Genomic DNA, 55,718 nt, shown 5'->3' on the forward strand with positions numbered 1-55,718 from the left:
TCAAGTAGTCCATCATTTAGGTAGCTATTGTAAAAAAAATGCTGTCTTTTCCTTTTGTCGCCACAAAAATAAAATAAAATCCCTGAAGCATTTGCTCTGTTTGCTAAACCTACAGTTGTGTCAGTGTGCATGTGGCAGAGAGGACAGCATTAACGTCCGTTGAAATATTCCCATTATTTTGAATTTTTTGGGCATAAAGGGCAAGAACAACATCACAGTGAAATGCAAGTTTAATCATTTGTATCTAGGTATGTGTGTTGAAAAAAAAAAAGCCCATGGACTTTCATGGTATTTGTGCTTTAATCATTTCTATGCCAGCATTCATAGTTTACGGGTTCATTAGTTGCATTTTTAAACATCATATAACAGTCCGTGTTGTATTGTTTTCATTGAAACAGCTGTGCCTAATACTGTCTGCCTCTGCCCAGCTCGCTGTCAGTGTCAAAGAGCTGTAAAAGTTATATTGTGTCTGTCTTTCCTATTATTATGCTGTGGAGTTACCGATTGTGGGCCGTAAAGAAGGCTACCAAATGTCAGTAGAGTCAACAAATTCAAAGCCACATGAACAGTTGGCTACAGGCCGCCTGGACAATATAACCGACATGCACAATGTGTCGCAAAGTGGTTTTACCGTAATTTTTGGTCGCTCTAAAGTACTCTAACACCTTAATTTGCTCAGTAGATAACGCAGTACCTTAACAAGTTACTTTTTAACGGCAGTAATCTTGTAATGTAATGAGTAACTTTCAAAAGTAACGTTACCCAACACTGTTCAACTCACATTTGTTTAATAGCTCTGTTGGGATGAGCTGACGGAGTCAAGTTGCGGCACTCTGCATTGCGCTGTAAAAGAAGTTGTTGTCGTGGAACCGTGCACATGCACAGTGTAGTGTAACCTGTGAGAATAAAACGTGTTTAAAACCTTGTTTTGAGGTCACCAAACTTTATAAGCAGATTTTAACAAATTTGACTGGTGATTCTATACTGCAGTTTTTATGTGCCGGTGACCATTAAAAGTGGCTCTGTTCCCCAGAAATCATTGCCTAGGGGTGTTGCCAAAATGGCTGCTGAGTGGCTAGATTTGCCTCAAAGGGCTTTGGTCATACAGAAACATATTTTCTAAGACACACTGCATCTTCAGTAGAGACATCATGGTGTATTAGCAGATGCACATTATACTTACATCCTATGAATATTCGCTTTGTCTTCTGTTAACTTCAGTTGAAAGCCACACAACCAGTGATTTCAAGGATGCACGTCCTGTTTTGGTGCAATCTTCTTACAGGCCTGCAAGTAAAGGCCAGTATAGTCCATCAGAACTGCTTGTCAGGTGTTTGGAATTGGGAAAGTAAGTAGGGCTCAGACTAACCTCTGAAGTGCTCTTTTTTTTTGCAACAATTACAACCATATTTCTGTCAATTTTCATGTGAACCACTGAGTGCAACACCATGAATGCCTTTTTAGGAGAGGCTGTCTGAAAATGTGTTATACCCATATGTAATTGCATCTCCAATCTCACGCCTCTCAGCGATGGCTGACTCTCCCCATCACCTTCCAGCGTGGCTATTTGGAACAGCTATAAACACATTTGCCTTCCAATAGAGTTGGATGACACATGGTGCAAACTTGTTTCGAGCTTATCCCCAAGATTTCACTTTTGTTCAACTCGTTCAATGTGTCCACACACTGATGATCGGATATACAGTATCTGTAAATTATAATACAGCAGACTCCTAAACAACAAACTGCAGTCGCTGTAATACTCCGTTGACAGTTTGTTATTGTACATAGCAAATGGAATTACATCTTTTTGGCAACATGTGTAGGGCAAGTTTCCTGTCCAATTGCCTTTACTCTTAAGGTCACTCCCTCAGTGACCAACATGTTTGTACCATTTCTTTGGATCTTTAAGTGTGATTTTCTTTTGTCACGAGTGACGAACTGGCATAGCATGGTTTTGTGTTTTTTGTCTTGATAACTTTCTAAAACACACTTTATTCGAAGTCTACTTAAAGAAATAAAACAGTTTTGGTCGCCTCTGCTTTGGTAAACATAAATCCTCAATCGACAGAGTAAGATGTTATATTACATTATGATAAGATATTGTGGCTCTACACACCGTTTTGGCCCCCTGCTGATGCCTGACTCTGTCTCACTCCTCTGCTGCTGCATGTCTCTCCTATTCCTGCCTACCATGTCTTCTTGTCTCTGCAGTCACAGTCCTGTAAATCACCTCCATACTGTATCCTCAGTCTTCCGCTGTGTTCAGTCCCAGTCTGGTGTGGGAGGCAGCCGAGCCTGGTTGAACTGAGCCCTGTTGTCCAAGATGACTCCTTCCATGATTTGAGGATCGGTCGAGGCAGACTCCAGTCAGCTAACAGGGCAACTTAGCTCCACTGCTAACTGAGCAAATAAGCTTACAGCAGCTAGCTACATTCAAAGATACCAAGCAAAGAGCAAAGTGAGCGGCAGTTAGTGGTTACTCTGGTGATATGATGCACCCCGTATTTTGAGCTACCTCCGAATTCTGGCCATACCCTCCCCCCTTTAAAGGGTAATTCCGCCTAAATTATATAAAAAAGTTGTTTCTACCTACGCTGGTAGTTGTATTCTCTGAGGGTTGGACTATGTGCTGCTGCTGCTCCCCCAAAAATAGAACGATGGAACTCAAATTATCTTGTAAAGTAATTTATTAAACAAAAAAAAACAACATATAAATATAAACTTTTGTTTAACGTCTCAATTGTGAGGATTCGTTTGTTTTATTTATCTTTACTGCATTTCTGCTTTCTGTTATGACGCAGAATAAAAGGGTGAGTGTAGGCTAGTGGAAAAACACAGATAACATTTAATCACTGATATGACCCACGAGTATTGTGTTTCTTAAAGCAGACATTTGTCTAGCTGCTCATGTGGTTGTGATCAGAAAATAAAGCCTTGGTCCAGAGACATGGTAGTTGAACTCTCCATCTAGCCATCGATCCGTCCATTTTTTTCTTCCTATTCTTGCTGGGTTGTGGTGGCAGCGAGCTAAGCGAGGCAGTGGGAAGCGCCGAGCTTCCCACTGCCACAACACCACCCTGCAAGCAATGATCCACGAGAAGCTGAAGGCCAAGCTGTTCCTGCCTTCCAATACTCACACTACCATACTATTTACTGTGCCAGAAAAAGATTTAGTATGTCCCAATACGAAGTATGTGAAATGCAGCATTCCAAAAATAGCAGGAATTCCTACTACACCCGGCCGCATTTTGCAGTATGCAAGCCAGTACACTTTTTCTGACCCACAATCCACTGCGCAGCGGAAGATACATCACATGCATCAGGGTGAATGTAAACAAAGCCAAGAGAGCACAAACATTTGACAGCTCACTGACAGATTGACAGATGCCGCAATGACAGCGCGTTCAAGTGTAAGTACGCATATAGGAGCAAGAGGGTCAAAGTTAAAGGTGAAGTAGTATGTTCCAACGCATACTGGAAGAAACAGTGTGTGAGGGCAGCTGCAGTACGTACTAAAAGTACAAAGAAGAAGTATGTGATTCGGAACGTGCCAAATATTTCCGTTTAGCTTTCTGACATGATCGCACGAGGAATGATGGGAAGACTGTCATCAATATCGTGCTCTTTGTGTGCATTGTGTTTGATTTATGTTAATGTGTGTTTTAAGACACAAACAAAAAATAAAAAACTTTCAAAATAACTAAACTAATTTAGCGCCCCCACTGCAGTGACTCTGAGGACCCCCTAGGGGTCGCAGAGTCCCCTATTGAAGACGGGGTTTAGTGAATAAGGCATCATGTAAGGTTTTTGATCAGCATGTTTTGAACGGGACCTGAGCTAGTATAATAAATGACTCTCATATGACTTCCTCCCCTCTCTGACAATTTTCGTACAGTCCCTAACACATTTTAAGACTTCCCGATGGGCACTGGGAAGTTGTGGGTGGAGTATTTTAACTTTTGTTCTAATATTTTAAAAATCAAACAACTAATCAATCAACTTAAAAAAAAAAGAAATCACTCGATTATTGAAATAATTATTCACTGATTCACTGGAGCCTACTGGTTACACAGGAAGTTGTACAACAAGAGCTGAACTTAACAAAACAATCCTGCAGCCTGAATAGATAATTGGATTGGATACAGGTCTGACGGAGGGGGAGAGGCTGTCAATTGATAGGAGCTAACCAATCAAGAGTGATCAATAGCGTGATCGATTTGTGTGTTAGTATGACAAGGAGCAAGAGACAGATAATGTGTGTGTGTGTGCGCGTGTGCGCGCGCGCGTGTGTGCCGCCACCTGGAAATCAGTCCCTCTCCCTTTAAGTGGGAGGTGAGCGGCAGGGCGCAGCGGACGGTGAGTGTTGGAAACCCAGACCAGTAGATAGAAAGTCACCGGGAGTGACTGAGTGAGTGAGAGCAGGGCTGCGCTCTCCGTCTCCACAACATTTACGCATCGCAGCAGTATTCCGCCCCTCTCGCTCTGTCTTCATCTTACCAGACATCCACCACCACCAGCGCCACCAGCAGCCGGGCTCTCTCCACTTTTGAAGGACCGGAGCAGAGAAGTCCGCGCACGTAGCGAGCACCTCTCTGTCCCAAACCGCCGTGCTTTGAATGCGGTGAGGAATTAAAGCGGGAGAGGAAGAGGGGGAGGACGGAAGTTTGTCTTTTCTCGCGGAGAGCTCAGGGCGCACCGGGACTGGTGAGTGAAGGCTTGATCGGTGTCAACACGCTTCAAATGCGCTTTATGCAAAAAAAGACGTTTTGTCATGAACTCCTGCTTTAGATGTGATGCAAATGAGAACTCAGTGGAAGTCTTTGTGTCACGCAACATTTGCTTTCAAAACTTCTCTCAAATCTCTGGTGCGGATCTGCGTGTTTTTTTTCTGAATGTGCTCAAACTTGTCAGCCTAAAAATCTACAACTTCCAAAAACTTCCCGTTTGTGCTTTCCTCCATCACATCACCCAGTGTGTTCTGACAAGTCCTTCTCCACATGTCCTCCACCAGCAACTCCATCCACTCTCACTCTCTCCTCTGACATCTTTATTTTCTCCTCTCAGTGTGTCTGAAATGAGAGGCTGGCTGACAAAGCTGCACCGCAGCTCACACAATTATCTAGTTAGGAGAGATGTTGGTGATGATGATGATGATGATGGTGATGATGTCAGGTCTGTTGGCAGATGCAAATGAGCGGATATCAGCAGGTTCACCGAGAATAGGTACAGGCGTTAACATTTTGCCAAAGACTTCAACACCCTGTTTTTTTCTCTTCACTTCAGCTCATTTGCTAAAGTTTGGGAGAGCAACGGAATAATTAGAACTTCATCGAGTGTAACGGTGATGTGAAGTTGCTCTAGTGGTCACATTTTTAGGAAAAGTACTCGAATAACATCTTGTCAGTTGTCGACTGTGACTTTAACGTACATTTACCCAATCGTGTAGTCTGCATACAGAATCATGGGAGGTCAGTGGTGCCAGGAGTCCTGCAGGCATGTGACAAGGGTCAGAAATAAGGGTCTGTGGTTTAAAATGGATCAATAGTGAGGTTGTCCCAGTTTAGGAGAGCTTCAGTGTGGTTGCAGATGGACAAACAGCAGGTCTGGGACCAGTTCAGAGGTGACGTCTCGGTGTCAGCGCCGAGAACAAAGTCTGTGAAAGCTCGTGGGCATTCTGCCACAGCGAGGGTCCTACTGAACTGTGGAGTTGTAGATCTGTGGGAGTGTGTGCGTGTGTGTGTGTGTGTGTGTGTGTGTGTGTGTGTATGTGTGTGCACTCGTCTTTACAGTGGCTGGCTGCATACAAAGCTGTCCGTCAGTGGGGAGTCCCTGACCTTTCTTTCCATCAATCTCCTTTCTTTCCTCATTCGCTCTTCGCTCCCATCTTCACACCCCCTACTGCTGCCACCACTCCTTTTCTTTCTTTCTTTCTTTCTTTCTTTCTTTCTTTCTTTCTTTCTTTCTTTCCACAGCGGAGAACAGGCCGGAGCAGTGCAGATGTAAAGAAACAAGCCTGTCTGTCAGCACCACTGTATACTGTGTGATATACTGCTCTCTCTCTCTGAGACACACAAACAGAGGACGATCTTCAGGAGTAGTTTGGCATTTCACCCTTAAACTCAGACCCTCCCTCTTTCTTTTGCACCTTTGTCTTTGCAGGTGAATGGGTTCATGTAGTAAATTAAATACAGTTATACTGTATTAAACTACAGGTAATCTGGGCCGTGCCATTCTTACAATCGTCCAATATTTCCGAAGCCCTGTCCATGGTGCTGAATCGCGGGGGTTTTATACCTTAATAGGCCATCTTTCTGGTCATACACCAAACGGCATACACTAACCCTAACCACGACCTCGAATATATGGGCTTTCAGTCAATTGAGACATTATTTTGGGCTATTGGGGTTTCAGAATAATGGGCCGTGGGAACAACGGGCAGTCCCGCAGTAACCATGGCAAAAAAAGACTGCACTATTATTTTACCTGAATACCTGAATAGGAATATCTTTTTTTTTTTATCCGTATGGTTTAAGGAGTCATTCTGTAAAATACCTTCAGAGCAGCAGTGGGTGTTGTGAAATAACCTTGTGGTTTTTGCAAAGCTTGTTTTATTTTTAGGACGAAAGGTTACTTAGTTTTGTGATTTGAATGTAACTTTAGTTAGAAGTAGACTCATTGATTTAATCAGGCCATAATATCGGCTGACATCAGCGCATTTCAAATATGTCGTTATTGTATAGATTTTGGCTGAACAAGAAAGAATAGATTTTGGTATAGACATGTGTAACCAGGTTTGAAGTGATTTAGGAGCAGTCTAACTACGAGCACTGACAAGATGATTTTCACCCTATCCTGATTTATTTGTGTCTTTAACAATTAAAAAAAACAAAACAATCTAATGTAAAGGATCCATATCAAGATAGTTTTTTATGTTATTTAAAAAATCAGCCGATATATCGTTAGCAGATTTCTTAAACTCCAAAATCCAGTATCTGTCAGGCTATAAAGGTAATACACGAAGGGTATAAACCTGGGCTATGACAAACTCAGCCAGCCACAAGTGAGCAACGCTTTTTGTTAGCGGCCATGTGACAACAGCTCTAATGTTGGGTTCTGATGTAGAAAATAGTTGAGTCCACCCAACATGTTTTCACTCCTAACTTGGTCCAAACTATGATGCTCTACCTACATCTCTAGCATCAGTGTTCTACGTGAAGGGCTCTGTGGTCACGTTAGACTTTCAAAATAAAGCTTGCTGACAAACAGTTTACATATTATTAAATATTATGACTTTCGGACCCTTATGAAGTCGTCAAACTGTAGTGGTTTGGTTAGGTTTAGGAAAAGATCATACTTTGGGTTAAATTAACTAGGTTCAGTCCCATAACTCATGTAATCAAATTTCCGCCAGTTACATAACTCGCACAATGTAACGAAAGTTACAGAAGTACATCATTTACATCATTAGTGTCATTTACACACATTAACTTATCTATGTAAAATAACTTAAAAACAAGCAGGACATGAACCCTGGTCTCTGGAGGTAAAGTCCAGTTTATGACCCATCCAACCACTCCAGCCACCCCTTAACTTATTCTTTATACCACTGTATGGGAGGGGTGACACTAGAAGGGTACCCACAGCATTAAACCACTGAGCAGGCTGCTGTATCTTATGCGCTGGAAGTGAGAATGAGCTATGCTACCACACTTGTTCATCTGCAAGACTTGCATTATTGTGAAGATATTTTTCATACTTTTGTATTTGTTGCATTGCGTTCTAAAGAGTTCGTCCATGTGTGAGTGTTTGAAGTGAGAATGTGATTGTGTACACATGTGTGTGCACCATACGTGGTACGTCTCCATAAGGGCAGCAGAGCAGACAAAGGTTTTTTTTCCCTCTCTCCTCCTGACCCTCTATATCCTCTGGACATTGTTCTCTGAATCCTATTGAAGCAGGAGTCCACAGAGGAGCACCACAATAGAGAAGAATGGTGTGTCTGTATGTGTGTGTGTGTGTGTGTGTGTGTGTGTGTGTGTGTGTGTGTGTGTGTGTGTGTGTGTGTGTGTGTGTACTCCTCAGCCTCTCATTTAGCGCAGTGTGAGGCCAAGCCAATCACACAGAACAATACTGGGTTCAGGGGAAGCCTTATGATCTTTTTAAATAAAACCCTCTGACTGCATTGTCTCCTTTGACAGAATCACAAGAAGTGTGAAGTTAAAACACTGAGCTGGTTGACTGACTGATAAACACGCTGACAGGTGACAGTTTTATCCAAGCTTCAGACGGGTCAGCAGTGCTTTTCATCATTTATCTCATGCATTTTATTCTTTTCCCTGCTTATATAATAAGATATGCAGACTGATTGGGGCTGGGAGGTGTGTCAGAATCATCGTTTGCTGTCCAAACTAATGACCAAGTATAAGAGTTAAAACTGATAAAATGACTTTTTTCTCTTCTCCAGTGTGGAATTCTCTGCTTTTTTTCAGTTTTTGGACAAATCATAACATGTGAAGACGTTTTCAATAGTTTTCACTGTTTTCTGACATTTTTACCAGAAAATAATTAACAAGTTAGTCAATAATGAAAATAATCATCAGTTTTAGCCCTGATTTTACATGCATTTGCTGTATTGTGCTATATTGTAATTGAAAAGTTAATATCATGATGATGATTTCAATATTGTCAATAATTCAATTAATGGCCAAGTGCAGTAGCCATGAAGTACTGCTGTGCTGCAGAGATGTCCTGACCAACAAACCTTGATCTCCAGCTGTAAGAAAACAGCTGTTTGTTTAGTACAGACCCCCAAAAATGTCACACCATCATGATTTTAATAGTTTTTTTTCAGTTAAAATTAAAGTTGTGCTGCAAAAAATGACTTTTCCTAATACTTCATAATACATAATACTTGCAAAATATGATTTATTATGATCTATTTTCAATCAAACTGCCAAGATGGCACTGATAGAGTGCTAAATATTTTTTTCCTTTTATTTAAGATAGCAGATAAGGTAAGATGAGACTTTTATATCAACCAGGTCTCATTTAGATTAAAATCTGTTTTTTATTAAGAAGGACCTGTCTTAGAGGGCAGCAGGAGTATTGTCACAGGGTTAACTGCAGTACAGACGTGTACAGAGACGGAGACATTCTGTCACATGCTGTTAAAGAACATGAATATTATCTGGTCAAGATGCATAAACAGGCATGAGAGCCACATCGATTCTTGAATTTTGTGGCCAATGTCGACACCGATATGAGGGAGTAAAAACATCAGATATCGATATATAACCTGATATTCTGTTACGTGTACACACAGAATGAATAGATAAAAACACATTGTTTTTCAGTCATCTCTCAAATGTCGTCAACAGACACTGAATTAGTAAACCTTGCTGAGAATTTTTTTGTAAAGTATACATTACCCCAAGCATGTCCTGCAAAAGTTCTCATACTGGCTCATAATGGTTGACACCAACATGGAGCGATAATATTGGCTCTTATAAAAATGTAAAAACAATAAGTTAGAAGTAAATTCATTGAAGAGATTATCTTATAGATCATTTAAAATTGACTTGAGTTGACCAGTAATCTCCCAATTTCCAGTTTCTTTCCCAAATCGATCAGGCAAAACAAAGGTGTTTAAATTATAACCTACAATGTAAAATGTTTCAACACAAAGCTTCAGTATTTGACGAGATGGGAATGAGACTCATAAATCAGCTTTCTAACAAATTGGACCCTTTTTAAGAAAATATAAAGAAAAATAAAGAACAAAACAAAAGAAAAACAAAAAACAAAACAGAAAATAGAAAAAACAATCTCCCCGTCAACCCATTTGCTGATAACTAGGAAAAATCCTGTTTGACGGCAGACTAGCAGCATTACCGTGAATGCATTGTGAGTAGTTTTGTAGTGATTAAAGCGACACTATTGTTTGTAGAGGTAATAGTGCTGCTTGATTAAAGCAACACTATTCTCCAGAAATGTTGTTTAAATTGACCAACAGAAGATGTATCTGAAACTACTTTGACACATAGTTAAGTACATTTTCAGGCAAAAAACTAATTGCAGACATTCTCTAGCTACACATTTGAGTATTTTCTGCTTTTCTTTATCTTACATGATGGGACAGAGAATATCTTTGAGTTTTGGTCTGTTGGCAAAACAAAACATGTAATTTCAATGTGTCACCTTGGGTTCAGGGAGAGTGTGCTGGATGTTTTTCACTGTCCTCTGATAGTTTAAAAGCAAAACGATTGAGGAATCCAGAAATTGGATTGGCAGTCGCGGCTGTACTTGAAATGGTCTATTGAAATGGTCTATTGAAATGGTCTATTGAAATGGTCTATTGCTTAGAGATGCTGCAGAGGTGGCAGCAGTTTGATTCAACTTACTGTGGTGTCATGTTTGTAGTCAGGCTTCATAGGTGCTTTCTCCTGATCTGTGACTTATAAAGTGGAAAGTGGAGATTATTCTGGTTAATTCTTCACTACATCCTTGATAAGAGTGTGATATCACAATCGGTTTCCATGCCTCACAATGTCCTCTTTTGCATTGAATAACAGCCTTCTCTCCTCTCCACGTTGAGCCACTATGACCCCTGAACACACCGCCTTTAGTGATTCTGTACATCAGTATCACAAAGACAGAATCCAGTACATTTAGTGTAAGTGCTCAGAAAATGCCTCTTTTCATAAGAACTGCCTGTCTTGGTCATCCTGTAAGTGTCGAGATGCACCTCGTCTTCATTTTTATTTAATCTTTGAGGCAAACCGGGTGAGAGAGAGCAGTAATTATAAGCGTGTCGGGAGAGGCTCTTAGAATCATCTCTTTGTGAGGGAAACACAAAGGTGGAGAGGCTCTTTGATTCCCGTTTGCCTCATCTTAACACCGCCTCGCGTCATTCTTCACAGGACTTTTAAAGACACTTTCCACCTGTTGCCTTGTTAGAGGAAGAAAAAAAAAAAGAAGAACTTCATAGGAAGCACACACAGGCGTGCACGCTGTGGCTCATGCTGGGCGGTGATAAAGTCTTACACTGGTGATGGGCCACTCTCAAGAGACACCTAGAGACAACAGCAGCCGCACACACAACCTTGTAAGCATCTATACACCTTCAAGGTAAGACCGCTGCATACAAACCTCAATAATATGAATGAGATTGATTTTCCTCTCTGCTCGCACGGTTAGATGATTCATGTCTGGTAGACTCTTTACATTTTTCGTATTCTTGTCTTTTTTTTTTTTTGGTCTCTTTGCGTGTGTGAAAGCAGTCATGTAGTATTAACATGTTTAGGTTTTCTATTCTATAGAGCTGAAGATTAAACAGCTTTTAAGTAACTATTTGTAAGATCTCATTCCATCCTGCACATGCCATTGCAAACAGTGCATTTGCATTCTGCCAGCTGTGCTCTGAAGGTGCACTCACTCGTCCATGAATGCTGTCGTAAGCTCATAATAACGCGCTAACAATACCGGAGTAAAGCCCGCGCTTTCAGCCGTGGCAGGCTATTTATCAACAGCTGTAAATCAGTTTTGAAGAAGAAAGAACGGAAGCATCCTTCAACACTGCCTTCCATTTCTCAAACACTTTCTAATCCCTCAATAATAAAAAAAAGCACTTGAGTTTTCTGAACTTTTTCTTGCATGTGTGTGTGTGTGTGTGTGTGCACGCCTGCGTTGAATGTGTTCATTCAGCACGCAATGTCAAAATACAAGCTCCTACAGGACCAAGGTGTGTTTCATTAAATATAGAGTTGAGAGGGAAGCTTTTGTTAGGAAGTATGTGTGTTTTTTTTTACAGTTCTGATGTTTTGTCAAAGTGCCATAACTACAGGTTTCTTTTGTCTCACTGTTCCCATTCGGCTCGTCACATAACGGCCCTGCATTGTTTAGCGTGCGAGGCATGAATGAGCAGGTTTATGTGCTTTATGTGTGACTGTGAAATGCTGTGAAATCTGCCTACCTTTTAAAAGTCATCATCATTAATGGTCATTTTAAAGTTGGTTAAACATTAGGTAATAGTTAATTAACTGTTAGTAAACGTTAAATTCTTTATAAACCATTTATTAAGCACATTTTTATTGTAAAGTTGCAGCTGATGTTTAAAATACTTTTTATGGTTAATACATACTAAATGTATAGTAATTAAACATTAGTTAGTAGTTAATTAACTGTTAGTAAACATTAAATTCTTTATAAACCATTTATTAAGCAAATGTTTATGCTAAAGTCGCAACTGATGTTTATAACACTGTTGTTAAAAATGTAAACATTTGGATGGCCATTCTAAAGTTACAACTGGTGTTTTTAAACCTTTACGGTGGCTTCATCAGTGGCTTATAAAATATTTAATTGTTTGTTAACAGTGAAACAAGTTTTTACTAAAATTCAGTTAACTATAAATGTATTATCTATTAACCATTTGCAAAGTATTATAGGCATCAGATGCAACTTTACCATAAGCAATTGCTCAACACTTAATGTTAACAGTGAAATAACAATTAATTAATTTATCATATGTATTTATGATAAATTGGTGTTATAAGTGTTACTAAAGAGCCTTTAGGGAGAGAAACGTATCAGGATCTCCTGAGAGCTGAGCTGATGAACATGGCGCTCTAATGAAACAATGTGTGACTGAGTGAGATGGTGATGTAGTAAATATATGATTATGATTAATAAATAAATAGCATTTATACATGTATCTAACTCGGAGTCAGGCATTTTACACTACCACAATGAAAGCACAAAAGGGCTCTTCTTTTAATATGATCCTTTTACAACTTTCTCTGCGTTAACCAACAGATTTGCATTGCCATCAGAGAAGAGCACACAAACAGACGCTGTTTTGTTCGCCGTGACTGAAGATAAAGGTATGATCGGCTTGTTCTCAGCTTCTTTCCAGCCGATTTGTTTATTTCTGTGCCGATCCTGAGAATTTCACAAACGCACTATTGACACATGAGCTCTCCCCGGACAAATAAAGACATAGCAGTTTCCTGGTTCATTTACATGACTTTCCCCTGGGCTCCAACAACAAGCCTCTGTTGTCGTGTAAAACTACGATTACATATGAAATATGTAGATGCTTCTTTTTTAAAGACACAGGACCCACTCTCACAGTTTGTTATGTGTGTTTGTGTGTGCATGTGTGTGTGCGTGTGTGTGTGTGTGTGTGTGTGTGTGTGGTTATTTGCAAATGCCCAGTGACCGTTTGTTTGCTCCAGAGAATGATACAGTGGCATTATTTGCATCTCCCTTCAAAATCAGAGAAATCTAAAGCGAAGTATCGAGCCTGCTTTGTATAAGCTGGTTACTTGTTTGACTCTAACATTTGTGGTGCAACACATTAAACATCTATCTCTTCTTTAAACTACAATATAACTTATCATTCAGGTTTGATATCACTTTTAGTACCCAATAAAGGAAGAAACAGGTGTCTTTACAATCTTTTATTTCTACATGTCAGTCTTACTGCACGATCAAACCTATTAAGACATAAACATGATGTATATCTGAGTCAGAAAGAAGACAAAACAAAGCTGAGATTACCGTTAGATATTGTGGCAGCGGCGAAGCCACTGATGAGCGAATTCACCGTCGTGCCTCATGTGTCAGCCACAAACCCGAAACTTTTTCTTCTGCTGCCTCTATCTCTGTTTGCAGCTCGCTGTTGTTCCTCACCAGTCAGATAAGGATTTTTTTTTCCATGTTTTAATTCTTTTTGGTTTTATCATTTGCTGCAAGTGTAACACAATTGCAGGAAAAACCACCCAGATAAATTTCAGTATGCAGCATTTAACTGCTCTATCAGCTCGTCGCTTCTACAAACATCACCTGCAGACTGTGGAAACTTTTTCTCCTTAGATTATAGAAAAAAACACGTTTGTGTTTAGTTGTGTTTTAACAAGTAAAAGACACCAAACTTAAAAGTACATTTTCTTTACTACACATATATTATTAACTCATCAACAACCTTGAGTTTGACATACACCGCTAGCCTCATGTAATGCACTTTATATTTCTAACCTCTTATGTTTAATCAGTCACAAAGACGACATCATTCGCTCCGGTGACTCTTGTTGTTGTGCAATCTACAGAGTCAAAGTTCGACCTGCGATACATACTGCTGTCAGTATGGCTGCATGTTATGGTAAGGGGGGAAAAAAATTCATATTAAGATTATCTTGATGGATATTACGATTGTGATTGAGTGCGAATAATCCTTTTTGATCACAATTTTCATTTTTCCGGGAAAAAAAAAAAAATGATTGAGACTAGAATGGACAAGACCCAACAGTCCCCGCTTGTACAGTACTCACTCATTGATACCAGTCACCTAAATATGCCTGTTTTTTCATCAATATCAACGTATTATTCTCTGAGAAATTACTCAGAATGTTGAAAAACATCCTATGTTTATCCTCAATGTTAAAGAAATTGAAAAAAAAGAGAAATTCTTGGATCCATCCCTATGTCTGGATCCACATCAAAAGTTAATGAGGTCTATTCTGGGCCGAGACCCGTCCTCCATCCAAGTTTCATGGAAAAACGTTAAGATTTTTCTGTGTAATCCTGCCTACAAGCCAACTCGCAACCAAACAGACAGAAGGTAGAAAACATCATGTATCATGATGATGTGGCATTTGTTGGAATCTATACCAAACAAACAACATTTGTAGGAGGTCAGGGCATCTCTGCAGCACAACAGTACTTCATACTTCTTAGACTGCCATGCACTTCTCTTCTACCGCCTCGCTTCTCTTTGTCCTTAAATGTACAGCTGAGCCAAGCAAACAACACGCATCTCTACCTCGTCTGCAGCCCTCAACCCCAAGCCCACCACTTGTGTCTTCAGTAGGAACGCACAAAAATATAGTTTATTTTAATAAAAAAAAACTAAGTCATTTTCTGAAACTACTGGACACTGTAGTTTTTAGCAGATATTACTATATTACTCGTAACAGGAGTAAATACTGCATTTGTTAGGGAATATTTTCAGATGCAGATTAATCCACATTGGTGCTCTTGTGAGTATTTATGGAATGTGTGGAATTGACTCAAAATAAACAATAGTGTGTGTTAATGGTAGACAAGGGACATGTCATTAGGTAACACAACGTGACTCATGGACATGTTTTAAAAAGTCTTTGGACAACAATGGAGCTCAGTGGCCTTTTTTGGTAATAGGATCAATTCACTGGTGTTTGGTTAATCCTGTCTCTCTCATGGTCTCCACCAGTGCTTTAACTTTTCAGCCATTCCTCACCCAAGACATAGAGAACAATAGGAAACACAGTTTTTAGCATTTCCTTCTGTTGACGTTAAAAAGGTATTGATTTTGTAGCTTTGAGGAAAGTGCTCCAGCGTGAAGAGAAGCTTTTATTCTGGCCAGAAATTGTGTGGTTTCCAGTGAGACTGAACCAAAACGGAACATTACAGTTGCAGGTGAACAGCTCAACAATGAGCTCCTTAAAGACGAGGGGAGCTGCAGATTCAGGTGATAATTCTTCACTTTGAGCGACACCTTTCACGTTGTCATTCAGTCCAGTACATGACTGTAATATATCCAACATAGCTGCTTTAACTATGTTTCCGCTGAGGTCCTAAATATTTTCTGTTTTACAGCTCTTGTCTCCACTCCACAGCCGAGCTTTCACTGTTCTTTTTCGCCTCTTGAATTGGCATTTATGTTTGAATTGACTTGCTCTTGACATTGACTCTTTTGTCAATGCTAACAATGAGTCAGTGCATTAAAAAAAATGTTTCTTCCAGTGTTCCTCCCGTGTATTTTTCAGACACTGTCCACATACATCAGCTGTGTGCTCGGGTCTGCGGGCCGGGCAGGGCCAGGCAGCGTGTCATTATGGCAGTCAGCCTGCAACTTCAGACATGATCTCCGGCTTATTGGAGCTGGTTAAGACCTACGGCACTAAGTTGTTTGCGGCATAAGCAACTATACTTGTGAGACACATGCACACACGCACACAGGAACGGCGAAGACCTCCTGCGGTCTCTCAATGCTGAGACGAACAGGCCCTCAGCAGAATCACCTGTTGTGCTCCTTACTGCTCAAAGGCGTTTCCATAGTAACACCTCAGAGCCCTGGCCCCTTGGTCTATAAGACCCTCAGCAAACATAGACCCCCACTACCACCATTACAAACTCCATAAAACACACACGCACACACGCACACACACACATGCGTCGTGCGCACGTGGGTGCTCTCAAGAAGCAGCAGTGAATGGAGTGAGGATATAAAGTGTGCCGGGCTAAAGGAGAGAGCACATTGTGAGAGTCGGGCCTCCTTTGTCTGAGCTAGCCTGAAGGAGCAGGGGGGGAGGAAAGGCTGTGGGGGTGGGGGGGACTTTGTGAAGAAAGAGAGAGAGGAGAAAAAAAAGTGGCCTTCATACACATCCTTTCTTCCCTTTCTCTTGTTCTATCTCTTTATTGGGAGTGTGTTTTGTCTTCTCCCCCCTCGTCCTCCTCCTCCTCTCTGATAAATGCCACAGTAGCCTTTCGCTAGCCGCCACAATGGACGACCTGTTTCAGAGAGACGAGAGAGGGAGAGAGAAAGAGGGATGAGAGGGAGGGAGGCATGAAAAGAAAAAATGGCTGCCTTTTAACCTGTGCTTCTGAAAAGCAGGAGAATAAAGCGGCCGTGACTAAAGCCAGAGTCCTGTTCTCCTCTCTTTTCTCTCTCCTTTGTGAAGGGCGCAGTTGTGTCATCGGCCTATTTATACATCTTATTTAGAAAGGCTCGGAGAGAGAGAGAGTGGTCAGAGACAGGGAGACGGAGACAGAGAGAGAGAGAGAGAGAGAGAGAGGCTTATGAAGGGTTGGAGCAGGATGGAAACACAGCAGACATGTTAAACATGTCACTGGAATCACTCCTAATGCATCTAAGACACGAGGTCAGAGCTGTGCCCTGTAATGCAAAATCCCCAGCTATCATAGACTTATTGAGCTTTATCTTGCTCTTTTTAACTGAAGAACATTTTCAGAGGACAGCGTTTATAGAAGATGTATTCAAATCATTCAATTCAGTGAAAGTACAACACTATAGGATGCTCTTTTACAAGTAAAAGCCTTGCAGTCAAATTACAGTTAATTTAATTTTACATTACTGTAAAGGCACAGATAAATTATCAGTAAAATGAACCTGATCAGAAGTAAAAGTGTTCATAATGTAGAATGGCCCTTTAACAAAATGTTATATATATTTTACTAATGCATTGAGCTGTGTTTTAATGGTGTCTGTGGGATGTTAAATTTGTTTACTCCTGAGGTAGTGTGATCTACAGCAGCGGATGATCAGACTGATCTTTGCGTTTCACTCAGAGACGGCTCCTCACTGTGCTGTCCCTGTGTGGCGAGTGCTGCACTTTCTCAGCGGCTCGCATTGGATGGACAGCGGAGATAATTTAGGTGACCACCTCTGAATAGATGCTGTATGAAACCAAAAGTAGACGTTGACTTACTATTTTAATCCAAACCATGATCTTCTCCTGAACCCATTCCAGTAGTTGATAGTTCCCTGAACCTTACTCAGTAGTTTTGTTGCCTAAACCTAAACCTAACCAACCTGCAACTGAAATATATTTTTGAAATACCTGAAAACAATGTGTTGTTTGTCTAAGTCTAAGGGAACAAAGTCATCATAAACTTGTAAACCTTATTAACTCCTGTACAAGATCCATTCATCCAGCTCAACTAAATATATATTCAGCCTTTGTCTATGTTTGTATTAAATCACCTTCCTAAAGGCTTTGTGGCATAAAACTTCTGATATAACCGCCAAAACAGTCGAACAAAGCAGCCACAGATCGCTTCCCATGCAAATACACATGACGCCAAATAAGCAAATGACTGAAAAACATTGTGCACTCACAGCACTGGCTAAGACAGTCAGAGGTGTGCGCTGCTAGGTCCACCAAAACCAACCAAATACTACGTTTTTAGACAACAAACAAGTCATGAATCTGCTGCACGCCAACTTCTTTGCGTTCGTATCTCTTTCTTTGGCTCTCTTTGGCTTCTGCCCTCTGACTTGTTCTTATTAGATGAGACCCAACTTTACATTCTTTACATTCAACAACCAGTCAGTAGGACAAATGACCATGTGACTGTGACCATGTTTGACATGTGAATAGCTCCATATTAAGAAAATATGACCTGCATAGTGTTGCAACGGTATACTGATGTGAAAGTATACCGTGGTATACGAAAATTGACGTTTGTTGATGTACATTGACTTATCTGTGATATTGAATTCTCCTGCATTAGTGTTATAAAGAATATATAGGATATAATATTTTGAAATATTTTGTGGAATTATAATAAAGCCTATATTCAACCAAAGAAGCCCTTCTGTTTTCATGTGTTTAAGGGTCGTTGTAACTGACGATCTTAAGAATAATTCTGTAATACCGCGAAACGTGTTATTTTCTGAAATGGTTTTTGTGCCGTACCATTTCAACCCCGGGCCTTCATCAGAGCTGTTCTGATAGTTTCCTGTAATATTCTTTGGTATCCCGTATTATTATTAGTTTGTCTGTGTCGATGTGTGTCCCTCTGTATAAGTAGAAGTAGTATGCTGTTAATGCATTGTCACTTTTTGGCCGTTGCTTTACTATATATTTTCTATACGTTAGTGGTTGGTTGTTTACACTCTCCACTCCAAACATGTCCCCACAGCTTTAGAGACGGTGAAGACAAAAACTGAGCTGTGTAACAGTATGCTGTCGTATTGTTTCTTGTCTCGTTGACACTGAAACAATAATTCTACAGAAAAAGCACAAACAGTCTGAGCTTGAAAGCAGTAAATTAAGGCAGCACAGCACAGGCTGTCTGGAGAGGCTCTGAACTCTGAACTGTGCACTTACCTCCAGTCTTAAACCTGTTGACTGGAAGATTACTGAAGGGACGCCTCAGAATCTTTCAGATATCACTTAAAAAGTCCTTGTTTTTCTTCTGCACAGTCATATTTCTGTGCTCGTCGCTTATAGCTTTGCCGCTTGTATTGGACGAGCATGTAGAAAAAATAAAGAGTATGCCCCTCATTTTCAATTAGTATTCATCTGAATGTATCCGTCCTTCTGCTCCATCTGACAGGGCTGCTCTCCAAATCAGCTCCTTGTCCTTTTTTAGACAAAGAGGAGAAAATAAAACCATTGTGTTATTTTTAGGTGAACTGCCAAATCGCATGCCACTTTGTAAATACACATCCCTCAGTAAAATATAGCCTCATACGCTGTGGATGCACAGTTTATACTGTGGTGTAACAAAACCCTAAAAATACCTTGTTTCGGAGCAGAACCTGACTATGTGCTCCGTAGTGCTGTGAGGTGCCTGGTTACAGCCTCACTAGTTATGTGCTACTAGATGCCAGGTTAATGTCAGAGGGGAAACCAAAGCTGACACTTCATAAAGGATGTTGCTTTCTGTATTTATCACTTCTGTAGAAACCTAACCGCACCACAAAGAGAAACAGAAACCACAACCCTGACAACTCCGTCAGTCAATACGGCACAGTAGAAAGTGCAGTAATGTGCTCAGAGCAAGTCAAGAGGGTATGACTGATTGAGACCTCCCCTACAACACCCACAGCCCTTTGTCCTGATTAGGATGCTAATCTGAAGCAGTCTTTCTTTGATCGTAAGCGATGAAGATAATCAGTTACCGTTTCAGCATTAAAATCTTGTAAAATTAGAATATTTACTGCTTTTGGAAAAGAGGCAAAGAGTTTTGCTGTTTAACAAATGTCCAAACTGAAGTTGTTTGGCAGAAACCATGCAGAGAGCTACAAACAAAGCCTGACTCATTCTCGTATCAGTAAAAATGCACCACAGCCTACAAAGAAGCTTATCTCCATGAAATTGTTTGCTCTGATCTCCTGACAACAGGCGAAGAAGTCCTGGTGGTTTTATTTAAGAAAATGAGCCTATCTCTGTGGTCAGGGTTGAGTCATATGCGATCGTTCACTGAAAGTCCTTGTCAGAACTTCAGCAGATCAGTTCAGCAGGAGATAATACTGCAGGAAGTAAAAGAGGCAGCAGCCACAGTTAGGAGCCGAGGCAACTTCAGTTTGGATGAACTTAACTGGATTAGCTGCTGATCAGTCCGGTCTCCAAACTGTATGGGTAATTAAACAATCACTGATTAATCATTAGCATCCTTAGCCCTATTGTAGATTATTAGTCAGTGCACCTTATTAACAGTGTCCTCTTAATGATTAATGAGGAGAGCAAGCTTTTAATCATTTTTCGCTACAAGGGAACAGCACATTACACTGTTGTCTGTATGTTTAAAAGTAGCAGCAGCTTCATAATTAATCACTAAAAAGCTGTAAATCATAAATAAAACACAGTGTGATCATTTGCTGATCCTTTCTGACATGTACTCGCTTAACAGCAGCAAAGACAAGATATTTAATGTTTGACCTCATCATTCTGTGACTTTTGTCAATATTTGCTTATTCTGAATTTGACACCACCAACATATGTCAACTGTCACTTGTGACAGGAGCAACAACAGACATTCTACAGGCAAACGGGTTAACTGTAACGGGTGATGGTATCACGATTGGGAATGAAAGGGACAATCCCCGAAAAGCTCAGTCATTCATAAGCAAGGATGGGGCGAGGTTCTACATGGGATCAGGTAACACATTTTAAAACTAGTCGGCACACCCTGCTTGTTTGTCAATGAATCTGTTTTATTTAAGTTTCGCACAGCGTCCCAAATTTTTTTTTGGGATGGATGAGTGAGAGAGAGAGACGGACGCTGTATTCAGAGCAGACAGAGGAAAGAGTTAACAGGTAAAGTGCAGGTTACAGTGTACAGGGTTTATTGTCCGTATTCTAAAGTAAACACATATCTGTTGCAGAAGTTATTATTAGAATACAAACTCTGTGATTTTAACTTTGGTCAGAAAGCCTAGCTTTTGTGAGTTTTACGAGCGTGGCTAGCACATCATTCATCCCCTTAACAGTTGATTTCTTCTTCATCCATAATATCCATCATTGCGCTGTAAAAGGTCATGTTTCCAAATTGCTGAGGCAATTGTTCGACTTGCCTCTCCTCAGCACTGGTGTCTAATTTTATTAAATTTAACTAGACTGCGTTGATGTCCTCTTCCTTGTCCGTCTGATACATAATACACTTTTTGTTTGATTGTTTTGCCTGTGGTCATGCATTAACAGACCGGTGTGTGTCTGTCTGTGTGTGTGTGTGCCGACGGGTGGATGTGCTTTTATTCACCCCAAACACGAAACTCCAATTAGAAATGACTTTTTTAGATAACTTGCTCAAATTTACCACAGCTGCCAGCACAGATGATCTTTTCATCAGAGACAGAAACTCTGTGATCATACGCCAAAACGTTCCACGTCCTTATCAATTCATTTGCCGCAAACAGTCAAAGTGCATGAATAAAACGGCATCACACTCTGTTTCTTCAGTCCTCATGGGGCATTTTTCAACTTCTAGCAGCTACTTCCACTTTATTTGGTGTTTATCTAATATTTATGGACTCATGGGAGAAATTGGAAATGTGAGATAGTGTTGTGTTGGATCTGAGTGGGTGGGCGTCTATGGGACAGCCCCTGTACTCCAAAGAGGAAAAGAGGAGTAAAATGTAGTCTTTGTGATGTCTCTATCACTCAATTCCCAACACTACTCTTTGTGTGATGAACTGACCAGCGGCCACGAAACAACAGCACCTTATCACACCTTATAGCTCCCTGTGCTCGCTTCTCGGCCACACATACACACACCGACTCAGCGCCAGATAACATGAAAAAAAAAAGAGGAAACTGAGTGTGTATTCTTGATGAGGTTATTCTTTGGACGACGCACTATATGGTTCAGTACCCTTGACATCAAAAGGCCAAGAGAACAGAGGAAGAGAGGGGAAGGAAAGGAGAAGAGGGCAAGGCTTTTGTGTCTCCAGTCCTGAGAGCTCATTCTCTAATGAGGCCTAGTCAGCAACGCAAGGCAGCTTTGTTCCACCACTGTGTGTGTCTCTTGCTGTGTGTGTGTGCGTGTGTGGATGTCTTACTGACCTCTTCAAATAAAATAAATGAAAAATCATGACCCCAAACATGCAAGTCTTTGAGACATCATCAGTCGGTGTGATCTTATTCATCGCATTCAGCGTGCGCATTCTCTCCAAAGGCCTTGAAATCTCACTGAAAAGCTGCTTTTGAACTTATCTGAACGTCAGTCAGGGGGAGGTAAATAAAGCGAGGCAAAGTGTTTGAAAAGCAAAAAAATTACAGTATGAAAAGGTGCGTGAACCAAGCATGAATCTGGGTATGGGTTTTTTTTTTGTTTTGGAGGTCACTAGTGGGGGGCTCTGAGAACACTGACTCAGCTGGGGCTTTGGGTTAATTGACAGTTCTGGACAAAATGCCCAGTTTACAGTAGGTCAGCCATGTTTTTAACACCTTTAACACTGAAATACTATGTTTGATGTGTGTGACTGCAGGGACCAGTAAGTGATTTGTTTTATTCCTTTGAGTCAGTCAGCCTATGGACCATAGCATCGGCACTTCTCTATCTGCTGAAACTCACACCTGTTGCTATGAACAGAACAGGACCATCTTGTCTCCTTGTACAAGCTGGCAGCACATCACAGATCTCAGTTTGCTCTTGTTCAGTGTGATGAAAAAAAAACACATTTGCTCATTTATGTCCAGTCCCTAGAACTAGAAGTCTACCAATAGGAGATTTTAAAGGCCAATATAATAATGATAGTTTGAGGCAGGAAATAGCACATTAATGGTCTGATATTATCAGGGGTTAATCACATGCACATGATCAGTTATAGTCATTGCACTCAGCAACAACCGTGCTCATGATTTATTATTACATCAAGTAAACATCATTTACATACAAACTATCTCTGGTACACAGTAACATTAGCTCGATTTCGTGTATGAAGCCTCCATGTAAAACAGTTATGTAAATTAGGTGACTGGTGGGGGATGCGCAGCCATCGGCCACTATTGGAGCCAAGTTCGGCTGATAAAGATGTTTGTAAAACGATTAATATAGATATTAATACTGAGTAGGGGTGGGCGATATGGCAAAAATATCATATCACGATTTATTAAAAATAAAATCACGATTTCGATTTTATCACGATCTTAAATCAAAAAAAGAAAAACAGACAATTTAGGCCAAAGAACCTTTCTGAACAGATTTTAATTTAAACAGTTGCAGTTTTGCCAACATGTGCAAACAACGTAAACATACTAAAAGGTAAACAACAACACTCTGATAAAGTGCACTCTTGCAACATAAAAGAAACATGAAAGTAAAATATCAATGAAGACATTACTGTTTGTTTTATTCAACACAGTCATTTTAACAGGATTTAAGTATATCAAAACACTAAATAGCTTATTGAAAAGGGTCCGTCAGTGGTCGGACTATCCGACGGGGGGTGGGGGGGTCGCGGTAATTTGAACACTGTACAATTAGCGCATTTACGGTTTATTAGCGGCCAAGCGCGACCTATCCATGTGTGCGTGCGTGCGTGCGTGCGTGCGCACCCGAGAGGGGCGGCAGGTGGAGGGGCTAACTGGCAGAGATGAGAGATGGTGAAACGCTGTTTTTTTGTTTTTTTTTTAAAAGCGACCAACTCCTCCGTTTGGCTTTCAGCCATGGCTCTGCATGCGGCTACCGCTACACACATAAACAAGGAGGCGGGTAAGAAGGCGCGTCACTGCCCGTAATTCGCTATGATGGGTCGGTCAGGTTGACGACGTAATACGTTTGGTGCGTCGGTGCATCAGCATAGAACTGCAGTGTATAGACTGTGCCCTAGACAATCCCTACGATCTCTGCACTCTGGCAGATCGTCTACACATTCTAATCCTTCACGATCTAATATCGTCATATCGCACACCCCTAATACCGAGTATTCGGTGTGTGTGGTCTGCAAATGAGTCTACATATCTTGGGGTTAGGTTTAGGGTTAGGAAGCGCATATAGTCTGCGAGAGGTAGAACGTTTGATTGTGGGTTATTTTTGTGTTGTTTTGTTTGACAGTGTTGCTGTACTACAAATCATATAACTATGATGACATGTCATAATGAATGGTGAACATGTAAACAATTACTGATTTATCTGTTCGACCAATATTGCCCTCACAGATGTATCCATATTGCTGTATATAGTGTCTGATATGCGCCAATATGAATCCTTTTTTTAGTCCGCAAAACAGAGTTGCAGCATTCTACTAAACAACTTAAGTAGATGGGGACTTGTTTTAAAAGGTAGAAAACACCGCCCAAAAACCCCAAAAATGGCTCCATACAGCTCATCCACTGTAGCTGCTAGGCTAAAAGCGCTAACCTGAACACTTTGCATCACTAAATCTGGGAGCAAGCCAGAGTAGCATGCGTCACAACGGGAGAGCGTAGTAGCTTGGAAAAGAATTACACAATGCAATGTGTAGAAAGAAACCTGCTGCACTTTCTTCTACATCACTGCGTTGACAAATGACTGCAGTAAAAAAGCAAAATGTGACCGGCTGACCAAAATAATTTCATGCAAAAAATAAAGGGTTATATATGAGAATGTAGCATCTTTCATGTACTCAGTCATGGTCATATTGTCTCATACGCAGCTGGTGCTACGTCATCTAACAGAAGTAAAACGAGTAGAGAACAGCCAGCATTCAACATATGCATGGAAAGAATGTTATTTATTTTCTTCATTCAATCATGTTGAATGGTTTATGACAAAATCCAGTTTATGACAGCTTCTGCATCTGCAGTCTGGTTTTTAGTTTCTTTTCTGACTCAAAAATAAAAAAATCAGGATTTATTAGAAGCAGAAAAAGCATTAATAAAGACTCTTTAGTGTGTTTATTAAAGTTTCCTCGCTTTTCAATTAAGATTTTGTTGAACAGCAGAAACAATGAGCCAGTCTCACTTTATTTCCTGGCCTTTACACCACCGCTCTGGTATTATCCCTCCCCAGGCATATCCAGGAAATCATAGTCGAGGATAAAGCTGATTTGTTAGAAACACTATCACACCTGTTTGTTGATGTTCGATCGGTATCACGCACGTCTGTACTACAGCGACGGTTACCTGCAACAGCATGCTAATTATGCAAATGAGGCCTCTGTACGGTGGGATTTGAAGAGGCTCTTTGTACTTCCCCTCTTGAGAGGAGAGACAGGGGCAGGAGGGAGGGAGGGGGGGTCAGAGGTAACTGAAGAGTAGAAAAGACGGGCAGTACTGGTGAGAGAGAGCCAGTCACCATGACTTGTGTCCGCAACTCTGTTCCAGTCAGGGAGCGCTGTTGGATCTCCTCACGTCCACTCCTCCCTATCAGGTCAGTACAGAGGGCGAGAGGGTAGATGGAGGGGTTGGAGTGCCAGCTATGCTCTTTTAAATTGAGTTTTTAGACATTGAAACAGTTAACTGCTTTTTGAAAATCTGACATGTTTTTTTGTCTTTGCACAAAGTTTGAATCGGCTCCAATTTTTATAAAAAATAACATGCTTACTTGTCTCTGATGTAGGGCTGCAAGTAATGTTTTCACTGTAAATTACTCTGTTGATTATTTTCTCGATTTATCAGTTTGTTCTTTTTGTCAGAAAATGGTGAATAATGTCCATCAGTTTATTCCAAAGACAAAGATGATGTCCTCAAAATGTCTTGTTTCGTCCACAGAAAGAAACCAGAAAATATTCACTTTTAAGAAGCTGGAATCAGAGAATTTTGCCTTTTTTCTGAAAAAGTACCCAAACCAATGAATCCAACTATCAAAATAGTTGCCGTTTAATATAATTGTTGATATCTAGTACCCTCCTTACCTGCCTGTTTTTACCCATGCCGGTTTGTTGGTTGACTGGTTTGTCAGCAGGATTAAACAAAAACTACTCAAAAGATTTCAACAATAATTGGATGGAGGATTGGTCTCTGCTCAGAATAGACCTTGTTAACTTTTGGTGCAGATGCAGATAAAGAGACGAATCCAGGATTTTTTTCTCACTTTCTTTAACATTGCAACTTAGGGTGTTTTTCCACGTTTTTGTTTATTTCGCAGGGAGTTATGCATGGATCTTGATGAAAAAAACAGGCGTATTTAGGTTGCTGGTATCTATGAGTGAGTGCAATTTGATGTGATAAAGGGGACTGTTGGGCCTTGGAAGAGGTATGCACTCTACAGAGTGCCATTCTAGTTTGCATTGTTGATTAATCTGTCAATTATTTTCTCAATGAATCAATTTGTTGTTTGGACCATAACATGGAAGAAAATTTAGATAAATGTGGATCAGTGTTTCCTAAAGAACAAGATGACGCCCTCAAATGTCTCATTCTTGCCCAAACCACAGATATTCAGTTTGCTGTCATAGAGGAGTAAAGAAACCATCAAATATTCATGTTTAAGAAGCTGAACTCGCAGGACTTTGACTTTCTTTTTCTAAAAAAATGCCTCAAACCAATCCTTTGATGATCAAAAATAGTTGCCGACTAACATAATTGAGCTGGATTCATGCAAAGTAACATCCCTCACTGTTTTTCAATGATGGGTGATGGATGCATTTTTTTTTTTCAAATTAAAGATTTGAGATAAGGTGCGGCGTCTTTCAGTGGTGTTCAGGTGCTCTGGCCACAATCAGCCCGAGCCAGGCCCTGTGGGCAGACAAGCACTATCTGAATTAATTTATCATCCCTAAGCAAATACAACTTACTGTGAAGCATTGCCCATAACATTTGTTTATGCAGTGGTTCGCACTGTCCAAGCACGGCCACACAGCGGGTTGGAAACTTACTGTAAGAGCGCTGTCACTAAAAGCAGTCGACAAAGGAACAATCAGTGAGAGATTTCTTTTGCAGATGTTTCTCGTTCAGGGACAAAGTGTGGTGAGAGTGGCTGTGGAAATGCTTGTGAGGTACTTTACATGAGCTTTTTTGTTGTTGTTGTTTAAATAGACTGTTGTGCCGGAGCCAGCTGAGTGAGATGTGTTGTGGTTTTCTGTCTTTGATACGTTCCTGCGGGGAACCTTCTGCCATTACAGCTGTCAGTCTCGGCGTTGACAATGAGAATGTCTTTATTTGTTTATCGCCAAGTAAACCTCTTTAGATGTCTAACACTTTATCCTGCTGCTCTCAACTGCTGAGACTGGCACTCTCTCTCTCTCTGTCTATTGTGCACTCTGCTATTCTGCCTCAGGCGCTAGTTGGAAAGCGACAAGGACGATATAAACCCAACAAGCTGCTCCTGTCGGGAGGGGGAAGAAAAACACTGAGAGAGAGAGAAAGGAACAAAGGAAGAAAAGAAAAGACAAGAAAAGAAAGAGAGAGAGAACAACAGAAGGGATTTGCATTGCCAATCCCCCGGGGGGGAAATGTTGGGTTTTACGTGTTACAACTTGTTGGGTAACTGAAGGTTTTGTGTGAAGTGATTCTTGTGTCGTGGGAAGTGTAAGGTTTCAGTGTTGTCAGAGCTCAAAGGAGACGGGCTGATTTTTATCTGAGGGCAGAGGCATGTTCCCTCCATCCGCTGTCATCCTCCATCGCCTCCCTCTCTGCAGCAACAGGAGCATTCAGTTCACAGCGGGGGGACGGGACAAGTGTGGCTCTGTAACAGCACTGCCATTACTGTGGTCAGACTGACAGTGAGTCACAATGGGCTTCTTTTAAAGGCTCAGTTTACCCAAATCACACCAAAAACCCCTGACTGTAGTAGTATCAAGCCATTAATATGGGTTCAGGCTTTATTTTCCAAATATAAAAGTTTTTTGGGGGGGTAATTTTTCATAATACCCAGCGTGTCGCAACTATTTGCGTGTTGGACGAAATGACGGACAAAGACTCTCCACTAGATAGATATTGAAATGATATCATCATGGTGAAATTTTCAGCCATGATAATCTGAAAGAGTGAAAATCTGATGTCATGACAGTCTGAGTTGGAACATGCGAATGCTAAATTTGATACTTGGCTCAGGTTTTACTTTTTAAAGCTGCAGTAATTTACAGTTTTTGGCCACTTGAGGGCAACAGAACGAGCCTAAAACACTTCTATCAAGTCGTAAAATTGGCAAAGCTAACATGTTAGCAAACAGTTGCCTAGTTACGCATCTTAACAGACAGACAGCAACACTGTCAGTCCTTCGGAGTCATGTTTCTCGAAAATTCTCCCCACCACGTTCTGTAGACTAAGACTAATATAAACTCTCCTTTTAGCTGTTTTGGTCAAGTTAATTTTCCTAAAGAAGGAAATTAACTTGTTTTTTATGTGACGTGTCACTTACTTTGTCTGGTGTAGGTAGTGTACAGTGGGTTTATCAGAGCTTTTTAGCTGAGTTTGTATGCCTGCCGACCAAAACAACCAGCTAAATAAGGCTAATAGGCTACATAGAGCAGGGGTCCCAGAACTTTTTTTTCTTGAAGGGTCAAAACTGAAAGTTAATGATGGACCACTGTATTGTCAGTGTAGGTACTCAGATCCAAAGTTTCCTTAATTGTCTGACTTCCTGCGTCAGGTGTCCACTGTGCTCAGCTTATGTAAAATAAATAATTAGAGGTCCTACATACTTAAAGATCATTTTTACATCACAACAAAAAATAAAATAATAAACAGCATAAAAATTATTGTGGCGGGCCAACTTTGGCTTGTGGGTTAGGGGTTAGTTTTACTAACTTTGGGCAGCCTAAGTTACTTTGGGCAGCCTCCGCTAGAGCTCAGGAAAACGCTTGGTGATAATTGTCAGTGCATCCGTCCCTGCAAGCAACGTTACATCACACATAGTCATTTGATCCAATGCAAATATAATAAGTATTGATTAGTGACATTAGTGTTTCCAGTGCCCCGCGGCTCGTCTTTTAGGAATTCCCGGGAAGCAGGTGTCAGTTTGTTGCATCCGACTCATTATACATTTGCATTGAAATAATATGGAAATGTCACCTGCTTGGGTGGTGTATTTATCTGTCAGTGATGATCTAATCAGTTATATATATTTATTATGAGCAAAGTGTTGCAGAAGTCTCTAACAGTAGTTTGCGTTCTACTTCGTCAACCTCAACAGCTGCTCTGAGGTCTGTTTTATTGTGATTTCTTGGCGGCATGCGGTGAGTGCCTATAAAAGCTGAACAGCACTGCCGGTGGTCGGAAAACAGCCTTCAATCAGATAACCCCGTAGGAAGGCGGTGCTATTTGAATCATGCAACACACACACTACATACATACTGTACATATACAAGGTCAGGTTCCACATGGGTGCAGGCAGCTGCAGATAGGCTAAGTGTGTGTTTAAGTAGATGAGACTGATGTGGAGGGAAGCGATAACCTTGACTGGTTTGCATTGTTCTATGTAAGACGCTGAAGGCATTGTTTTAAAGAATCCTTTGTGCTTGTAAAACACACACGCACACGCACACCTTGACGCATTCCTCGCTGTCAACGGCTCAACGGGTCCCTGAGATTCTGTGCATACCTCTGCAGGCGGCGACACACACGCACACACACACGCGCACAGAGGCGTGTGAAAGCCACCTGTGGCAGCCCCACAGTCGAGCCTCTGTGGAACGTGGAGGGGAGACCCAGGAATAACTTCCAGCGTGGGACAAAACTCAGTGTGTTGCCACTGACAGCCCAACCTCCCCCCACTCATCACCCCGCCATGCAATCAAGCCCTTGCCGATATTGACGGCGGCTGCTGCAGTGTTGGCTAAACAGTTTCCCACCTCTCAATCCTCATTCCTTCCTCACACCCAGCAAAACCTCACACCACACCTGAAAATAGCAATCAGACAGGATTAGGCTGATACAGAGCTCTGTGGGTTTGAAGTTGCTGTTGGCTGATATTTCATCCCAGCAGTTACCACGGATGACGAGCGTCACAACATTTAGGTCACGGGAGCAGGGATAGATTTTTTGTGAGGGAAATTTCTATCTAAGAACAGAAAACAAATTTCTGACCCAATCACACACACGTATTCACACACACACACACACACACACACCAATAGCTGAGTGTGCTATCGTATTCAAAGTCAACAGTAGTCAAGCAGGTAGCATCAAATGAGTTTGAGTGGTGCTGCTCCCTCCACTTGCAGCTGTATTTAATGTGCTACAGGGCTACTTTTAGTTACCATCAGCTGTGGGAAATGATTCAGAGTTTGAACGCACGCACACACACACACACACACACACACACACACACACACACACACACACACACACACACACGCACACCCTCACACACAGGTATGAATACAAACAATTTGTGCAGGTTTAGAGCTTTGGCAGACAGGTGGCTTGTGTTGAAATGCTGTAACAACAGTGTTATGCATTTGGCAGAACACTGGTAGTTATTTTATGAGAACACCGTGCCAAACTCCATGAAGCACGAAGCTGGCTCTGCTCATTGGTAAAGGTGCACAGCTGGTTTCTAACAGAAGGCAGCGGGCAGAGTAACAGGTAGAGAGAGCTGAGTGTAAACTTTGATTGTTAGTTTGGATTTTCTCCTGGGTGACAATTCAGTATTATTGTAGTGGAATCAGTAATGGTGATGATATGATCACACTTTTTTATAGTTTTAAATACCTGTTCTCTTAATTAAAGGCGCAATATGTAAGAATTTTAGTTGAAAACACTCAAACATTAACTACAGACTGTGAAATAATAACAGTTAATTAATGATCTCTATGTATTGTGTTGCAGAGATATTTACTGAAGTTAGCATGCTAACCAGTTAGCAAAGAAAAGCTCCTGTGCAAGCAGTGTAAACACTAACACTCCCCTGGTGCGCCGAGCTCCCAGTTCGGACCACTGGATGAATGGCTAACCGAGCTAACGGCAGCTACAGTAAGCAACAGTTTGCGGTCATCCTGGTTATATTCTGATATTCCCCTGTTTGTTTTGAGGGTGAAATCAACAGGGTCAGTTCTTACATATTGCACCGTTGATGGTTCCAAATAAAATGTAATTAAAAACTAAGGGTGGCCCGATATGTGTAAAGAACTTTGATGCAATGAATAACACCGGAACACAGTTCATTGCATTAAACAATAATTTTGGCTATTTTATCTGTAACTGCACAGATACTTTTTGTCATTTTGTCCTATTCGGAGAAAAAAAAAAATTTACATAAATATTGCAGTATTGAGTTAACTGTATTAAGTAGTTAAAGGGGACTTAGTGGCATCTAGTGCAGCGATGCTGTTGATAATGACATCATAGTAACTGGTGTGTAACATTCATGTTTTTTCTGTTTATTTGAATGACCAGGGTAACCTGTATGTAATACCTCGAGAACATTTTGCACTTCAGCAGACAGCAAACTTGAAAACCGACATTGTTCCAGACTCCCTTATAAAATTGCTAAATTTTGTGAGTTGTTGAGTTAGGAGTAACCTAAAGAAAAGCTGTCTATGACAAATTCTTAATTATTTCAGCTTCTTTGTTAATTTGGCAAATGTTATACATGAAGTTCTTTATTTCTTTGTGTATACTGCTATAATGATACATTTATATCATCACAGAGTATATCTTCAGAAAAAAACCAGTTGAGAAACCACTGATGTATAAAATAACCAGATGGGGTAGTTTGTTTTTGACTCAAGAAAAAACAAACAACTTCTTAACACACTCAGAGATATTAAAGAAGATTTGTCTCCATTGAACCTTAATTTTTTATGGCTTGTCTGACAGACCTTTATTCTTCTGACAAAAAGAGAAACAAATAGCAATACTAATGCTGCATTCCAGTCAGAGGTCGGAATTTCCTCGTTGAAATCTCCAACTTCCAACCTCCAAGTGTTTTACAGGTGCACGATGCCGAAAGTTAACATGAAACTCTAAGGCAAGTGCACACACGTGAACCCTAGGCAGTGCAGCCTCCTTGCATGTATAAACGAACCAGAGGAGTGAAAACGAGACAAGGTAACAGATGCAATTGTGTTGCATTCCTATACTTTACATATTCTATAATGCATCTAAACATTCTATGCATTAGCCCTTTACAAATCCTGTCATCTACAAATACATCCCACACCCTCCCCATTGGTGCTGCCATCAAGAACGCAGCATAACACTTACAGTGCCTGATGGTTGTAGCTGCAGCAGCAGTTTGTAGGCTGGATGAGGGATTTTGTAGGTATGGTAAAAACTGTTCAGTGGAAATTAAAGGTGCCCTCCGGAGGGTGTTGACCAGTAGTGATGCTATGGAGCAATGTTTTTATAAGTGGGCCTCGTTTTGTTATCGAGCGCACGAGGATATGTGCATGAACACACAGGTGATGTGATTCCTGGCAAACGGTTCATGCTATTTCACTGACTCAAGATTCAAGATGTTTGTGAAATTCTTTGACTCCACAGCAGAAATAAAATAAGTAAATATAAAGTATAAAGAAAATTCAAAAAACAAAAACAAAACAGAGTATAATAGCAGTAAAGTAAGCAATATGGTATAAAGCAATGAATTGTATATAAATGGAATGGGTATGGAGATGACATAAAGGCTAAAGGCAAGAACAAAAGGTTCTAGCTAGCAAACATGGATGTAAACAATGCAGGTTTCAAACAGTGTAAACAATCGACTTTGCATCTGAGGAAGGAAATACGTTGAACATGTTTGTTAGGCCTCAAGGATACTCACAATGCGGTTTGGTGAGAAACAGAGAATGTAAACATAACCTTTAACTTACAAGAAAACTCTGCACCTTTAATTCTGAGAAGGTTTTCGGTGCAGAAGAACAATGAGTCGATTGTGTGGAGCTGTCACCCATAAATACAGTCAGTCAGAGTGCGTTAACTCGTGTGACTTGCGGGTGCTTCAGTCTAAATTTCACTGCCAGAGCCGCTCTCACTCTGGTTATGAGGACACTTTTTGTGTTGCACTATATCGATGCATTGATTCATCACTTCCTGTGTGGAGAAGATTTCCAGCAGCGACCACACGACTACAGAGGTCGAGTCATCGTGTCTCACTTCGTAAAAGATGAGGTGGCCTTTACTGTTTTAGCCTCACTGTATTTTATCAGTGTGGCTTTAAGCACACACACACATATACATCACTGAGGTTTGGAGCCTTGGACCCTGGCAGACAGGTGGCTTTGTTCAGAATCACAGTATGCAGGCTGGGAGAGCTGGGTGAAGTGCGGGGGGGCTCTAATCATTATTATGCTTTCCGCAGAACGGTGGCGCTCCGCATTTTTTTGCTGTGTTCCCGAGTTGGTCGGCACATTCCGCTGGCATTGTTATCCGGCCTGTTTCCTGCGGCCGGCGGCTTTTGTCAGCCTCTCCCCCATTGTCCCGGCTTCCTTTGTTCCCTGGCTCCAACAATGGCTTTTTTTCTGCCTCTTAATATATATGTGCACTTTTTGCCCTTGTGTGTTCTGTTTGTTTTGTTCTGCTGTCTGCTGTGTTTTTCTTTCCTCCTGCTGCAGAGCAGGGAAATAACACACACACAACCACACACAACCACACACACACACACAAACATATACACACAACTGAGTTGATATGTTCAGGTTCACTGTGGTTCAAACCTCTCTCACTCAACCTGTCCTCTCTTCCTTTCTCTCCCTTTTCTCCCTCACTGAGGCGTTGTCTGTCTCCCTCCCCTATAACCTCCTATTATTCACTGTCACACACACACATGAACACACACACACTCTCAGACAATAGGCCTTGGCTATGACTTTAGTTGGTGGTAGAACAAACACCATCTAACCCTTGACCTTGACTTCAGCAGTGACCTAAAACAGCAGTTCTCAATTATTATCATCAAACAGACCCTGACAGACACACAGCAGGCACCAGAGACCCCCCATGTGAAGAGGCTTTGGACCATATTTTCATAAACTGATCTGCTTCACCTCGACACAAGGGTCCACTGTGAGAGGGGACAGTGAAATCCATCATTGGAATCACCAGTATAAAAACTGAATGTTAATTGGGATGGTTCTGAGGTTAATTTATTTTATTGATGGCGGCTTTACATCGGCCAGAACAACAGCAAAGCTGAAACCGATTGGGATGAATCACTGATTGAAAAAGTAAATTGGGTTGGATTGAGCAACACAGCTGAATTTATAATATGACTTCTAATAGTTCATGTTGTTCCACCCACCTCAATGACTGCATTTAAATTTTTGGGTGAACTTATCCTTTAAGGACATGTATGCATATACTTTTTTTTTAGCTAAGCTAACCATTTTGCTCAAAGGATGGCAATGCCGGTCTGTCAGCTGACTTTTGTCCTGACTGAAGTATCTCAACAACTATTGGATGAGTTGATATGAAATGTCATTCATAGTCCTCTGAAGAAGAATCCTACTGACTTTAGGGATCCTTACCTTTCCTCTAGCGTCACCATGACGATTCACCTTTGTGGATCAGAGTGAAACATCTTAACAACTATTGTATAGACTGCCATGAATTATGCTACAGATATTCAGTGGTCCCAGAGGATAAGTTTTAATGACTTTGGTGAAAATTCCCTGAATTTTCCTTTAATGCTTCTGGTAGACCAAAGTTTCTACTAACTCTGAATTGTCTCAACATTTGCTTGATTGATTGCCATGAACTTTTGTGGACATTCATTTTCTCTAGAGGATGAATAAGGACACAAATTGCAATTTGTCCTATACTTACATTTATGACCAAATACCTGCAAAACTAATGACATTCCCATCAGCCTCAGCTATACTATGTACTTAGTGCTAATCAGTAAATGTTAGCACGCTAATATGCTAAACTGATGGTAAACATTATACCTGCAAAAATCAGCATGTTTGCATTGTCATTGTGAGCATTAGTATGCTGACAGCATTTAGCTTAAAGCACCACTGCTCCTATATACAGCCCCACAGAGCTGCTAGTGTGTCTGTAGTATCATATTAATTGGCTGGAGGTGTCAACCAGCTCTTTTCCAAAAGTTGTTTTAACTTTCACATTGTTAATGTTGCAGGGAGCCTCATTTCTCCCTGAGTAAGTTGACTTGAAACAGACACAGAGATGAACACATGCAGAATGACCCCGCATTATCATTCTGTCAGTGGAATAAACAGTCAGACAACAGTTGCCTCATGTAAAATTCATATGTGAACTTGTTTTTATCTTGATCTTTGCTGTAATGATATCAACTACTAAATAAAAGTTGGCAAGTGCCCAAACCTCACCACACCCAGATGACATTTGGATTTAAAGGCTGCGCTTGTCTTTCAACAGAATGGTTGAGCCCAGCCCTCCAGCGCTGCACCTCCTCTCCGGCAGGGATGTCAGCATGGGTGTTGGTGTCAAAGTGGAGCAGGACGAGTCCGGCGGAGGAGGTGGAGTCATTATCAGTGCTGAACCTCCCAAGATGTCTCCCTCACGTGATTGGTCAGGAAATCATCAACTGGAGGCCCGCCAATTGACACCACCACTCTCCTGCTCACCTTCGGTAAGGATATCACAAAAGGCATGACAGGCAGGTTGTCGACAGGCTGTGAAGGAGGTGTAGTGAGTGTCACAGAATGATATGTCAAAGTAAAACCTGCTTTTCCTTCTCCTGCTCTGATGCTTCGTCAGCTGATGGTCTCTTTCTGTGTCCTGACAGGAGGGCTCTCCAGGTAAAGAGCTGCCTCACAGGCAAAGCCCCATGGGACTGAAGGAGGCCAGGACACATGACAGACCAGAGGGACCGTCTAACTTCAAGGAAGGTCTGTCTGAACTCTTAATATGGTCTCTCTGCTCCACAGTGTCAGGACTAGTTATGATTCTGCTGCCAAGTAATTGTAGTCAGACAGACAAAAGAAGCAGTCCTGGTATTGATCATTTAATGACCTGCACTTTGGTGTAATATAAAACTGAAAAATATATCCTCTTTGTTGAAAGCATAGCTCCTGATATTAAGAAGAAGAATGTTAATTCTGTTTCATTTAGTCTAACCTACCACACAGGATTTTGACAAAATCTTAGCACATGAGGTCTTACTCGCTTTTTCCAGAGCTGTGCTAAACATACTTTTTTGAGAATCCATCAGTGAATTAAGAGCCACTTCGTTATATTATGATGTCATATTCGTCATAACAGTTTGATTAGGGTCAGGCAAGAAAACTACTTGGTTAGGTTCAGGAAAACATTATGGTTTGGGTTAAAATCACTTTGTCACTTCTGTAACTTCAGTTACAAACACTAATACATTACGTAAGTAACTCAGGTTACATTATGGACATGACTGTATTACATTATACCCCTTTTCCACTTGTCAAATAAACTCGGCATTTACACCCGGGTCAGTTGACTCTGCAGTAGACCCGGGTTTTTATTACCTCAGTTTGGTTTTGATCTAAACGTAAGACCTGTGTGAACACGCTAAATTCCGAAGCATGAAGTGATGACGCGTTATCAACACCTGGTGGTGGCGTATGAATAAAGAAGGAATCTGGGATGCGGTCTGTTAAAGACGTTTTATTACTGGACACAGTGTTGGAGGCGGAGCCCCCATTCCTATGAAAGCTGCTCAGTACCTCGATCATCGACCGAGCCAGCTAACTTCTGCTTTAGCGCCCGGCTAACTTGAATGGGGATACAGTTATTTAATTGTGCGGCTCTTCTAGACTTTCCAAATGTTGTTGGACTGAATGGCGCAAATTATGATAGTGAAACGAGTCATTTCGCGGGGGTTGTGATGCTCAAAAGAATTAGCTCATTTTGGTGGAAAAGCGGCATTAATACGTTAAAAGAACTCACTGTTGACTTCTGGTTTCACACTGGACCTGAACAGCAGTCATCTGAATCAAAGTCCTGTGCTTGTTTGAACCCATGCAGACTTTTTGCTCTTCATATTACTTTGCCTGACTTCCTCCTTTGCAGCGGCGATAATTACCACAGCCGCTAGAGGTCGCTGCCTAACAAGAAACATATACAACAATAAGTTTCTGTCAGAGTCGACCTATGGCTGTTTTTCTGATGAGGACAGGCTGGTTGTCTGGGAGAGCTCAATGCTGCTGCATGCTTGCACGCTGCCATCTTACTAGCGAAAGAAAATCATAACCTTGAACAAATATTATGACCAATATTTATGACCTGCAAAACTTTATCATAGTTGGCATTCTAACAAGTTTTGAATGAGTTAGGGAACTACCACTCGGGGAAGCAAAAGTTGGATTACCTACAGTACTGCACGTAGCCTCACTAAAGGTGCCCTGTGGAGTTTACTGGTAAACAAACAAAAAGTTCTGTTTACATTCAGTGATTCTGACCACAACACATTGTGTGAATCTTTAGGGGTCGAACAAAACTACCCAATCCATTTCCTTCCTTATAAAACATTTACAGAGTTTTTTTTAGTAATAAAGTAATAAAGTTTGAAACCTGCATCTTTGCATCCATATTTACCAGCCTGCAGTTACCTCGCTGGTACTGCAGAAATGTTTATCCTGAGCATCCTCATGCATGAAACAAACATTAAAAAAAAACAAAAAACAGCTTGAGGTGCTTGAGGACTAAAGCTCCACAGGGCACCTTTAACATTTGATATGCACACGTTTGATCAAACGAATGAAAAGCGCAGGTGACACACTGTTTAAGGCCTTTGAACAGGTTGTTTCTATACCGCTCAGTAGCATGAGACTTGAAATGAACTTGTATTTCTGAATTCACCACAAGAAGCTTTCACCATTCTTCAACTAATGTTGCATTTACAACATCAGTGTCAGCGCACCTCCACAGCCTGTCTGCTCTCTGCTCCCATTTTATTTCCTTCTATGGAAGTCTTTCTCTCTTTCTCGCACAAACACACATCCATACAATTTTCTCACTGACCAGACTTTGACGACTACATATCTTATGTGTTTAAGTGCACTGCGTTCTGCTGCTATTGAGCATTAAACAATGCAGTCTGCTGAAAATCGATGCATAGAAGTGACGGTTTGTCTGGCGAAGCGAGGCTGTTGTGTTGGTTTCTGAATGGGTTCGGGGGGATCGGGGTCTTTTATTTTTTTGTCTCATTTTGTTCGACACTCACATGCGGAGTGAAAGGCTGCTCTCCGAGCTGCTCCCGAGACTCTCCCTGCCCTCGAGTCTTTCACCAGCCTGCACTCTTCGCCTTCAAATTTTTCTCAAGTTCTCTCCACTAGCTGACCTTGGATTGTTCTCTGTCCAAATATTGATTCACTCAAACACTCAAAACTTCTCCCAGACGCACAAACAACCTCTGCCCTTCGGCACCTCAAATGTCTTCTTCAATCAATGCCATTAGGAAGGCAGAGGAGAGGCTGAGAAAGTAGTTTGGTGTCAGATGGATTTTATTTGACAGAAAATATTTTTCATGCCATCTAGTGCAGTCCAGTGCAGTTCTGCTGAGTACCTGTTGTGTCCTGTTAACAGTAATGCCCACCATTGAGAAGCTGCTGAATGCTGACTGGAAGGAGAAACTTCTGGATAAAAGCACAGTGGGGGCAGGACAACTGAAAGGTCAGCCCTCAGACACTACCAACACCTTTATACCATTTATACACCACTTACTGTACATACCAGCATGTCCAACACATTACTGTTATATACAGTAATACATACTACTGCTACTGCCCTATGTATGCCTTTGCCATGATAAATACACAACAACAACGACAAGAACAACAATAATAATGCTCAGGTCGCATTTTTCTGTCTGAACCTGAACTTGACAGGCGTTCTGTTTTTTTACTTTGGACCCCAACTCGGGCCCGATGCTGCAGCACTGAGTTCGCGGTTACCATGTTGCACAGGCGTTACCATGGTTACAGCTTGCCTGTTTACCCTGACTACAGATATGTGCTGTGTAGCAACTAAAAAATAGTCCCTGCGGTGCGTTAAAAGTGCTGTCACATAGATAACAAACCCAAATACTTAACGGGACATTTAGCTCCAACACTATCAGTTATCACTTAATATCACTTACAACTTATTTTTACACTGTATTTATTTTCTCATGTTTGTGTTTTAATAATAATATTAATAATAATATTAATAATAATAATAATAATAATAATAATAATAATAATTTCACTAAAAGAACTTAAAAGCACCATGTCAATTGAAGTGACCGAACCTGACTCAAACCCATAAATCATTTCTATGTACTGTGGCTGTAATATAAGTTAACATCTAGCCAATGTATCGTACAGTATGCAGTAGACAGAACAAAAGTAAAAACCGTGAATACAGATGGTAGTAACATATTTTTGGCTACTTGGCAGCGTAAACCGGTTGTAAACCAAACACTTTTCAGTCACCTTTTAAGTTGTTTTGGCGAACTTGTTTTTTACACATCCAGCAGTTGGAGGCAGTTTTATGGCTCTATTTTTGCTCTCTACCTACCCTTCGGGAAAATATTTGGCTCTTTAGCTGATAAATGTGCCACTATTTTTACTGCGTCTCTATGCTGTTTGGTGCTGAACAGGTCGTGTACAAGTGGTTTGTTTTAGCCTTTCTCTAACAACAGGTGCCTTCTGTGGTTGAAAACAATGCTATGAGAGCGGTGAGAGTGAAAGGTGCAGCTGAAAAGTTAAACAATGAGCTGAAACTCTCTGTAGATTTTTCACCACGAGCCACACCTTTCACATTGTTTTCACATTGTCACAGCATGAAATGATATTATAAAAACATGAACGATAGCCGCTTTAAAATTGTAATTCATAACACTGCTCACAAATTGTAAAACGTTATAGAGATCCCTTTCCATCCAACTCTGATCATGACACAGTCCACTCTGAAATATACTGTTTGTTCTCAAGCAGTTTTTAGAGAAACCTGCCCCTCTGACCTCCTCCAGGTACCCCAGAGGCTCTGGCAGAGAAGGAGCTCCAGTTGTTGATGATGATCAACCAGCTGAGCGGTCTGAGGGAGCAGCTGCTTGGAGCCCACTCCGAGCAGAGGAACATGGCCGCCTTGCTGCTAGAGAAACAGCAGCAGCAGATGGAGCTGGCTCGACAACAGCAGGAACAGGTAGCACTCAGAGATTCCAAGCATACCATAACTTTATTGAAACATACCCACATGATGTCACTTCAAAACATGAATGTGTCTGCGCTGTCTATTGAGAACTATAAAGGATTATATGAGCCTTTCTGATCAAATAGACCTGGAAACTGAGAATTCCTAAATGAGAAACTTAAAATACCCTTGTGGCAGGTGACATCACTTCTCTATCACTGCTCTATACAACGTTTTTAACGTATGCAGTAGAAGTCTATAAGACGTGTAAACAGACTTTGATGTGTATAGTTGTTGGAGTTTCCCTTTAAAACGTCTCCTCAAAAAAAGCCCCAGCCACCTCAGAACCGGAGACATTTCGTCAAATAGCAACGACAGTCAAAGATCCAAAACTAGAGCTAAGCCAGACTAGAACTAAGTTTCTGACTTTGTAAAAAGGTTTCTGTGTTCCCTGGAAATCTCTCTGTGGTTGCAAAGGTCAAAACAGGCTTCACTTGGAATGACAATGATATAAAACTTGATGAGTTGAAATGTTTCAGCCCCAAAGATTTCACACAGTGAAACCATGAACCATGCTGTTATTTTACAACATACTGTATAACTATTCATATGCTATCTACCTATTGTACAGTGTGAAATTGAAATGTATATTTAGATTCATATGCTCTGCAGTGAGTTACAGTTGGTGGGTTGAGTCCCTGAATGAAGACCACTGGCTACACTGTGTGCACTTGTGTCTGTCTGTCACATACAAAGCGTGTGAGAATGAACATATCTTGTGTGCCTCAGATCGCCAAGCAGCAGCAGCAACTGATACAACAGCAGCACAAGATCAACCTGCTTCAGCAGCAGATCCAGGTCAGCCCTCAAGACCTTTCACACGTCACGGTGCAGAAATCTGTGTTTCAGACAAATGAGGCCAGAACTTGTATGTAAGGTGTATTTGTCCTGCCTCGTCCCAGCAGGTGAACATGCCCTACGTGATGATCCCGGCTTTCCATCCGAACAGCCAGCCCCTCCAGGTCACCTCTGACTCCCAGATGACTTTGCCGCTGCAGCCAATCCCGTGCAAGCCAGGTTAGTCATGAAGCTAGCAGAGAGGTCGCAGACACACTGGCTCCCATTAAACCTTAAATGTATACATACAATACATACTGACTATCAGAATCCTATACAGAATTAGAATTGAGCATTAAACGTTAACAGAGGATCAAAGAGGCGGCTCTCTTATAAAACAAAGACAGTAGGGCTGTGACCTCAGGAATATCAAGATGCAATTTATTCCCAATCTTTGTGTCACGCTTCAGATTCTCACCCGTCCGTACAAATAAAGTAATTAAAAGAGTGAAACCTCAAACAATAAACCAGACGTCAGGCTCAGGGTGGGAAGCTCGAATGCTGGGATAATATTAGTGCTGCTGTGTACCAGGTTGCAAATCGTATAATAGTAGCGAATATGACAAATTGTTGTCATTTCACAACTTTCCTGATTGGTTAGCAACTGAATAAAATATAAAAAATAAAATATGGATGGATGGATAGTGACAATCCAATGGGCCATATTTAAAGGAAAAACAATGTATTTGATAGACTGGTTAGACATCAGCTAATGTTAGCATTCAAACACAAACTAGCTAACATTACCATTTGTTTGCGTAACATGACACGATATAAAAGCTTTAAATTAATTCTAATAAATCAACATACATCTCGGACACATTAACTTAAGCCTGGAAGTGAAACGCACTGGATGTATTCACACAGTAATGTTAGCCAGGAAGTGATTGAATACTAAGGTTAGCTAACGGGTAATCAACAGGTTTTATTTACCTTGAAATGTGGTCACACGGTCACATTTCCACTATCCATCATTTTGTCAGTTGCTGATCAGTTGGAAAGTGGTGAAATGATAACAGTTTGTCAGATTTCCTACTATTACAGGACATTAACAATACCCCAGCATTTGAGCTTCCCACCCTGAGTGTGACGTCAGAGGAAGATGGCCGCTGAGTGAAACATCACCACGTAGAAAAAACTACATTTCCGTTTGATTCATATCGTAATAAAGGGAAGGTGAAAGTCTCGTCATCACTCATCACGGATCTAATGTTTTCACTCGCCCCGGTTTTTAGTCTTTTCATTGGTCAGATGGTTTTCCTAGTGCTCTACTCCAAAAGTTATAATGGCTGCAATTATTTTGTCTTCCATCATAACATACGAGGTGAAGAGTAGAATTACTCCGATTCACATTCCAAAGTAATGTACCTGGAGTTTACGTTTGCACATTGACCAACCTCTGACATGAGCCACTGCAGCGGCCTCATCGGAGCAGATGAGGGGGCTGCATTTTTTTCAGGCAATACTGTCATCTGAACATGACCTTATTTTAGTTGGAGGTAAGTTTTCATTATGGATAGAATAATCAGAACTCTCAGAAAAATAGTAGTAGTAGTCCTGTCCATCTGTATACACCTGAAGCCATTGATAAAGGGCTCAGTAATGTTCCGCCTTCTATTGAGCCTATGTTTTGATAGTTGTTCAAGGTTTGTGGGGTTTTATCACACCTTTCATACTCAATTTTTACATACCAAAGGAGGAACAAACACACGACTTATGTGACAGCGACTGTGTGCTCTGAAGGACAGACATTTTGTGCTGCAAAATTGTGGCCATCAATACGGATCCATTAGTCGCCATGCTGGAGCGAAATACAGGAGATACGAATGTAGGCTTGAGTTAAACAATAAGGCTGATAGTACCTTTCACATGCTTGCTTGTACAGTTAGCAGGCTTTAGAGGGCACCGTTTAGAAAGACACAGCTTTGTGCAGTTTTGCTTTCACGAGTCTTAAAAGCTGTGCTCTTGGGTGACCTTGTCTTCTCTATCTTTTCAAACCTAAAAGACACAAGGCCAGCGTTTAAAACATTGTAGGCGGATGTTAAGGATAACCATTCATTTGCTTTCTTTATTTCAAGAAATGTGTGTATCCGTGTGTGTGAGTGCTTTTGACGGATGTATGTAAAAGAAATGCAGATAGACGGTGTGGGTGTGTGGGCGAGGCCAGCTACAGACATTTTCTCCTTTACTTGAAGATGTGGACGGAGTCAGGAGCTGTCATTTGATTTGGGTGGTGTCTTCTGTTTGTTTGCTTTCATATATGTAGTTTCACTGTTAACTGGACATTTTTATGGGGAGCTTCCCTGGAAGTCAAAACTAAGTGCACCTCATTTTTAGCAATTTAAGTTAATGCTATCGCTAACGCTATGGTGAAATATTTTCCACACCAGAAAGGGGCTTCATGGCTGGCACTCTGAAGAAATCAAGTTCAAATGAAGGAGAATTTACATGTAATTTCTTCAATTTATTACTTTTTTTCAACGCAGTCCAAGCCTCATCCTAAACTGCATTGTGGCACTGACGTTGTTCCATTTATTTCCAGTGTAGCCTGCTCGTTTTGCTGTCGTGCTAATGTTACATTTTAGCCCACAAACTCAGAACACAGCCACATCTTCACCCATGACTTTGCCATCAATGCAGTCCAGTCTCAAATACTTCCACGCATTTCTTCCAGAGGGTTTGGTGTCCAGCTTGACTCACTATTGTCCTCCATTTTGCGCTAATAAAGAGAACAATAGTAGCTTAATTCACTGTTAAATTAGCAAGTCAAGGCCTGTTGTGCTTATACTGTGAATTAGGGTTGGGCTATGTGATGATATACGATGACAGGGTAGAAACAAAAATCAGTTATGTCTCTCATTAAAGATGTTGCAATGCAGTTTATACTGTGGTAACTATCCATTATATCAAAATAAAAACATAATGAAATAAAAACAAACAGAATATGTTTAATATAATATGCCAGAAGAGCAAAGAACGGCTCTGAAGGCTTTTCTCCATGGAAATTTTAAGGCTTCTCTCGACTGACTGATAAACCAGCTGGCGCCACTGGTGGGAGCGTTCTCCTTCTGTTGAGCTGATTGGTTGAAGTTAGCCCGTGATAGACAGATGATTCATCCAATCACCTGTCTATTATTTTTTGAAAGTGTCTTCCAAACAGTTTTGGCTCACTTTGTGTTGGTTCTGTTTCATCCGGCACGTCAGGTAACATGGTTTGGACCACACCCATCTTGGAACTTGGCATGCGTTTTGGTCTCAGCTCCACACCTGTAAAGTCTACTGACTGTATCTTGCATGATAATCAAGCTGTCAAGTTAACAAAATCTGTCAGCAGACAGACCGTCATAAAAACACCTGGCAAAGTCCCAAGTCTTTCCCACTACAATAGGTGTCTCCAGGAACACTGTTTGTCATGATGACACTCAGACTCTCGATGTGACAACTTTACCAGCTGACACTGTCACAGCTGGGTGATGTTTTAAATTGCACTTACTGTATTTAGCATCGCTGCCTCAGGAAAAGCTTGTGAGCTTTTTGAAACAAATGTGACATATCGTTTATACGTATACTTTTATAAATAAACACCATATACATTATTATTGTGTTGAACATGAGGTCAAAATAAACAAGATTAAAAGTGAAAGTGTAAACTGTAGAGATGAGGCTAATGGCCTCTGACCCTCGCTCTCTTTGATCTGACTGGTGTGCAGAGTAGCCACAGTGTATATTCAGTACATTTGTATCAAGTGTGAGTATCTTTCGATAAAAATGTTTTTCATACTGAAAATTATACACCTTCCACAGCCGTGGACTATCCCATGCAGCTGCTACAGAACCCTCACTCCACCCCCGTCAAGAGGAGCAGTGGTTCCTTCCGACAGGTACGACATCATACAGCATGTGTGTTGTGTGCGTCAGCCATCCCAGTGTAACAAACTCATTTCCCATGTCCTTTGAATACAAACATTTCTAATGCATGGGCCTACACCTTCATTATAGAGATAATAGCTCCGAACACCACTGTTTGTTTGCTGTACAGTGTGTGTAAGTACATGTTCTGTATGTGTGTGTACTTTTAAGGAAAGTGACACCCTCCAGATTAAACACATAATGTACTTTTCCTGTACATGAGAGGCTAAAAAAGCTTCTTGAACACACCACACCCTCTGTTCAAAGATTTAATGTGTGTGTTATAGGTGTGTGTGTGTGAGGTTGTTCTTGCCTGTGTGTGTATGGTTTTAAGCGGAGATAGACCAACACAGCTTAAAATAAACAAAAGGGAAGAGAAGATGAGCTGAACAAGAAGACAAAAGACCAGAGACGCTACAAAGGTGTGACAGATGCGCTCGGACATGCCAAATCTTCCGTGCATAACACACCCTTAGCCTGTGTGGTTAAGCCTGAATGTGTGTAAGTGGCCCCACCCCTGCTCATCTGCTCTCACTGTGTGTTTAGGAAGCCAGTCAGCCCTTGAACCTGACCTCCAAACCAAAGGGGCTGGAGCTGGGGAAAACACCCAGTCCGCAGAGCCTGGAGCTGGGAGCACTGGCGCTGCAGGGGGCCTACAGGCCCAGAGATCTCCACAGAGAGGTGTCCCACAGCCCGCCACGATCTGCCCTCAGTGAGTTATACTGACGCTAACACTGCTGTGATAGAAAGTGGGAATTTGTGATCCCAAAGGGGGAAAAACTGTTAAGTCAAAGTTGTAACAGTTTAAACTGCTCACTTTGGGTCTAAGAAAGGCCTTCTTCAGGCTGTAAAAATGTTTCTTAAAGGTTCCTGTGCAGTTTCTTACCACTAGGAGTGCTTTAGAGAAATGCTTTGAGAGTCTGGCCCCAATTTGTTAGTATCCTGGTGCCATTTTGTACCCAGTCCTGCTGACATTTTAAAGGGTAACTCCATCAATTGTACACATTAAAGTGTGTTTACAGGTGGCTCTGTGGCCAGGTGTTGAGCACGGAGAAGAATGTGTGGAATACAAAAAGCTGGTGCCTACATTACCCACAATGCAACCTGGCCACTGAGTGATATCACTGAGCCAATTTATCAGATGACATGCAGCTTCCTCTGAAGCCACAAAAAGGCTTTGTACTGCTTTTTCACTAACGCAGTGCTCTCCAAGACCTGTGAACACGCTTAAATGTTACCCTTTAACATTCCACTGGACATTTCACTGTTTAATAACAGCAGTAACACACCAACAACTGTATCAAATATGTCAAGTTGCCACCAAAGTCAGAGAAGAAGCTTTCAAATTCTTCCACAAATTGTCTCTGAAGATGTTTTCTGAAGAGGGAAAAGCATTCAGCATGTTGAATAGACCTCAAGGATACATACATTTCAATTTGATGAGAAACACTGATGTAAAGGTAACTTGTTTGCAAAGGTCTCCAGTGGATACATTTAAAGTCACAATGTGTAGAATTTCTTCCCATTTATTAAAAAAATGTCTAAATGTGATAGCATTTCTGTATTTGCGGGGCTGCTGCCGCTGCTGCTGCTGCCGCCACGCAGACGCAGCAAAGCAACAACAGACAAATCAGAGAGTGCTTCAGTCCAAGGAGAAAACACAGTACTACAGTAAAAACCTCTAACAAACATGTACAGTAGTTATATTCAAAGCAAGCATGTGGGTTATCGCTTTAGATGTGCTTAGGAAACAGAAAGAGGCTATTTGGACCTGTTTGAATATGAATTTATTATTTTATTAAATTATTTTCAATGAGTTGCTCTTCATAGACGTAATGAAAAGAGAAAAAGAAGGGGAAAAGGAAATACAGATGATATACAGATGTTGATTTTTGTTTTTTGTATGTGAAAAGCACAAAGACATTGACTTTCCCAAGAATGACATGGAGCAAAACACAAAATATATAGTACATTTGAAAATATGCCGACCCACCAGCAACAGCCGTGGCCGGAGGGATTAGTTTTCGGGTTGTCCATCTGTTAAATTCTTGAGAACATGATTTCTGATCACCTGTAGGGACTTTCTTTGAATTTTGCACAAACTTTCACTTGGACTCGAGGATGAAATGATCAGGTTTTGGAAGTTGTAGTTTATATTCAAACTTTTAGGAGTTAGGAGAGGGAAGACTGTTAATATCTTTGATGTGTCTATAGGAGGACTTTAGATGTTAGCTCTCTTTAACCCTTTGACTTCCTCCGCCTCATTTTGTTTGTCCCGTGTTTTCGTCTTCAGGTTTCCTGGGAGACGGCGATGTGGTCACCCAGGCCATCCATGATGCTCAGCTGCTCCTGAGGAGCCACAACACCGGAGGGCGAGAGAGGGACAGAGACAGGGAGAGAGAGAGAGATGGTGGCAGAAAGATGGTGAGCTGAACTACACAGTCCACACACACTCACATGGTTTGTGTGTCCAGAGCCGATGTCAGATGTGCATCTCATTACATAAACATGATGGCAAATTTGCATTGAAATGTTCACCTGAGGCACTAAAACAGAAAAGTCCACCTGCCAAGGATGTTACATTTAGAAACTGGATACAGCGTCGGAGCCGGGAAGTCAAGCTTTTTTGTCTTTGTGCATGAAGCCAAGACCCCCCCGACTCAAATTCTGATAATCAAGTCAAGTCATTTCACGGGGGGGGGGGGGTTGTGACGCTAAAAAAAATGTATCCACCGTACAGCTGCTTCTTTCACAATGTAAGCTTGAGGGGAAAAAGCGGCAGTGCATCATGTGACGTTGTAATTACACAGTTTGGCCACCACAAACGTTGGCTTCAAAGCCGGGCACTCGGGACCTGCTCCCTCTGCAGATACAAAAGGCTCATTCTAAGGTCTCCAAAACACAACAGCTCTTAGTTTTAGGTGATTATACACTGATGAAAATATCCTGTCTGAATATTATCTTCCATTTCTGCCAATAGATCCTCCTAAATCCTGCACACTGGACCTTTAACAGATAGGTGATCAGGCAATATTATGTATTTTATGTCTAAAATTCCCATTTTCATATTTAACCACTCAGAGAATTGAAAGCCTTGGAAACTGCATATTGACATTTCATAATTGAATTACTTTATGATGAGAAATCTGCCAAACTTTAAATGCGAACAGCTGGAGTTTGTAATGCCGTTGCTAACTGGACATAAGTCCGTCTCTTTCTCTGACTGAGACCTAGAGGTCTAATCGGGGGTCAGAGTCAGGTTTAGGGTTACAGGAGTCATGAGCATGAGGAGCCTGAGGGGTTAAACCAGCTGAAGAATAGCCCAGCTGTAGTGTAACCACACACAGGAGCACATTTTAACAGCTCGGTATTTTAGCTGTTGCCTTCTGGAAAATGCTGTTAAGTAAACACTGTATGGAAAGGATAAAGCAGTGTTGTCTCTGTTGTTTCCATGATTAGTGACTGACAGATAGTTTTAACTGCTCTTATTCTGCAGTGAAAAAGTACAAAATGTTGTTTTAATTACACACGTGACTTTAGTCATACCGTGAAGCAAATTATGAACTTTGTAGTCACAGATCTCACCTTTGCATCAATGTAAATTAAATTGTTTTGAAGCATCTTAACATGACGTATGTCTTCGAGGACCCGGCAGTAAAAACTGTGTTATTTTTTGTTTTGGTTCTTGTAAAAATTGTCTTCTATTCTGGTCTTGGTTTTTGATTCTTTGAGGTGGCTGAAGCTTTGGTCTCGTCCTGGAGCAACAGCTGTTGCAGCCTCACAATACCACAAAGGCCTCAGTGTGGCATTGAGTGAGCCACCTGCCCTCTCTCTTTGTCCACAGTAATACTGTACTGTGGCTCTCCTCCTCCTCTCCTCCATTATCCTGCTCCATCTCGCCGCCGCTGCTGCTTTAACACCAACACGGATGACTGACCTATTTTGGTCTTACACTGCGCTGCGCGGGGATAAATAATGTTTTACAGCACGAGGATGGATGGTGTGATAGTTTTGCAAATTCACAGTTGTTACATTCCCAACTCTGGCTTTTCTCCTTCACCTTTCCTCCCTCAAACAATAAACACCATTCTTCCTCCTCTGTGGCGTTGTCATTTCCTTTCTTTGCATTTACAGCTCTGCATTTAAACAGCAGCTGATATGGCGAGCGTGCAGTTTCTTTACCTTAAATAGCTCTCAGTGTAGCACATGCGTGCCTCGAACACACCCCCTTGAACATCGGGTCATCTTTTAACTGCAGTGGAAATTCAAATCGTCCCTTTGTGCTCCGGTGTGAATATTTGTGTGACTTCATGGCTGACTTCATCTGTCTTTATCTTCTTTATGTCTGCAGGAGTATAAAGAGTCTCCCCGCAGAGAGAGAATTTCTCACCCCGAGCAGGGCGAGGACAGACACGGCCTGCCGTCCACTGAGGACCACCTGAGCAGCGACTCGGAGGGTGAGCGTCCCTGGAGGAGCCTGTTTAAATAATGATGGCCCTATCTTCACTAATATAAACATGATTATCAAATGTGTGTCCATACATGACTAGTGTATGTTAATGGCAGTATACTTAGAAGGTAATTTGTTTATTACAGGGGGGCAACCTCGCCCCTCCACTACAGACTAAACTTACAGCTAAATGGGGGTTTCAGAGAAACTCAAACCGTTTCCTCAGGCAAAGTTCTACGTCATTTCTAACTGCCGTTAGGATGTTTTTTCTTGTGCCCTCAGTCCTGATTTGAGTGGGCATTTGCTCCAAACACGAGTAGTGCACATCACAATACCACTTTTAGTAATTGCTCCAGTCTCAGATATGAGTCATAATGATTTTGAACTGCCTGTGGGAAGAATCAACGTCTGAGAGTCCATTCTTGATTTAAAGCTCTGTTTGTGCTGTTGATTCTCTCCTTTGACTCCGATACACACTGATTTGATTGGCTGAGTAGATTCACCTGAGTGATTTACAAGACATGCAATGGTCAGTGAGTTTCCTGGGCTGCCGGTGCTGTAAAGGCTAGCAAAGCTGTGCCAGTTTTAATAGAAATACTCAGTCAAAATGTACTGATTCTCTATAATTATATCAATATCAGTATCAGTTATAGGTCCGGGTACAGACAGCGGCCCACCCTTATCCCCTTACAAATCGCCTACTGAGTTTACCATTCTAGATACGATCAAAAATCACTTATTGTTGTCCCTCAGAGAACCAGATTGACATTTAGATATCTAAAAATAACCTCCACCACCTCCAGATTCAGCTGTATCAACCACACACCATCATCTCATTGAAGCTCTAATGAGAAGTGGAACACAAGTTTCTGGTACAGACCGTGGGTGGGGAAAATGAATCATAGCTACGTGTGTAATCGGATGTTTGTGGGTGAAGCTAAACTTCCTTCAATGGGGAAAGGTTAAAGGTGTTCCCCACTTAAGCGCCGTGACAGAAAATGTTATAAGAGATATTTAAGGAGGAGTGAGTAACATGTTCCAAACCCAGCAGTTTGGTGTGGTTCTCTAACTGTAGTCCTCTTTCCTGTAGGTGCCCTGCCCAGCGCGGTCCCAGGCAGCTACGCCGAGGCCCGGCCCCCTCCCTCCTCAGGCCACATCAAGAGACCCATGAATGCCTTCATGGTGTGGGCCAAGGACGAGCGCAGGAGGATCCTGCAGGCCTTCCCCGACATGCACAACTCCTCCATCAGCAAGATCCTGGGTGAGCCTAGCACTGGGCAGGGGTGGGTTTCACTCTGTGCCTCTATTCTGAGACGCTGCCTGGCACATGAGAGGGCACGAACAGCCACCTGCTTCTCCCACCAGACACACACACACACACACACACACACACACACACACACACACACACACACACACACACACACACACACACACACACACAAAACAGACACAGGCACTGGCTTGAATCCCTTTCCTTGGACCAAACATTTACATTCCTGTCTATTGTGGAGAGATTGTTGTTGTGAGCAACCACCCTTAACACGAACACACACATGCACGCATGCACGTACGCACACACACAACACACACACGCAAATGAGTAACTAATTGCGACATTAATACATCATCTCAATCAACAAAGAATATTTTTTCAAACTCTGAGATCATGTTTCTGCCAGTTTTCACACCAATTACTGCAGCAGCTATTCTCACACCTTCTGCCTGAAGACGTGTGAACCACACCTTCACCCAGAGAGAAGAACTTGATCCATCAAAGTGTCTTTTGGTCTTCTGGAAATAATTAAAAAGATCTGCCTTGTCATGTGCCACCATGGTAATAAAAACTTCTGACACCGCGATAAAGTGAAATTAATCCAAATGTAGTGGTCATTAATAAGAATGGGAAATTCTATCTGTGTAACTTTTGAAAGAAGAAATGACACAGTGTTCCTTTTACAAATGAAAAGATGAATTTAGAAGAATGAAACACAGTTCTGCTCAGGTGAATCCACTCTGCCACAGCCTCGACTCTCTTCACTACCTACCTTTCAGCGGCCCTGTCACAAAAGTTTAATAAGAATTTAACATGTCAAATCTCACCAGGCAGCTTTGCTGAGGCTCACTCAGTCTGCGTCTCACTGTACTTGTGAACCATCGTCACTTATGGGCCAAGAACCGGCCAGTCTGACTTTAGCCAAAAGGTCTTAATGCCACAAAGTGTTCTTGACTTGTGTGAACTTGGGGTCATTTTCATACTTAAGCTGTCACCAAATGTAGTTTAAATGTATTTCTTTAGTTTAGATGTCAGTTTATTATGTGTTCAAACTTATCCTGAGATATAAAGGCCTGCTCACATGGCGAGCTAAGTGCAGCTAGCAGCCCCTCACACAAGCAGCTGGTCAGTGTCTGTGCTGATCCCCGAGTGGCTCCACAGAAGATAGGATTCCTTTTAGAAGATAAACTTCAGTCTCCCACTCAAAATCTAATATTTCTCGCTGACCAAGTTGTTTTTTCTGACGGTGAGAGCAAAAGTTGGTGTTTTTACTGGGCAGCTGACATAGCAGAACATTTGTACAATGTTATTAATATTTAAAATCGATTACAAACTGACTGCATATTTTGAGAGTTTGGACTCAAGTTCACTTTAAGTTCCTGAGAACAAAGAAGAATGCAGTCTCACATGCTGTGTAATGAGAAAGTCCTTATGAGAAACGTTTGTCTTTAACTGGTTCACTATAACTTCTGGGGAAACGTCAGATGATACATCAGAGAGTGAGGCAGGAAGTTGAAGTGAAGAACGTGACTTTAAAACATTACCTCGTCTGTGAGCGGCTCTGCCTGAGTCACATCAGCAGTGGTGGTTGTGTAACAACAACCACAACAACTGCCATGATCCCATGCTTATTCACAACCTCATTAAAGTCAACATGCAACAAGGATTCATGGATCAACTTGTTATTGAAGACTTTTTTTTACAGCCACCAAGACACCCTTCAAAATGATTTATTTTAACTAAAAAGGGAAAAATTAAATTAAATAATAACCTACAAAATCTTTGAATGCCTAAGACTAAAGCTAACGCACACAAATTTAAAGCAAAACTAAAATGGACACTCTAATTGAACATTTTAAGCATGTTCTCTTCTTCCTCCTCTGTGAATTAAGTCGTCTCCACTGTCGTTAACGCTTCTCCTCATCCTCCTTGTGCCGTTATGTCGTTGTGTTCAGGCTCCAGGTGGAAGGGCATGTCCAACCAGGAGAAGCAGCCTTACTATGAAGAGCAGGCGAGGCTGAGCAGGCAGCATCTGGAGCGCTACCCCGACTACAAGTACAAACCTCGGCCCAAACGGACCTGCATTGTGGAGGGGAGGAGGCTGAGGGTGGGCGAGTACAAGGCCATGATGAAGAGCCGTCGTCAGGAGCAGAGAGCGACCTACACGCACAGGTAGAAGCCAAGCGCGCTCGCAGACCAACATGCTTCACAAAACTTTGCATAAGCCCAGAGTTTGTCCTTGGCAGGCGGCGCTGACAATTCACTCCATTGACAAGAGTTTGCTCTGCACCTCCACACAGAGGAGACAATGTCTGCAGCTCCCAAAGCTCTTTATTCATGAAGACACAAACAAAAGTCGAGTATTGAGCCAGGCTGTTTTCAGTTTGTCCTCGATGTTGAATAGCATCCCTCACCATTGTTTCCTCCAACTCCTCCAACTAGTTAAGCTGGAGGAGTTGGAGGGAACTGCTAACAGCGGTTGGGTTTGGGTGTTTTTCTGTTTCAGTGTTGTTTTTCCTTGTTTCACAGATACACGTAACACATTTGTCCTTTTTCTCACTATTTTGAGAAATAAAAAAATCAGTATTAGAAACATTAAATGTCACACTGTAATTACGATTAATTTAAGAGAAGAAGTTACCATACACTGTTTATACTGTACATATCAGTTTGGTGCAGTCTTGCTGTGGACAGGCATTTAAAGTAGTTCCTAAGTTCAATCACGACCTCACATGCAGTTAACCAACAGGATGCTCACAGCTGCCATGTTGAAAAAGGAGAAAAGATATCTTGTATCAACATTGGTACGCCACCCAGGCCCACTGTAGGACTGTTGGTAAGCTAGCCCAACTGGTTTTGACTTTCAGAGAGAAATACTGGCACAATCTTCAAAATGTTACTGAACACAAAAACACACGACTCTCCCAGATAATATCATGATCATACAGGTCAGGGTGCCCAAACTTTTCCTTTGGAGGTCCAAACTGAAACCTAATGGTGGTCCACGGGCCTAATGAAAATACCTGTTGTTCTGTATTGTTAAGATGTCAAATGGTCAAAGGAATCCAAGTTCTCTTAATTGATCGACTACCTGCGTTCCTAAGAGTCTCCTTGATTTCTAATAATCGGTATCGGCCCTGAAAAAGCCATATGGGTCGACCCCTGCTTGCTAACTCTGGGCCAACTCCATGAGAGAGCAGCTGTCTGATGCACACAACGATGGCAGCACCCATGTGGAGGGTGAGAGATGTACATGTAGACTACAGTATTTGTATCAGGCGAGTGAATGAAATATTTAGACACGTTTCCAAGTATGAAAGCACCGTACAGGAAATGGTGTATAATGGCGTCCGTTACCTCGTGTGTTATTTCCCCTTCTCTTTTTCTTTTCTATATGTAAAGAGGCCACACTGCTGAGAGGTCACATGTGTACGCTTGCCAAAGAGACGTCAGTTTGTTTACAGTCAGCCAAGTTTCTTTTTAACTTTTGCCGTCCCTCACCTCCGTCCCCTGGAGGTCAGAATTTGGACATTTCAACTGGGAATTTCCGACCTCGACTCTGACAGGAAATAAGCATAAATGACCCAATATTTCTTGCCTAAATGCACCTTGGGAATTGTTTTAATACCCACAAGCTTATACCAGAACTCACTACATTTTGTAAATCTTTGCGCTAATGATTCAACTGGGACCTGTGAATATCATCTAACTGCTGAATCAGTAGAAACAAACTGAAGTGAATTCATGCTGACCTCACGCGTGTCACTTCCTGTCCTTTCAGTCAAACGGAGCCACAGCAGATGCACTACTCCCACAGTGAGGGCCAGTACCCGCCCGGAGGCACCGGCTCGGTCTCAGTGGCCACCATGCCCTTTCACCCTGCGTTACTGGAGCATTACCTGCCGCAGGTCCCGCCCGCATCACGCCGACCGGAGGGCCAGGCCGCGCCCACTACACTGCCCAGAGAAAGTGAGAGGGAGCGAGAGAGGGAGAGACAGAGGGAGCGACCTCCATACAGCGAAGGAGAGGAAAGCGACGGGGGAGAGAGGAGCGAGGGGGAACTGGTGCTCCTGACAGACTGAAGGAGGGGGGGAGGGACGGGAAAAGAAAATGGAGGTGAGGGATGAGAGGGGAGGGGAACTGAGGAGGAAGTGTGCTCTTTGTTGACTGACAGTCAGAAAAGAAGGATGGAGGATGAACAGGGGAGACGGAGAGAGGGGTTGGGTTGTCACTGAAAGAGAAAACTGCGCCTCTGTTAGGCAACAGTGAAGAGATGTAATACGTCACACTCACTGCCTTGTACATTTCAGTGAAAACCTACACACACACACACACACACACACACACACACACACACACACACACACACACATTAAGGCAAGCTCTTATCTTACTCATTTCCCTTCATAGACATGTCATCAGCTGCTTTGTTTGAGAATAAAGAAGGTATAGTGAAGTTATAATGCAGAAGTTTTATCGTTTAATCCCTTCTGCTTCTTGTTTCCTCCCACGTGACTCCTGGCAGACTAAACAGGGATCAGATTCATTGGAGGAAAAGTGTAAAAACAAACGGTGCAGGTTCAACAGACTCCATGTTTCACCTGTCAGACAGCTGAGTAACTTCTCTCTGGTTAGAGCAACAGGCCTGTGACAGAGCTGTTATCAGTATGTCAGTACTGCCCCCTGCTGGTGGAGGCTGATCATTACTAAATGAAGACGCCTAGGAGTTCCCTCATGGCATTCAAATTTGGCAAGTCATAAAAAAACTCCATCATCCGTCATATTTGATCTTGACAGGAAAAAAAAAGATTGAGGGTAAAAAAAAAAATTGTCAGATTAAAGGTGTATTCCAGCAATTTATTATTGCACTTCCATGAAGAAGAAACAGTGGAGCAGAGAAGCAGAGGCTGAGATATTCAGATGTTTTTCTTTCAGGAGACACTCCCTCCCTTGTAACAGCCCACTATTATCATTTGTATACAAAAATACATGGAGGTCTTGTGAATGCTGGTAAAACCTGCTGAAATATGCAGTTTACTCCTTTCCCAATGCTGCTGGACAAGTTTAGTTGATTTACGAGAGACTATACTTTTTAGAGACCTCGTTACAGAAAAATGTCCTACCTTCAGTTTCAAAGATAGAAAAAGTCGTATCTTGCTATTACAGAGCCAAATCCTAAACTCATGGCTGTGTCCTGTCCTATCAGACCTTGTATGTCATCTTAAGTAATCCTAAT

The 55,718-nt window shown here is 41.6% G+C and overlaps 1 protein-coding gene across 1 annotated transcript; it reads left to right on the forward strand.

Annotated features, from left to right (window-relative positions):
• Positions 1-4,454: 4,454 nt before the first annotated feature.
• On the forward strand, positions 4,455-54,564 carry sox13 (SRY-box transcription factor 13). The gene is made up of 14 exons (XM_073468851.1): positions 4,455-4,707; positions 35,220-35,433; positions 35,590-35,692; positions 38,364-38,450; positions 39,790-39,962; positions 40,740-40,808; positions 40,916-41,027; positions 44,652-44,728; positions 45,303-45,468; positions 47,050-47,180; positions 49,108-49,213; positions 50,297-50,467; positions 52,438-52,654; positions 54,264-54,564. Exons 2-14 carry the CDS (start codon positions 35,221-35,223, stop codon positions 54,562-54,564), a joined length of 1,926 nt encoding a protein of 641 aa, XP_073324952.1. The 5' UTR covers positions 4,455-4,707; position 35,220.
• Positions 54,565-55,718: the final 1,154 nt, after the last annotated feature.

The sequence above is a fragment of the Pagrus major genome, chromosome 6, assembly GCF_040436345.1.
Source record: "Pagrus major chromosome 6, Pma_NU_1.0".
Classification (NCBI taxonomy): Eukaryota; Metazoa; Chordata; class Actinopteri; order Spariformes; family Sparidae; genus Pagrus; species Pagrus major.

What these genes read in the sequence shown, in the direction of transcription:
- sox13 (XM_073468851.1), top strand. Translation starts at nt 35,221, where the DNA reads ATGGTTGAGCCCAGCCCTCCAGCGCTGCACCTCCTCTCCGGCAGGGAT. An exon ending in ACCGTCTAACTTCAAGGAAG is followed by an intron (nt 35,693 to 38,363) that starts GTCTGTCTGAAC and finishes TCCTGTTAACAG; the next exon opens with TAATGCCCACCATTGAGAAG. An exon ending in GCCAATCCCGTGCAAGCCAG is followed by an intron (nt 41,028 to 44,651) that starts GTTAGTCATGAA and finishes CACCTTCCACAG; the next exon opens with CCGTGGACTATCCCATGCAG.